The 72089-nt window shown below is 35.0% G+C and overlaps 1 protein-coding gene across 4 annotated transcripts; it reads left to right on the top strand.

The window, feature by feature from the left end:
* The first annotated feature begins 24207 nt into the window (after positions 1-24207).
* Positions 24208-47542, top strand: LOC149797114 (cornifelin-like). Of its 4 annotated transcripts, none has more exons than XM_089961787.1 (6): positions 24208-24312; positions 34680-34705; positions 37860-37924; positions 38662-38773; positions 41969-42144; positions 45194-47542. In XM_089961787.1, exons 1-6 carry the CDS (start codon positions 24293-24295, stop codon positions 45293-45295), a joined length of 501 nt encoding a protein of 166 aa, XP_089817913.1. In that variant the 5' UTR covers positions 24208-24292; the 3' UTR covers positions 45296-47542. The 4 variants fall into 4 exon arrangements, with proteins under 4 accessions (XP_089817913.1, XP_089817914.1, XP_089817911.1 ...); XM_089961788.1 differs by lacking the exon at positions 24208-24312 and adding an exon at positions 25439-25483; XM_089961785.1 differs by lacking the exon at positions 24208-24312 and adding an exon at positions 33986-34050.
* Positions 47543-72089: the final 24547 nt, after the last annotated feature.

Genomic DNA, 72089 nt, shown 5'->3' with positions numbered 1-72089 from the left:
ATTTATGGTATATTTGTTTGGATAGCCTTCTATTCCAAATTTTGCCCAGTTTTTTTTTCTCTACCTTTTTCTTTCTCTTTTTTTATAAGTTATTTTACTTCTGTTTTTTAATTCTGCCGATGAAACGGTGCACTATTTTGAAAAAAAAACAAAACACATCCTGCTGGTTTAAATGCGTGTTCAAGTGTGCCGTTTAATCGTTATAAGGTATTGCAAGCAGTTTGGTAGGTTGTATTCGAGTCAGGATCCACACTCTTTATTTATCTGTGTTTTACCTGGATCGAACTAGACCTCCCTTTATTTATTTAATATTGTCCAGAAAGTCTAAAAGTTGTTTATTACTTGCCACTTATTGTGTGGACTACTTCCCCATACAGTTGGAGCTGTATGGATTTTTAGATAGAGATACATAGTCAGAGATTTGGATAATAGTGTTTGATTTTTTGTATATGTGTTTGGTCTGCTTATGTACTACATGGGGTATTTCCAAGACTCTTTCCTGAGCCTTTCCATTTTGCGTAGCGCCATGTGGTATAGCCCCAGGAGTTCCTCGTCTTGTACTTTCTCATGTAGTTAATATGTATAGTGACGTTCTATTGTTGTGCTACTAAGTGGTGCAGAGAGAGAGACAGAGATGTTAATTGGGGAAAAAAAAGGACTCTCAGTCTTGCGTGTGTCATTCAATGTGCATGCTCTGCGGACTGATGTTGAAACATTATTGACGGATTAAACGCACGCAACGAGGTTTTTGACGACTGAGAGGTTATGTTACTTCGTGAAGTGAATCATCACAACGTTAACACGTTGGGAATTTAGACTGTTTTGAGAGGTAGGGAATAATGCTACCTTCCCCAACGCATTAATGCACTCTTCGAGTGCTGATTGATTAGCCGACAGGTCGTGGGACAATAAGTCACTTTCGACCTGTATGTACGGCTTAACGCGAGTGGGATTGGACCCAACGCACACTCAAGTTAAGCAAATAGATGTCTGTATTAGAAGGTATAACAGGATAAGACGTCTTACGGGATTGGGCACTGATCTTATGACGTCACCCAGGTTCCGTGTTTACACTCTCATCTGGGCATATGATTATAGACGAGTGGGAATCGGACCACACAATAGTCTTTAAATGTCCGAACAGGCAGGGAGGAAAAGTACTCGGACAAGAGGTCCAAACGTTGCAGAAAAGTACCTGCAAACGCAATGGTCTACTTTATATCAAATTCTTTCCAGTTGTATGAATGTCGGAATTACCTGTAGCCAATTATTTGTGAGCCACAATTCGTAATTAGAATTACGCAATCTTAAGTAAAATGTAGAAATTTTCCTAACACTTAACTAACCGACTTAACTAATACTTAGCATACATGATATAATTCTTTACTTTTACTTATATAATTTTCTAGGCGACAAAATTAGAGTTTCGTCATATCAGGTATCGGTTTCTATTTTTAGACGGTATATAAAGGATCATACCAGTACCAGTCGAACTGGGATTCCATGCCAAAATGGTATCCCTAAAATAATGAGGCATTTTTGGTAGCTCTTAGAAGGACTGTTTTTGTAAGGCAGCTTGAAGGATGCACTGCGGTCTTCTTTTTTACATTCTGACGCACTTTGTGTTTCCTCGCTGCTCTGTACAGGGAATGCCTCGTATCCGTGTAATACAGACAAATAGTCAGCAGCTTCTACCAGACTGGATAGAGGATGCTGTTCCCACGTCTGTTGATAGATATGGTTAATAATCCTGATTCCATACTGCCATTGCTGCGGTCTTGGTTTCCTGGTCTTTAATCTTTAGTCTTTAGTCAAGCCAGGAATTTGACAGCATTAATGAAATTGCCTGCCTTCGGTGTGCACTCCAGCTTTTATCCTAGTCCTATGACTAAAAGCCTTTGTTTCATTGGGTCGAAATTCTCTTATGTCGTCTCTGGGTCTATTTCTTCCTCGTTTTCATCTTCTATCCCATCGTTCATTTGCTCATTAAGATCGTCCTCATTTGAGGAAGTCGAGACTTCTAGGTCTGCTTCAACCGTTGATTCAGTTGATATTTCGGTATTCTGTTGTTTTCATTCGTGGTGTTGTCTGATAGTAAACATACTAATGTCCTCTGAATCTCACGGTCGGTATTATGCCTTTTTGTTGCTGTTTTGCTCTTCGGAGTTAGGGATATTATACTCGCAAACGACTTCAATGGTTGTTGTTGTTGTTGTAGCGGTGGTGGTAGTAGTAGTTGTTGTTTTCCGGTAAGGTGGTCCATATTTTCCTGGGCAGTCAAGACCTTTGGCCTTGCCCCTAAATGAACTTTTACTCCTTTAATTGGGGTGGTAGTTCTGTTTGGCTCAGTTGGCTGCTGCGTTTTATTTTCTTGTTGAGTCGTTAATGGCGGGCTGCTCACAGACTAGGTCTGCATATCTTGCTCTCACAGTCGTTGCTGTTTTATTCCACCTCTTCGTCTCCTGGACATTTGTATTAGTTCAATTTGCTTAGCCCATATTAAGAGCAATGTTGTTCTGCTTTCCTGTGCTCGTAAACTCCAACCGGAGGCTACGAAAATGGCAAGGCCTCTTTGTGCGCTCAGCGCTTCGGCTGAAATTATCTACGTTGCTAGTTCCATTGCTCTTGCATTACTGCTTGCTGCTATGTTCACCGCTGACTTTGGAGACTTCCCGGTTTTATATGGTTCAAGCACGGACGCGATATAAGACATCCATACGGGTTTTTGTAGGATCGGAACGCAATAGTTCATCTCATAGTGAGGGACAGAGAGAAGTCAACGAGCACATATTGAAAGTGGTCATTTCTAAAACAAACCAGGAACACTATTTTCCAAACATAAAATTTTATATTCAACAAACAAATAATTCACAAACACATTATTTCAAACTACTTTAGACAGAGTTGACAACGTTGTGAAGTTAAGTTAGACTTCCACTGATGGAAGTCATTGGGCCATTGACGTACACTACGTTTTGTAGCTAAAGACAAGAAATACCATAACGATCATAAAACCATCGATCTACGTTTCCTGTTCTAAGGAATATCTAAGACTGCGCTGATGAAGAAAATACAAACAACATTGTCCACTCACCATGGAATATATGCCTTGCAATGTCACATTATTGGAAAGATTCGACTGGGCATTTCGTCTGATAAAATCGATGATGTCTTCTTCCAAAGGTAGCAGTCTACACAAATCAGAATACTCCGCACAGGCATCGTGGGGAAAATAGACGGCAAGCAAGTGAGTTCCTGGCAGATGACTGTCGTCCGCCTTGATGACATATTGTTGATGGTCTTTCGGTTTTCGATGAGGCAGCTCATCGTTAACGTTCAAGACAAGATTCCAAGAAACAATGTACGAATTTTTCAAACGGTAATACAATTCCCATGTATTCATTTTGTTTTTATATTGTTTCTGGTTTGATGGACTTTAGGTTCGCGATGAAGCAGTTCATCTTGACAGCTCATGACAGGATTCCAAGACGAACTGTAAGAATTGTTTTTCATAAGGAAATAAAGTTCTCAGCTATTTATTATTTATTTTGATGTTGTTTTATTTCGTTTCTGGTTTCACAGGTATGATAAGTCAATAATTCAATCCTGAATTTTGTTTGAAAATTGCTGTCAAATAATGGTCTCTTCGTTTGTCTCCGTACTCTGGGCCAAGAGAGATTCGATGCGATGGATCTCTACAGCAGTCTAATGAGGGGAGGAATAATTACGCAAGTCTTTATACCATTAAGAAAACACTTCCAGATACTCGTACCATTTTTCCTCTGCGGTCTGATTTGATAGGGTGGAAATGTCCCTCGTCGCTGCCTTGGTCTAGAGTGAAATCAAAGCCCCACAAAGTGTAAGCTCCTGCATAATCGTTGTACGAAATGCCGCGACTGGTGTTGGTACATAAATGTTCGGTAGCTTCGAGCAGGGAAACGTACGACCTCAAGTAGTTCTTCTCGCTCAATTTAGGTTCAATGGGTCTGGTACAAAAGGACTGACTTCGAGTTTTGACATTCTAGTGCTTAAATTCAAAAGGATTTTAATCATTAGTTTCGTTGAGGGCTGAATTGCTAACGATGCCAATGCTAACACGTTTGGGTAACTGTCCTCGGAACAGAAGATATTCGATCTTGGATCGGAGTGCAGCGGCGACATTGAATGTTTATACTTCCACGCGTCATATTGGATACCTATCAGTCATTCTGCTCAAAGTGTGGCTTATGTCGTTTCCCATTTTATGTAACAGTTCCATGCGTCCCACGTAGAGTCTGGCTTTTTGAATGATGTTTTTTTTTTGCTCCTTGGCACTGGCCATAACATGGAAAACGGCACTGCTTAGAGTCAGTCCCAGGCAGATCTCTACTCCGTTCAGCAAATACTTTTCTTTCAACCACATGTCCAAATGCAAACGATCTGCATCAGTTCTAAATTACACACTTGCAGCGTTTTATTTCGACCCGTGGTTAAAGCCCACTGTGTTAGGTTTCCATACCAAGCAAGCATCCAGATCAATGTTCTTGGTTTCTTTTCCGTACGTCAACAGATTGCCCAGGTACGCTCGATAAGAATAAGTATCCATACCGCTGCTGACTAGTTTGTTATTCAAGTACAAATCCACTTCGCTGAACAAGGCATGCATGAAATTGTTGACGTTGGATCGACTCCCGGTGCAGTCTGTGCCAGTTTTTATCACTATGTTATTCAAATACAATTAACTATTATTCAGATAGATTTTAAACTCGATGGGAGACGATTCCGTCAAAGAGGAGACGGGATAAATTTCCTAGATCGTCATCATACTGGGTGGCATGGCAAACAGATCCAATTCCGACTTGGAACATCTGCAGGACTCTCGGTGCATCATTTTTCCTCTCTATGATTTAATAATCAAAATAACCTAACTCTCATACGGTTCTTCTTTTCCTGGTCTTTCTAGCTCAGGGTGTGTGAAGTCCTCTAAAGGTTTGTCTTTGTCGTCTTTTTCTGCCTTGTCCTTGCTGTGGTGTCAGGGAAGCATGAATGCCTGAGTCGGTAGCGTCCAGGGCCCTTACAGTAGGATCTCGGCGTCCCAAAATGTTATTGCCACCTTGGAGCAAGACGTTTTTGCCTGCTCACAAAAAAGCTTCATTAGGGTTTTGTTTGTCGATGGTCACATTTAGGAGAAATTCTTTGCCTTGCGTCAAAAGCGGCAACTTTCAAAGCGTGCAATCCTCGTCTCATCATTGTTTTCAAAACGGGACCTACTAAACTAAATGCAGATTTCAATATATCTCCTAAACCATGTACCCACTGTCGAGGGCCTCCTCTATATAAAGGATACATGACTTAGAAATCGTTAGAAAATCGTGTTCGAGAATGGAGTTTCACAGTGACTTTCCCTTTGGAGAATGAAATGTGTTGTCCCAGATCTCATTTTAAAGCAATGTTGACACTGTCGAAATACGACTTACAGACGTTCAAATAGTGATAACGTACAATGAACGTGATAGGTGTTTGCACCTTCCTGGTCATTGGTCGTGGCAGAATCCACTATGAAATGAATGACTTGCAGTAAAATTACAGAGGTGTGTCCCACCACGTTATACTCCACCACATTGGAGTACACAAATATCGAACTCAATGTTTCGTTCAGCTCTACAGGGGATCTAGCATACTGTAAAATTTCGTATCTTCGGGTTGAAATTCGTTGCCATGTTTTTATCTCGACCCAAGATATAAAACAAACTAAGATTAAAACATGGACAAAGTTTGGGGATCCTTAAATGTATTCAGCAGTCGACGAGCCACTTTATTGCACTCGAGGGTAACACTTCGTTTGGATTTATCTAGGACTTCGCGAAAGCAATCGTGTCCACCACATGTTGACTACTAAAATAATAGCCTGCCGAAATCTTCACAATATAGATGGCGAATGATAGATTGCTTGCTGGTCTTTTGATACCTGAAAATCCGACCTCATTCATGGTTTGTTGCACTCTTTGTTCAGGATTTCAACGTCGAGAATGTTTTGATTTTCAGTGATATTTTTATTTGTGTGGGGTGAATCATTTCGACCAAAGTCACTTTCCAATCGGCTTTGTGATCCAAGTGGATGGCTTGAAGTAATTGGGCCGCGAAACAGCATAATGTGTTTTTTGGGGAACAAAATCCATGAGCTATCACTTGGTAACGTTAAGTGAAATTGTTTATTCATAATTTCAATATTCTGCTGTCTGAGGGGTCACTGAATGTCAGATGTGTGTCTAAAAGAGGATTGTTGTTGTGATTGTTGTTTGGATGGTGACTTTTGAGAGAGTGACTGATGTGCGCAAGACTGCCGTTGTGACCAATAGAGGAGTATTTCAGGGAAGGATTGGTGAGAAGGTATCAGATGCAACTGCTCAGTAAAATGGTCCACAATTGTTTGTCTCCTTGTGGCAAATTCAAATTGGCAATGGCGGAACTGATGACACATTACAAGGCAAAGATTTGGCAGAAGAAGACGATTTGCGTTTTAAGCACAAGTTCTCCTTACCACAGCCACAAGGGTTTCTTTGGTAGATCTTGCACAGAAGAACTGGGTGTAGGAGTAGTCGCTGTGGAAGTGGGTTATGCTATTTTGAAGTGCATGATGGTCAGTTCTTTTTATAGTTGATGACTTGCGAAGCGTCGATCCAGGAAACAAAACTGAGAGAACATCCTTTCCACAGTACTTTTACTTCTTTGACAGGACGTTTTCCGACTTTTCCGGTTCATCGATCGGAAATGAATTCAATGTCGTACACTTCGTTCTCTATTGTGGCCACACGTTGTAAATCGGGCAAGTAAAAAGTTACTTTTAATGTATATATTGTAGGATGATGGCTACGCACTCGTCCAGTGACATGAAACAGTTTGGTGGTCCAGTTGTGTAAGTAACCTTTCTTGAAAGTGCGTTTGGTTTTTCCAATGCGCACCCAATCGCTTTTCTTGGGGACATCCCCAGTCGAGGATATACCAAACAAGAGCCCAAAGACAGCCACTTTGTTGTCTGGAGTCACTTCTTGGGTGCACATCTGATGTTCCGATGGTTAGATTGGTTGTGCGCTTTAACCAGGTGCTTTAAGACTTCGATGTACTTGAGAGTGTGTTGATGCGTAAAATATTTCCACATGCGTTTTTTCTTTTGCGTTGAAAACGTTCCACGATGTTGGCTTTGGTTCCTGGATTATCGGTGGTGAAAACATGAATGTCTCGTTTCTTCAATTTTTTTCGAAAGCTTCTTTCATAAATTCTGTACCTTTGTCGGTTTGTCATCGAAGAGGATGTAGACCGCTTTGCTTCAACACCATTTTGAAGGCATGTACTAGCTCAGTGTAGAAGACAATGGAATGACCCAGGCAAATTTGAAAAAGACGTCGATGGCATAAAATAAATATTTGTAGCCACGATTGTAGGTGGCCAAATAAGAGACACCAGCTTGGCATTGATGATCGACGTCCTCCACTTGGGTACTATATCTGGAAACGTTTCATCGAATGGATTTGTGTAAGGTGTACCTGGTGCGTTCTTTTAACCATCGTTGCACTTGGGGTAAACATTTTTTGCAGTCGAGTTTTCGCAGCGCGATACAATTTCTCAACGAATCCGTAACCTACATGATGGGATTGATCGTAGTAAATGATGACTAGCACATTGTACATCAGGACTTTCTTAAATATGTCACATTCTCTTCACTGATGCTAGTCTTTTAATCGTCTAGTATTTTCTTGGCTTGTAATGCTCTGCGTGTCCGACGAGCAACATGTGTCTACAGCAGGGCAGGATGTCTGAACAGCAGTAATCGGTTCTTATCTAGCTTACGTCTTCGATCTTCTTTTCTTTTCTGAGTTAGGAACGGCTGTCATCATCTCTTTCATCTGTTAACTTGCGTTCTGTTTCTGGTCGTTTTCCTCAAAGAGTTATTCAATTAAATATGTACGTGACGATTTGACTGAAATCATAAACGTGAAAGATTGTCCAGGAATTAAGTATGTATATTGCTCCATCCATCGATCCATATATCTATGTATCCTTGACCTTACACGAACTTCATCGTCGTGTAATGATTTAGAGTCTAAACATCAGGAATTTGCCGATCTTATTTGGACTTCAATTCTAGCCAGTCATATTTTAAATTTAATTATAATTCATTGCTTAAGTTTTGTGACCCCATATTTTACTAAAAGATATTCGCTGATGTAATCGACATTTTGATGATAGTTGACTTCATTAAACTGAACACGGTTTTATTCAAGAGTCAGTTTTGTTACGTTATTCTTCATTTCATTTCTATATGCTCATCTATCGGTATATTCATCTTTAATAAGGTATTATTTTGCAAGCGTCCATATTATGCATGGTACGTTTGTGTAGTCTGAAGCAATAAAGCGAGACCTGTTAGATATTGTTGTCTACTTTACATAATTGCATTTGCACAAGGTATGCAACAGCAAAAGAATTCAAACTTTTGTCTTGAACATAATCTGCTTATTTGGCTTACGATACAATTGTCAGCTGTTTACTCGTAAGTCACATATTGTTCTGAATGTACATTATCGTCTGTTTAACTCTATGCAATTTGATGTTGACTGTTGACTCCTCATGTCTTGTACGAGAGGATTCATTTTGTAAGACAAGACTCTTACTGAATATTTGTTTTAACTAATTAAAACGTCCCTTGGATAGCTGTGACCTTTATTCACACATCTACATAAACGAACACATACACTCAGTTTCGACGATCCTTTTATGCTAATTTAAATCCATTCGAGTTTTTGCCTCAATGCCTGAACTATAGACAAGTTCAGATGAAGCTGGGCAATAGGTGCATAATGGAATAAATGCTAATGTATATGGACGTACTGACTTGATAGGGGCTTACAAACTTGAAATAATTTGTTTCAGCAATATGTTACTAATGTTCTGCTGACATTTGTTTTTGTTTTTCCAAAACATATACAGTATCTTACCTTTACATTATCAGTAACAAAATGCAACGTAATGTTTTATAATGTGTGCAACCAATTCTAGCCAACCCGATATTTTCCAAATAATGCCGCAGTCAATATCAAATATTAAAAAAATATAAATTATGTGGTTGACCGTCAGTAAATGAGGGTAAAGGCTTACCTAATTAGAATATTTTTGCAAACAACTTAAAGCATATATATTTCTTGTCTTTGAACTTAGATTATGTTATTAAGATCACTCTCAGTTGGAGGAAAAAATGTTTACAGATGGTGAGTTCAGGTCTAGATTTCTTAAAAATTAGGAATGTTCTAAAGCAAGTTGTTTACGTGTTTGATTGGAAACTATCCCTCATCATGGTTAGATAAATTATTCCTTTAGTTGTTGAGAGGATTGTTTCATGTAAAGTATTCATTGGAATTACAAAGTGCTTAAAGATCGTGCACTAATTCACTATCTTGGAATGCTTCTAAATTAATTTAAAGATATTTCGGATTACATTCTTGTGAAACATAAAGGATGTTGGCACATTAGAACATCCTTGGTTATTTACATATCAAAACATTCAAAATTTGAAATAATTCAGAACACCCCCGGCATTAATTTGTAAACATCTATACTTTTGAATTTTGATAGAACTTTTAGAACTGTATGGTGTCTAATTTCACAATATCGTAAGTTGGTTATTTACATATCAACACATTCAAAACTTGAAATAATTCAAAACACTCCCGGCATTAGTTTGAAAAAATCTTTACTTCTGAATTTGTGTTTGAACTTTTAGAACTTACGGTGTCTCATTTCACAATATTTTTTTTTTTTAATTGTCACTTTGTATTATATGTGAATATATTTTGCTAAATTATACAAAATTGCTTGCGTTTCGCTCTTGCCTGTTACATAGTCTAAGAACACAAATATATAGTGTGTTAGAATAGTTTTGCGCAAGAAACCTTTATGCCAGTGAAAGAAACGAAGCTTTTAAGCAACCACACCAGGTTGAGAGGATCGTATCATGTGATCTTGTGGTCCATGCACATCTAACCTCTTGAAAGCTTTTGTGTGGGAACACCATATGATCCGCGGCATTTTGTTTACATACTTGTGCATGAAACACATGTTATTTATTCTGCACCAAATGAATCAGGTGCTACTTTCAGTATTGAGAACTCCTGAGTCAAGCCTGTAAGAATGATAAAATTGCATCAGTAGAAATTTGTCAATATTTGTTTTACATTACATATAGGATAAGCTCCCAAAAGATATTTTTCCTAAAATTTTAACTTTCATTATTAACCAATTATGGACCACCAAACCTGTAAATACTTTATTATTTCTTCACCCATTTCTAGACTGGTTCACAAATTTTCCGCATAATTAGTAGCGTGTGGCCTATAACCAGATTTAATTTTTTTTTAATGTTGTATTTTACTCCTTGATATCAGAGCATAATTGTAAGAAAGAATTGGCCATGCTTGTGCATGGATAATAGTGCAATAGCATTTTATGTTATACAAATATCTATAGTTAAATTGCATCCGCATTACATGTTGCTGTGTTGTATTGAACTTATTAGTGGCTTATTCTTGTTATTAAAATAATTGTTTTCTGCCTTTCTATCTTCATTTTATCTTTCTATGACATGCATGCTACACAGAAGAAATACAAGCATGCTGACATCAGCAAGTATGACATCACAGGGTATCAAATTACATGACGCATTGTATTTTGATCTCTCACTGGCTATAAGACAAGTTTTAAATTAAAAATTTGCATTTCTTTTCTTTCTGACTCTCACATAAATAAGATGCAGTGCATCCCTATTGACATCAATCAAACAAAACAAATAAGAGTTCCACATGACAGGTCAAAATGATAAGAGGCCAATTGCTCTTTTGTGACTAAAACAAATACACACACCCATGAAGGATCAAGAGATGCGGACATTCCAAACTTATTTAAACTATCATCAGATGTGATTCATCACCCCCAAATGTTAATAAAAGGGTATAAAAGCCAAGGAAAAGTTCCATAAGCCTTATAATACTGAATAATTAAATAACATAGTGCTACTTTTTAGTACAAAACTATGGGGAAGGGTGAGGAAGCAAAGAATGGACAGAGTAATTTCTTCAAGCCTGGTAATGTTCCCCACAACAAGGGGGGAAATATGTATCAACCCAAAAGACACATCAGCATAAGGTATGTTACATAAGGACAACAAAAGACAAATTTGAAAAAGCTATCCAAGGTTCCTATAATGTTGACATTGATGTTGGAGACAGAAAGTGTATGCAAAAACTGTTATGACCCAAGCTATTAAGTATGCTGGAGGTGGAGAAATGTGTGAAAAACTTTGCTATGCCAAGACAAGTCAATGTCTCTATGCAATATCCATACACTGATAAAACTTGTCACTGCATAAACTACTTGTTAAATGTAAGTAATATAATTGAATTGCATATTAAAGTTTTCTAATACATAAATATATACCTACATTTACCCAAAGCTCATAAAAAGTTAAGAAAAAGTCTCAAAATCATTACTGTGGCTACTTTCCACTATAAGCAGTGTTAAATTACTTACTTTTTGATATAAAGCTGAAAAAAAATGCATACATTACTGAACAAAAGAGAAACAAAGCAAACCTTGCAATCACTCGATTAGAGTCAAAGGGGAGGTAATACACCTTGATTTGGCAAACCAAATAGCAAGCTCTAATTTACAGCTAAATAATTCCTTACTATTACTTGATAGAAAGAGCAGAGCAATATAGGCTTTATAAATCGCTTTTGTTTCAAATATGAAACCATATTTCTGACATGAAGCTTGTTTTCATTTATTCACAAGAACATATATGGTGAACAAAGCACATATTGCTTAGTGCACACAGTAAAGAAATGCTGAGATTTGGAATAATGTGTTCTGACAGCACCAGTTGCCACACCCTGACTATAAAGGTTTTCTATCATGGGACATGGTACATGAAGAAAAAAGAGATGTGGATTGGTGGGAGAGAGCAGTATGTTCACCATGCAGTTATACATCAAGAATGTTTCAACTGTATGAAGAGAGGATGGGGAAGAAAAACTGCTTGTGTAAATAATGCAATACAGATAGGACTTTTGCAGACTTATACTGGGAATGAAGGGTTGAAAACTATTATTTTAAGTGAAAATGTCCCTCCCTGCTCCCTCAACAAAAGGAATGCAGAACATTTCCAATACTTGTTGCCCAAAAATGTAATGTACCAATATAAGAAACATGCTGAACATAGAACAGGTGTCAAGGAGTTTAATTCTAGGATATGAAATAAGTCAGATAAATTGATATTCGATGTGACTCGACATATAATAATTCAATTTACAGGTTGAGGCAATACAGCATGTGCAATTTTGTGCACATTCCTTATTTTTTAAAGGTTCTCTGCTTGGATCTGCTGAGTGTCTCTCTAAAGTTAAATGATCAGTATTGCTGCATAAATGATTGTGACATAAATGGCTTATATATAAAATCTTCCCCCACCCGATTGTGGGGAATTGTTGCATGTGTTAAATGGTATTTAACCAAATAGGCTACTCTATGGGCACCATCATATGAAATTCTGAAATCAGGTCATACTATGTTCTTTTCCCCATGGCCTGAGCTATCTACTTCCGCTCTCCAGTGTATAAAACCATCCTCATCTGTCTTTGGTATATAATTTTTATCCAAAATCACATGCAAATCATGAAATAAAGACTCCATTATGATTGTCATATGCAAAAACCACCAAAAGGATACTCTGGATGCACATGGTAACCATGGAAACAACAAGCTCCTTTTATGGTATAGGTAGCATTTAGGACACACGGTACTAATTCAACTCCAATAGTAAACATATGGTAATACCATCATATTCAAAATTCAATAACTTAAAATTTCTGGGTGCTGATGATCAGACCTATAATTCTCCAGGCACAGCTAACCTTGGTGCAAGCTTATGTGTGAAGAACACCATATGACCCGCGGCATTTTGTTTACATGCTTGTGCATGAAACACATGTTATTGATTCTGCACCAAATGAATCAGGCGCTACTTTCAGTACTGAGTACTCCTGAGTAAAGCCTGTATGAATGATAAAATTGCATCAGTAGAAATGTGTCAATATTTGTTTTACATTACATATAGGATAAGCTCCCAAAAGATATTTTTCCTAAAATTTTAACTTTCATTATTAACGATTTATGGACCACCAAGCCCGTAAATACTCTATTATTTCTTCACCCATTCCTAGACTGATTCACAGTTTTTCCGTATAATTAGTACCGTGTGTCCATAAGACGACCAACATATTATATAATGTTTTGTGTCTGATTGAACTCCTACACAGACCACTCCGGAGGCATAAGTGGTTAAATTCGGAAGGTCGAGCGTTCGAACCCAAAGACTTTAAAAAATGGTACTAGCTGCTGCCTCGCCTGGCGCTTAAGAGGTTAGTGCTAGGATTGATCGGCTTGGTGTCAAGTTAATGTGACTGGGTAGGACATGATGCTACATGTCTGAGGCATATATAATCTATGTTTTATGTTTTTATTTAACTTTGCTTTCGCGTATAAACTGTGTACTTCGGTCGCACCATAGCCCTCGATTAATATTTATATTCATGTGCCGCATGTAAACATTGGACGAGAACACTAGTGAACAATTATTTATTATTTTAAAGGAAAATATTGGGTGATACAAATAATCTACGCTGGGATTTGGACCGAGACAAGGTAATCCCAGTCAAGGGGTTATATTATTTCTTTCCCCACGAGGCTTGCCCGACTGGAATTTAATCGATGGCTATGGTGCGAAGGAAGTACACAGTTTATAAGCGTAAGCAAAGTTAAATAACAACATAAAACGTAGCATAGTAATGAGGTATTATCACATTTAATAAATGGATGTTATATGAAATTGACAATAAATAATTAATATTTATTACAAGAAACTGTTTTATTTTCTTTACTTCCAATTGTTGAAAAGTAATGCTGTAAATAATAAAACGATATTGGCTACTCAGTTTACTGCAGTTATACTTAATACAAGCTGTAACGAAGAGTAACATCTTGCTTCATTATTCATTTGTAATTAGAGAGCTGTGTCACTATCGTATATTACTATTCTTTTCTATTGAGGAGGTGAAATTGGTTGTGACGTACTTGTGTTGTCCTTAATACTGATTGTAAAATTGCCCCCGTGTGCAATACTCTCCAAGAACGGATTCTATAACTATGTGCTAAACTTTCAATTTCACGATTGTTTGAACATTTATTTTTCTCTCCTGGAAATATGGCAAGTGCTGGAGTGAAATTTGCTTATGGATTAATGTGCTGACGAATAAATGATTCATTTTGGCTGGTAAGTGCATTGTTTGTCATTAAATATTGTAGGCATATTTTTTTCAGTGGACACAGTGGAGATGCTTAACAAAATTAGAATAAAGCATGTCTTATATAGCACTTTTCTGGCTGTTACTACGTTTCCGTAGTTGTTAAGAAAGTTGGCAGGCTATGAAGTGTATAGGTCTATAATCTATGTGCGTGGATCAGTGTTTTCTGTCATAGTTCATTTCACACAGCATTGAGCATTTTATCCTATCTGTAGCAGTCATTTTTTCAGGTTAAAGTCATTGAATGCAACTAACAGTATATAATTTGTTTCACACTTGACTTGAAAATGTAACAAGCTAGGCCTGCATATAGGATAAAATAGATCATGCTGTGTTTGTGTCTTTGTCTCTCTCTAAATGTTTTTGCATTGTGTGTTCTCAAAGATGGATTTACCTTAAGTTACTATGTTTTTGTTATATATTTGTTGCTGTTGTTGATGTTTGATTTTAGTACAACTACGTCAGGTACAGCAAAAGACAACAAGGTTTTTTTTAAGTAGTTCTGAGCGCATGGATACCTTGACTAAGACGACATGTCTGGGATGAGTAGACTGAGATAAGAAAAGTAAAGTTAGCAAAACAGCTATATTGCTCTGTCGCATGGTTGAGAAATGATGACATTACTATAAACAGCCACACTGCAGGCACAGGTAGCTAAATGACTAAATTTTCATAAGCTACGTTACAAATCAAACACACAATACGTACACACATTAATCACCCTGTAATTTAACTACATGTATCTATATTCGTGCAAAATACCTATATACTTATACATGTACACATACCTAAATACAAACATACATAATAATATAATCCATAAAGGCGTAAAAAAGATACAAGCAAACCAAACATGTTTGCAGGCATACATGCAGAAATATCTACATGCTCACATTAGCTATAAAAGATTATTATATATGTTACGAAAAATGGAATGAAGAAAACTCTTAATGTTTTTAGAAAAGGTAATGGGAAAATTATATTAATCTTTAAATTCTTACAAACGAGAATAGTCGTATTGAAATGACGACGATATTTCTGTCAAGGTCTGCTGATAAGATATTCAACCCCTGTTACTCATACTATCCGGCCTTTCATCTGGCCTCTTCGTTTTGTCTTTCGGTGTGTTTTGGTCCAGTTATAGTATTATCATATATGGAATCCTCGTCAAGAGGCTTGTCGCTCTGAGGGTAAAGGCATAGAAGACAATACAATTAAGGTAAGAGTCATTGAGAGGAAAGAGGGAGTGAGAGACAGAGAGAGAGAGAGAGAAAGGAAGAAAGATGGAGAATGAAACATAGACACAATAGCAGCTATATGTGAAACGGAGAGGATGATCAAACACAACGGCTTAAAGAACTGACTGTATATACATTTGCCCATATTAATGAAATAACTGATGGAAAGTCAGCTATTTGTGCTGTTATAATATGGGGTCTATTTAAGAGTTGCCTGCTAATGTTGATCTATTGTTTACAGTGACGTAGGGCCTCTAAACCTTAGTTTCATTAAAGTTGCCGCTTTAAGAAAGAGGGAAAGGATAAAATCTTTAAACCAATTAAATTATACCTTTCAAATGAAAACCTCAGTTTTCAAACAATGAACAATAAATAATAACTGGCAAGCTGATAGAAGCAACTGCAATAGCAGATATAATGTAGCAATACCCTTTCAGCCCGTTCCCCCACAACACATAACTGGCATCCACGGGCTAATATTTCCTAACTGATTTATTTTATGGCCGCAGAATTTGTTTCATATTGTTATATCTTCATTGCTTCTGGTTCACCCAGGTCACATGTTTGTCATATGTGCTCTTCCCATGCATTCCGATTTCGTTGTTTCTTTGTTTCTTTTTTAAATGCAGTATCATATCTCAACCTAAATGAAGGCAATCATTTGCGACTGCTCACGTAAGAAAATGTGCTTACAAATGATAATGTAAATGCTGGAAGAGCCAGCGATTCCGTAATTGTTAAATACATCAATATTTGTATCACTGTTAGATAATCTTACTGTTTACGAGAGGACTTGCTAACTCGTTGGTTGACACTTATATGATGAATGGAACACCTATTTATACAATTATCTGACAAGCCAATATTCACGTTACTTAACTTAAATCCAAAGAAAACCTCATACATAGTGGATTAATTACACAATTGTATGAAATATTAACTGAGCTATGTAAGGAGAGTAACGCTACACCGAATTCCAAAACGAAACGTGTTTGTATATAAGTATAAATATCCATAATTTATTAAATTCCGTATTATTATTGTTATTATTATTATTATTATTATTATTATTATTATTATTATTATTATTAAAATTGTATACATGAATGTAAAATTTAAATATTTTTAAGACGAAGTGTCCAAAAAGTGTCCAACATGTTTTCTTTAATAGACGTTCCAACGCAGGATATCGGCACAACACTTTGCATAAATTACAGTGATTCAGTGAGCAGTACACACCTTTGTAGCTGTATTTCAAATGTCAAATTAGGATTTACCAAGTTCACTGAATTGTTGTTTTGGTTGTAGTGGTGACGTGAAAACGATAGTTGATAGTGCTCGTGATAACATAGATACTCTCACTGAGAGACTACCACAACAACCTATATTTTGCAGTTCGAGTTGGACATTTCGCGTGACCTTGCATTTTACAAACTTAATCGAAATCCATATATCGGAACCAGTCAGAAAAAATGTGTTAATTTGGTTGTATCGGACTTAGTGCAGGCCAAGTAATTGTTTCATTATTTTAGTTAGAAACAAATATAATTAGATATGAAGTGGACACAATTCTCCTTCAGCTAAATGATAACTTTGCCTTCAGAAGCGTGTTCTTGTGAAAGGGTGTCTAACATTAAAAACACAAACGAACTGGCTAATGTGTCAATTATGTGACACTTCTGGAAAAGATTTGCACAATGAATTAAATGCTTTTTCAAGACAAAATTTGTTCTTTCTTGAACGTTTATGTGGTACCCAATTGTCTGTCAGCACTGCAAGACTGTAACTGTGACTGCGGAAATAAATATCATACTCAAACATTTTATAGTCTCCTTCTCATCTTGCTACTGAACATTTTCAATGAATACATATACCCTTTTTTACATACATTAAACAGTTTATTTCTTTGTCTCCTTTTAGGGTCAGATTGAAGGAAAACTAATAGAATTGTACTAGCTCTTAACAAAATTTGAAAATGACATAAAGAAACCGTTTGCATTGAATCAGACTCGGAATGCATTGGAAGTCGAACAATTCCGAATTTAGTCAGTATTGTGATGCAAATTGTGACGGTCATGACTATTTGTTGCAATTTCTTTTTCGATGCTTAGTCCTGACTATATATATTCAGTTACGGTTCCCAGTCAAAAACTGAATGGTTTATATACAATTGGTACAAAGGGCTCCAATTTGACCATTTCAAAATTATGCCACAACTAAATATCCCTAACGCCTGTCTTCGAGTAGGCACCATCATGTGCCCATTTCCAAATTATCTAGGTTCTAATGTCATCAATCATGATTACCGTCATCATGCCCCGTCTGTTCTCGAATTTTCCATCCTTCGCTCTTATTTTAAAATGTACCTTGACTTGATAAGTGATAAGAATACCAATTAATTTCAGTGTACAAACTATCAGGCATATATGTTTGTCACAGAAGAAAACGTTGGATTGGGTTATTGCATCAACTGCCTAATATGTTATTGCATCAACTGCCTAATATGTTACTGCATCAACTGCGTAATGTTATTGCATCAACTCCCAGATAAATTTACCAGCGTCCAAACCGTATATTCCCCGATGAAACGATAGATGTCAAGCCGAACAGTTATTATAGCAAAACACAGTAAACCAAACGGAGATCAGAATAATAGTTCAAAAGATTAAGGTATCTTCTCGTGCTGTCCTTTTGGTGTTATGTTTATATCACGCGATCGTGATTTTTGAAACACAATCCCTAATTTGATAGATATATCTGAGATGCTTATTGAAGACAAACACAAGTGTATCACTTCACTCAGCTTGTGTTGAGGTGCTTAAGATTTTCATTTCTAAATAAGCTACCAAGTACTTTTTAAGGTACCTGTAGATACTTTAGATTACAAATTGATGTGCGAACGATAAATTCATTCCAGCTATTAATTTCCCAATTCGTAAATGGACAGACATATTTTCAGTACTTTGCTATCTGCATACTATATGCATCATATCGTAATCGGTTGTATAGCACACGCTTGACTTATACGAAGTCTTGTTTATATTCCACAAGCTGATATGAAGCTTGGACAAGCAGTTTGCTAGTTTGCGATATCTATTTGCATATTCTTTGATCATAATACCAACATCAATCACCCCTTTCACACACCACATTCACACACACACACACACACACACACACACACACTTTTGTCACCCTGAATGATTAGGTTGGTATAATTTGCTGAAGAAAGGCATCTCATTGAAATTGTCCAGAGGGTGTGAAGAGAATTTTCAGACGTGGAATGATAGCCTTATTAATTCAGAATGATTTGCTCCCAAACATTTTTTTAAAAATCAGGTCTTATACACCATTAAGCAAGGTATTGGCTACATCAGAGGTGGGAAAAATACTGCAAGCGGGCCGGTATAGGTAGGTGTGGCTTTTAAATTCACTTGTCCAACAAAAGCATTGGACAGGTTGCACATTCCGGGGCTACATGGTTTACAACATTCGTGATGATAACAAAATCATAGTAGATAAATTTGATTACAAGGGCTATCCATGTAAGGTATCAGTCTTATAACTAAATAACCAAGATTTACTGAGTGCTGATACATATATACTGGTAGAATACGACCCCAAAACACTATGAATGATCTTTTAGTAGCAGTTTAAATCTGGCCAAACTTAATTGCTGGCTTGCAATAATTATACTAATGTGATGTACCTTGCGATCATTCTGACAACAATTTTTTTACATGCGTACGTCTCGTTCAGATGAAGATGACAATTTGTCTTAGCATGTTCCATATAAATCTATACAGATACGTTTATTTATAAAACATAAAACCTTTCTGTTACATTTAACTGTCTATTATAAACATGCTTGAAATCACGACCAAGTTTATATTATGCAGAAACAAAGAATACTTCTGATCCCATATATAGGGCAAGATCAAAGAGGGTTAGTATATTTAAGAATCACCATAAAAAGACAACCAATCTATTCTGCCTCATTGTATTCAGTGCAAGTGTCAAGAAAGGGTCTGTCGAAGCTGGTGACAGTAGAGAGGAATCTGACACTAGGAATGGCATTGCCATTGAAACTTAATCTTTTCCAATACCAACTGTTTCCATTATGACCCGACACCTAAACATATATGCTAGTGTCAATATGCTGATAATATCTGGTATCTTATAATTTACTATTTGCCGACCATACCAACATTATCTACGGTCCCCTGTTTGATTTCTTTACATTTAACGCTGCCATCTTCACCTGCCAATTGTTTTCATCATTCGTCTATATTTGGACATACTGGCTTTTAAGATATTATTGTTAGGCTCAGGAACAATGATTTGTTCCTTGTATTGTAACAAGAGTAGCGGCATACGCTAAAACATGCACGGTATGTCAGGATCGAAAGGTCACAAAGTCAACAAGTAAAATGCCATTGTTACGTATCCATCACCTAGTGCATCAGTATCGTTTTCAGAATATTGCATTTTGTCTTTCACAAGGTGGAGAAACATGCAGAATTAGTAGATGCAGTACAGCTTATACATATTGACTGTATCAGAAACCCGGTTCTCAACGTTTTACTGCAGAGATAGTTTCTGTCATATGGAATAATGGACCGAATTTAATGTCATCTTCACTCACCAATCGTCTGCTCATTTAAGCAGATCTAGTTAAAATTAGCAATTCGTTTGGTAGTATTAGCACGCTATTTTGTTTATAAACAATACCACATATTAAAGTAGGTTTATTCAGTTGTTCAGGCTGTGTTTGCACAAAAGCCAAACATCCATCTTCAAGAAAATAAATGAATATTAACTTTGCAAGTCGTTTCAACCATTTTCATTTGATTATGAAGCAAATTGTCAATTTTGTGTTACACTATCTTGTCAGTATTATATGATATTTTATTATTCAAACAGTGTTAGTGTTATGTTCTATGGTCATCAATGTGGTTGTCATTTCGGCTCATGAAATACTTAATGTAAACATACCGTGCAGACTTTAACATGTTTGTATATTGTATGAATGACTTGGTTGATTTTATTCTGAAAGTAATAAAGACGCGAATTTGTGGCAACATTTTGTTAGTTTCTAAATTTATTATGCAATCTTAAGCATTACACTTACTTTAATTTTTCTGTACTTTAGTAGGTATATCTGATATTACATTAGTATGTTCAATCAGCATTTATTTGGGTCTACTTGATTTCCTGTAAGAATAGAAACTGAATTCCACTTACTTTATATCAAATCAAGGAAATTGTTTGCAAGATTGATTGCAAAGCTTCTTCACGTCAAGGAGAATTTGAAGAATTTATGCTGACTTGATTCAGCGCATGTTATGATTTTATTTCATGTGTGCGCAATTGTTTTGACGTTTTGAGCCCTTCATGAGTGGCCATAGTTTTAGGATGTCAGCGTATTATCTCTGTTCAATTTTATGCTCCTGCTTTGTGTGTAAAATGTATTTCTGAAATAGCTGCTAGAAATATACATCAAAGTTTTCAGATTTGATGTATACATTAAGTGATTTGTATTTCCTTTCTCATCCTTTGTGGCACAATTTGAAGAAACAAACAACTGATACATTAATTTTACTTTTGGTAATGAGAGTGGTGATTAAAGGGAGGTAAGTATATTAACTCAATGAACATGTTAGACAGCGTCAATATTTGGTTAATATGGTCCAATTGTTGAAAATATTTGTCTCCCCTGAAATATACTTAATCTGTGGTTGGGTGGTTGGTGACTGAGAAGGATATTGCAACGTTATGTCATAATACGGAAGGTATTCCTGATCCCCCATAATGTATTAAGATGTGAAAAGAGTTAATCGAAATGACGTTTGCTTATAGGCTTGCCAATAATGTCACAGCTCACCCAAAAGGTTGCAAGAAATATTAATTAATTACATCCCAGTTCGGATATACTTTCCTAATTTCCCATGTATGAATAATACAATTTACATTTCTTGTAATCTTTAAAAACAAACTTTGTTCCTCGTCATGCAATTCTTCCAATCAATAATTGAACATATTTTGTTTTTCAGTCATATTTATATTGTCTCAGCAAAACATAACAGGATCGAATTCCTAAAGAGAAAAGTTTGCAAAAAGTATGATAACGGATCTAGTCATATATTGCAACCGGACTTAGTATGTCAATTTCAACTCGAAATTAGGATAAAGAATAAACAATGACGTCCCTAAAGGTCACTGAAAATTTTGAAGAGTGTAAAATATGGATGAATACATACTTAATTTGATTTGATGTAGCATAACAGTGAAAAAACAGTACTACGAATAACGGATGATTGGTTTCCATATACATTCTTTGTACAAATACTTAAATCTGTGTTCCTTATGCTTAAATTTGCTGATGAGATATTTACTCATAATGGGTTAGCCCCCACACCACCACCAAAACCACAACCTCCAAAAAAGCTTATTTTAAAAACTAACGATATACACCTCTTCCGAAACTAAAAGGTCCCGATTTCAGCACATATTGGACTATATGGACTAGTATAATAAAGACTGCAAATGCTGTCTTCTTTGCTAATGTTTTCCATTATAGAAGATAATTCAGTTGATACAGGAAGAGCTCCAAAAATTAAATAATTAAGTTCAAAATAAATCTATCAAATAGTTTATCTTCGCCATAAAAACTGTCTTAAAGTTTCACATGACCGATAAATACCACATATTTTACTCGTATTACTATTACTGCTAGCTACTATTACTAGTACTATTACTAATACAACTGTTACTACTACTAATAATAATAATAGTAATTAACATCATCAGCAGAATAATTTAAACCGTAGAATGTCATTACATTAAGATTTGACAAATGTTTATATAAATTACCTTTACGGACACTTACTGAATTGTTTTCCTCCGTAGCCGTTCTTTTCATATACTTTCCTTATTTTTCACGTTGTGTATTTGGTTAGCAAGCAAGAAAAATTTCCAATTTGCAGTTTAGGATAAACTTGTCTACATTACCTCACCGCTTAATAAAACGTTCGTACGTATACCATACGTATACTTTACACCATGTATGCACACTGTTATAACTTGGATTATGAAACTTGGTTAAGTGATACATTTTGACGAAATCTACACTCTCATAGCATATGTGGTTTGTTAAATATTTGTCTGCATGATAATTCATTTCTACATTAGCTGCCAGGGATTAATATATAATATATTCTATCGAATGTACGGGATTGGTAATTACATTTGGTTTCAATACAAGATGTCTTACTAATATAGATACAGACTTTTAAAGTTTGAGATTTTGAACTAAGTATCTCAAAAATCTAAATTTGCCTATGAATGATAAAACAATATCGTCATGCAAATAAAGGAAATGATATATATTCTTGCCGGATGGGGTCTAAATGACAACGTTGTTGTACACCTCTTTCATGTGTCATAATGCCCGGGTTTTTTTAAGAACCCCAATGAAGACAAGGACCGAGAATATTATCTAGTAATTCTACACTGTGTATCTTTATCTTTTGAATTTATATATGGTTTCTGAGCGGTCGGTGGTATTGTCTTGCACTCTTTATAGAGCTTTTTAAAAAGGAAATAAAATGTTACGCAACTTATCTTGGCTCTTTAAACTTATTTGCCATCAATTTTGACAAATATAAAACAAAACAAGAAAAACATGCAACGTGTACGTACCTCGAGAGTATTATTACAGTCTTATGAATGCATGAATTTATATTGCAACATAATTAGAGATAATGGCAGTGTTCTCTTGACAAAAATTCATTTAATGATCGAAAGAAAGGAATAATTTATATTTATCTTAATTACTAACTATTCTATAGACGACCAAAAGGATATTCAGATAACCTCTGTCCGTCCATCTGTCGATAGCTTGTCATACTACTGAATGAAATTCGTACCAGGATTTCGATGTGGGTCTTAATATCATATTTGGACTCTGTTGTTTGTATGATTATTGCGTGCATATTTGGGGTGATTTTGGTGTATTTCGCTAATGAACAATCACAAATGCGTATTTTCTTCTGCATAGCTTACATATAAATCGGATAAAAACGAAACGATAATTAAAAGAGTTGAAAGCAATGTACCAGAGGTGTGGGGAATAAAAGGGCCATGCTGTGCAAAGAAAAGAAAATGTGATAGCGATAGGCAAGATTTTATTTGTTGGTGACATCAGATTTGTTTACGTGGCTAAATCACATTTTACATATACAAAGGTACCCAAATGGAAGCGATGGAGGTGAGACTAACGTCAGATTTGTATGTCACTATCGAGTATCTGCCGACACAATTACCAGGTGTGTATGCTGCTTTTAGTGGGTTGATGTTGTTGTTATTATTATTGTTCTTCGTTGATGTTTTGGTAGATTATTTACCAAGCTGAAACCTGAAACAATGCTGATAATTACAAGTCTGATAATAAGCATATAGACATTTAAAGTTATTGACTATAATCGTCAATGTATAGATCTGCAATATGACTTGGATAAGCATGATAAGTCCTGTATATACCAGTGTACCAGGAAGTTATTCGTGTTTCTAATGGCGACATAAAAGTTACCTAAGCACTCATGCGCAAACCGCAAGATGGAACTGGTTCTTTTTATTTAACATTTCCGACAGACTGAACACTCAATGCAGCTGAAGGGTAACTGGTAAGTACATCTTGGCTCTTTATACTTTGCTATCTCAATCTCCTGCATTAACCATATCTTTTTTCTTCAGGATTCACATATAATCCCTTTAAGAAAGCAAATAACGCAAAACTTTAAACAAATGGAATAAATAAAAAAAACTTAGTCCAAAGTGAACATGTTAATTAATTGGTCGATCGAATGATTCACTAAATATTGTAGTTTTACTGTTTATTATCATTTAACATTATTTCATTCTGGAGTAATTTATCCCTCTCATCGTATTAAAATGAACGTTTTTTTTAAAGTAGCGTTTTAGTGTTATTTATATTTCATTTCTACCTTATTATGTTACAAATAGGCTTCTTGTGTTTGTCTCTGGATTCTTTCACTATATATACACAGTATTCGCACAACATAGGAAGTCATCTATCTTCTTTTTCACCGGTATACACCATTCGTGTCATCTTGGCAAACGTTGCCATTAGTCAAATGCATCAGCCTAAATTTTAAACTTTTATTGTAAACGTATTGCGCGAGCCCAATTTAAAACCACTTTCCCATTACACACGATGCCTAAGCTTCTCGGGAATAACTGTTACCGGACACAAATAAGCGAAAATAAATAATTTAAAAAAATTAGTACAATTCATTACTGAATACATTTCACATAAGTTCCAAGCAATCCTAATCATCAAATGAAATTCTGTACCTCGGTATATAAAAATATGTATGACAGCATTGGAGAGCAAATGTCACAATCGGCTTCAAATTTAGAAATCAAGGCACATTATGAAAATAAGGTTGAGAGAAATTTAAATCTTAAAGTCCGATGCTTAAGCTAAGGACGGAAGCCGATTTACTTTGGTTTTGTTTTTAAAAAAGCTAACTCAATACTGATGTTGTTTTTTATAAACATGTTCCAATAATTTATCAACACTTGTTTAATTAACGCAGTAATTTCATTTTGTTTTGATCTACACAAGTCCTTAAGATGAGTAAAAATTAACTTCATACCCTTTTAATTCACGAGCACATGCAGATCATATGAAACGGTTTCGTACGGTTGAGCGCTGCCTATTGACTCTCTATATTTTATATTCTCTGTTAGAGGTGCACCAGAGGAGACGAAATGAGCATAATTTATTCTGAAATATGATTGCATGTATTGGACTTCAGGCTAACATATTCGGTATGTTAAATACTGATATCTTACAAATGTTTTTATTCTGAAATAAGCCAATTGTTTAATGGTCAATGAAGCCAGATCATGTGGAGATATCAACAAGGGTTGTGTGGACGTCTAAATACACACAGACAATTCGAGATTAAAATCAGTACGTTGTTTGCACCATAAAACATCACCTGTCCTAATACTATAAAATGATCCAAAATTGAAAAATAATCACAAACAATATATCAAGAAATAAATTTCAAAAAAGAAATATTTATGCTAGTTTATCAAGACCTTAGTAAGGATACGCATACAAAACTACATCCACGTTCCTACCTACCTAGCTACACACACACACACACACACACACACACACACACACATACATACATACATACATACATACATACATACATACGTACACACACACACATACATACAATGAACTTTGCACCATAAAAATAAATATGTGTGTTGAATCGTTTTCTCACCTATGTAGGTTTCTTAATACTCCTAAGACAGGCCGCAGGTCTGAATATCTCTAGATTCTGATACTTCCCTGCCAGTGTTTGCTTTATCTATTATCACCTAGTCATCGGCAAGTGTCAATTTCACTAGTGTCAAATATAATTACTTTTAGACTCCCAGCTCACTGTCCAGTTAAATATCCCTTATTGCAGATCCCAGTGTTTGAAAGCTTACTTTAAATATGGGATTTCTATATTGTATTAGGCATAATAGATTATAGGTCTATATTTTGTACCAAGATAAGAAAATTCGAGATTCACGGATATGCAGCTTGAGAGGGTCTGTTTGGTATGACACTTGAAGATAGTCCTAACATTGAATTGATAAAATGAAGCAAATATCTCATTAATATAATAAAAAGATCATAAAGGTCAACAATCAAGAAGACTATAGGCGCAGCAAAATACATACATCATGCAAGAGTATAAACGAAAAAAGAGGAGAACCGAGAAAGGACAGCGAAGAAGATGACATTGATTGTGGACTGTCTAAGCTCTTATCATCAACCAATAAATCAGTTGACGTGAAACGAACTCTTCGCGAGTTCATAAAGAAACTGTCTGGTATTAGAGCTACAAGAGAGCAAAATGAAGATCTGCCAGACTTAGACGAGTTCACTATAATAGATTTCAAGGCTGTTCCACATAACATGAAGGAAAACAGGAAGGCTTCAGTTTATAGAATTTGTCGGTGCGAAGCTCAAGATGTAAGCTTCGACTGGAGACCAGTACGTAGAGTACGTAAGAATAACGATTCTTCAAAAGCTGAAAAAGACACCTTCTAATTTACGTCACATTGTTATATGTGAGGAAAATACTTTTTACTCCAGACACACTCATGGCATATACAAGTGAAAAACGGGATTCTAAAGGAGAAATACCTATACTACACTTTAAGGAAGGAAAAGATGTGATCAGTCAAACAAATTCACAAGCCCTTTATTTTAGGAACATCAACTGCCAAGAAACTTGTAAGTTCCTATTTAGACAATCACATTGATCAGCTTCCTCTTAATATGACCTTGAATATAGAGAGTGAAACTCTGCTGACAACATGTCATTGACAAGATGTCCCCGGCATATGTTTGTCTTTTCATGACACCAGCCTGGAAGAACTCATCAATTTTACCTTTTCTCATATATATTGCAACACAAATCAGGGCCGGATCAGGTCAAGGTTGATGGGGTGGGATGGGTTCCACAGTTTCAAAAGGGTCCTGACTGTCCTTGAAAGGGCACCAAAGCAAAAGTATATGAGTCTATTTACTCAGTGTGCATAAGACCCAATTAGAATAAAACAATGGCCAAATTTCAAATGACAAGTGGCAGGTGAGTATGTGTGTGTGTCTGTGCGTTACAGCGCAAACGTTATTACGGCTACAAATCATTGTCAGTTGGTAGTCGTTATGGTGACAGTAGCATTAGGGTTACAAAATTTGTGTCACCCTAATATTTGCTATCGTTGTGTGCATTGCCTTGCTGACTGATTCACAGTTTCATGCACGTATTGTATATTACCGAATGTTAGTATTTACAAATTTTAATGTAAGATATGCACGTGTTTATTAAATATTGTTATGCAACAATTTAACCGTGTCTTCAGGCTGTATTTTCTCCCACTGTCAGCGAATAATCATTAAGGCGACCTTTTCAAAATGCTTCCATTTTTTCAAAGTTAATAAGCATTTTAAGGCAATGTATCCTAAACGCGTGGTAAGCGTACCATCGGTGGTACGCGAAAGGGTTTCAAGGGGCACGTGACAGAAAATAAATCACTGAAAATTCGCACTAAAAATATAACACTACGGCTCTAGGAGAAGGGGCACACCGATAAGACCTGTGGGAGTGCGCGAATGTTATAAGTTTGAGAAAAACTGTTTTAAAGTCATATATTTAACTAAGATGAAATAGAAATACACACCTTTTCATTACTTTTCTCTTAGATCAAATTCATTGTCAAAACAGAACACGCGAAGCATTCCGAAACGGAGTAGAAGACACCTACGTGTATTTAATAATAGTGAGTGTTCTCTTGAGGTTGGATTTTGTACAGAATACTTAAACTAAACAAACTTAATAAATAATTAAAACAATAAAACATAAAAAGACCTGACAGAAGCGTATATAATCCACTTATATATCTATGAGTTAATACCTTATAAATTTTATCAAACTTTAGCACATAGGATATATTGGTTTTATTTCCTTCTTAAGCCCGTTTATCTCTTTCCGTAAAATACGTATCAGTATACATCTATTATTTGAAAGTATCAAGGACATTTTTCAGAGAATGCTGGTCATGGTTCATGGTAATGATCGCTATAAATCTGTATAAGCGTAATTGCCCGTCCTAGGACGGGATTCATAAAAGACTATTTAACCATATAAACAAAAGAGCAAAATAATTGAAAGCTCGAGTTTAAAAGAACGTTTGAAGAATAAAATTAAAAATGGAGCAAAAAGAAAGAAAAAATGGTTTGCCGCGAGTTTAGAGCTCGCGATCTTTTGTTTGGTAAGCGGGACGAGACACATAGAAAGAAAGAGAAATGTGGATGTGCGTGTTTATATATATATATATATATATATATATATATATATATATATATATATATATATATATATATATATATATATATATATATATCTTGCTATCGTGTATTTTACAGATATAATCGTTGACATGTACGAATTGCTCTTGAAATTCGGTGAATGCGGCATCTTGTTTCGTTTTCTCAATAGCTGCATCCGTTTTGCATATTAATCTACACAAGAGTTTTCGTACTTTGATTCATGACACCACTTCAAACAGGGAACAAAATGAAGAACTCATAATTTGTTTCGATCTGATAAGCAGCTAATATGTCCTGGTCATGTTGAAATAGGAGGTCAGTATCTCAACAAAATTGATGAAGCATTAAAGTGAAACCGGTGACACATTCTACGTGTTTGTGTTGTTTATATATATATATATATATATATATATATATATATATATATATATATATATATATATATATATATATATATATATATATGCAATAAAAAGCTCTTGGTATGGTGTATTTTACTAATATGATAGTTGACATGTACGAATTGCTCTTGAAATACGGTGCAAGTCGACATATTGTTTCGTTATCTCAATAGCCAGCATCCGCTTTGCATATTATTCTACACTCGAGTTTTCGTATTTTGATTTACGACACCACCTCAACAGGGAACAAAATTGAAGCCCTCATAATTTGTTTCGATGTGATAAGCAGCTAATCCGTCCAGATCATGTGCAAATATAAATTAAGTATCTCAATTAAATTTGTCTTTCAAATAACATAGGGCTTGGACGAAACAAACTATTATAACTTACGAGATAATACAGTTCACGAAATTTCACTTACACTATGATACAATGACACAGCCAAACAAAGTACACAAAGTAAATTTATACATTAAAAATCATGCATTCAAAGTACTAACTACCATGACGCATTTATATTTTACATTTCATACAGTGTTTGGTTGCATTCATTTTACTATTTTACTATGAAATTTCCACCAACATAACTATCTGTATTTCCATCTTCAAGTTAACTTAGTAGTCAGTCTGTATTTCATCAATGTATTTAGATGGTGCTCCATTGGTTCATATGTTCACTGCTTGTATCGTCAGAATGTGCAACGTAACTTAATGGCAGTAATTCGGCACAATGTATCAAAATCCTGCTGAATCGAGCAATATATCCAAGATCATGTTAAACTGCAAATTCAATGTAAATTTAGATGGAATTGTTAACAAAGTAATTGTTTAAATATTCACGATTCACTGATATATTTTAGGTCTGTGATGAGCATATTTATGTATAAAATAATACAATATGGTCGCGCTATCTGATATTCTATAAATGAATCTTCATAGCATTTTGTTATTACAATAAAAGATGGGGCTGTCAGAATATTGTATGTGTAAGCCAGTAACACGTCGATCATGACCCATTGCTTAAAATAACATGCTCTGATCATAGTTATTTTAACCGTTTCAAGAAGGAGATTGATAGACAATTCGATTAAATTTAAAACAAACAAAAATGGTTACCGCCTACACCATTCTAAAGTTGTTAGGTTGTAAAAGATTAAAGGATCAAAACTCTCTAAATGATAAAATTATGTCAAAGGCTGAATAGATGATCTTGTAAAGATGAAACTTGAACGCATATTTCCAGTAACATGTGGATGACAAAATGCAAAGGAGATCCATGCACACGTAATGTATAGAATGCATTTCATTAAAAATCAAGCTTGATGCATATTTAGTTTATAGGACAACAAATGCATTCGACCAATTCAGTTCTAAAGAAATATATATTTCTCGATAATACTATGATGTATTTGACACTTTGTGTATACGTGCCTGCTTGTCTATATGTCTTTATAGAACCTCGCTCTTTTAGTTGATACTGCATGTATACTTAAATCACTTTGCGAGATCTGTTAAACTTTTGTAAGTATTTACATGTGTCCATACGGAACATTGTGTTGCTCAGATGTGTGATTGTTTCCTCATTTTCTCAGCAACTATATTAAAAGAACTAATCTACGGCGTACACAGATTATCCTAAATCTACATTTTGTTACTACAAATTGTTCAGGATGAAGCAAACGGTGTGTACATTGTATGTTTTAACCAGATGTAAACATCAGGGTCCACCTGCATTGTAGAGCTAATACAAGTACCGAATATTTAGCCACGAACATAGTCATAAATGTAAGACATATAGGACGTAAAGAGTACTATATTTACATGTACCTGGCAATTGGATAATAGTGACATACATTTTGAATATGAAGATTATATACATATGGAGCACTGACCCTTTGGCCCTTACTGAGATAGCAGACTTCAACAGGTTTTGTCTTGCTTGGATGACCTCCACTTTTACAAATACGAAAATTTCAAAATTGTTGGTAGAGATAATAAAGAATAATTATTGAACCATTGTGTAAATAAAAACGTCACTCTTCTTCAAGAAACAAGACGTAACAAACATAATAGATTGCCTTATTACACAAAACACTGAAATACGCATTTTTATGAAGATGACAGTGCTTGACGGCATATGAGAGCTGCAAAAGATATATGTGCAATATTTGGACTCTTGAGAATCTTATAGCTTTTAAATATTTTCACCAAAACAAACGCGAAAGTAGACCTTCAGCATAAAGTATTTTTTAAAATCCTATCCACATATAGTCCTCACAACTATAAAAGCAATATTTTAGAACACTTGGGGCTTACATATTGGTAAGAGAGCTCATTATTGCTTTTCAGGCGAGTGGGATAGTTTCTAAACAAAATGTTTCCGACTAAAAAAAGACAAGATGAGAAATCTATCGTGAAACATTAGATCGCGGTAATTTTCCGACCAATACACGCTTTGACCCAGTATAAGTTTCTCACAATCGAACTTTGACCACGTTTGCGCGTCGGTGGTATATGTATCCAAGAAGAACAGTTTCTCAACTTGCATGGTGTGTTATCAAAATTCGAAAAACCTTTAAGTTGCTATATAGGTGAATATTATTTTTGTTATATATGTTTTGTTATTTAATTTTGTAACAACTCCGCCAGGCTCAGCATGAAACAACAAGGTTTTCTTCTTTTGAGACGTAGATCCAAGCGCGTGAATATCATAACTGATACGACCTGCCTGAGACAACCAGACTGAGATAAGAAAAGTAGGGTTGGCAAAACAGCTGGGTTTCTCTGTCACTTGTGTGAGATATATTGAGCCATATTGCTGAGGCTGCCAACGAGATGAGGCTTCGTAGGGAAATAACAACTGGTCGACAAGTGGAAAGGACTATATAGGATAAAGGTCATTTTCTGCCCCACCCCAACCCCTTCCAAATATCTTCGCATAATGGATGTTAAAAGTTATGGGTGGATTGATTTAGTATCTAACATAAAGTGTTGTGTTCACTTGCGTGTTGCTATGGAAACTGTGTGTTAAGAAAATATCAAAGAAGATATATACGTTTTCCTTTCGTTCCCATGTATTTGTCATCAATGTTGTTTCTTCATAAACTATTCACTAAATTTAAAATATCTTATTTATTTTGATTCTTTTTCTATTATAAAACTGCACCAAGCAAGGTTTCTGCCTGTTACAAAAAGACAAGAAATAAACACGAGAAACATAAGGTGTATGAATCAAAGAAGTCAACATGCAACTGCTTTTACTTTCATTGTAAAAATCAGACAGTCATTGATAACATCAAAAACTGTGTGCTCTTGGAAATTTGTATAGTATTGATGGCTGATATGATTTATCACGAAGCTTGGAGGCTTCGGAAGTCTCTTATTGTCGAAAATATTGATGTTCGTCCCCTACGTGGAAATTAAATATATTAATTCCTTAATTTTGTGGCAACACACACACACACACACACAAAATCTAAGTCTTTGAACAGGTCGAAATCGGGTATCTACACCTGTAGTTTTAAATTCAGTATCATGAAAATACTTATCTATTTACTAATCTGCGTGACTTGTTCATGAAGCAATGTTATCTCTCACTGAACATCTATGTGTAACGCAAATATTTCTAGTATAAAAAGGTGCTCGCACAATAAAAATGAACGAAAAGAAAGAAGAAATGATTTTACCCTAAATTTTGTTTTTATTTTTAATTGTGAATGCATGTGGTCACAACTCGGAGTGCAGCTTATGTCTTCCATCTACAAGGCTCCCTAAGACACTTAAAAGAAGTTAAACATACAGGCTTTTGCAAAATCTATGTGCAGTTGTTGTAATGCAGTTTGAAAAAAGGCATGTATTTATGATTCTGATCATCTTAAAATATACTTTGATTTTCCTGTTTTGCTTGATATGGCAATATGAGCCTTATAAACAGTGACACCTTAATGCTGGATTAGACTGAATATATGTGATGATTCGGTCGCCATAAGGATGTTTTGACTGTCACAATTGTATGTAACCATTATGGAAGAGCAGTATCAAGAGCGACAAAAGTGACTTCGTTTAAAAATAAGGTTTGTTGTTTCAATCATGAATATCGCTGATTGATAATAAGAAACATATTTTATTTTGAGGAATGATAATAAGAAACATATTTTATTTTGAGGAAATCATATACATATATGTGCTACAGTTACACAACACAACATGAAGTCATTCCGTGATCCTAATGCTGTTCTATGATATATGTCGCCCTAATGATGGTTACGTACTTGCGTGTGTGTGTGTATGTGTGTGTGTGTGTGTGCATGTGTGTGTGCGTGTGTGTAATCAGTCTAATTGGAGTGTGATTTAGATTTAAATATATGTACGAAAGTGGTTCTTTATGTACATTTTGATAATTCGTTTAATGTACATATCATCAAAAGGAAAATAAATATAAAGTTTGCTCATTGGATATTTTTAATTTTCAGTTCAGTCTGCAATATATGATAATAATATGTGGTTCAAAAATATTCCAGTATAAGAGAGTAATGTGTCAAAATGGTGGCATTACAAATGTCTTTTATTTTGTTATTTTCATAAATTCATGTGTATACCATCTTAGAATTTCCAAAATTATTATGTGATTTGTTTTGCTTTAAAATGCACATGCCTTGAAATGAAAAAGATGCAGGTGCCTCATTCTCTGAGCCCGGCAAATGACAATGTGGGATGTAACAATATTTATATGGACTATTGATAAAACCATTTAAAATTTTCATATGTGGCTGGAAAAAAAATGACTTAATAAGCCTTTTTCGTAGACTGAAATGCATATCACACAACACACATTATTATGTCACAAACACCTGCATTGATTGCGTGTTTTGCCATTCCGTAGACTAATAACCGGGTGCATACAGTAGTGCTCACCATCCTGGAAGTTCTCATCAGGTTCACACAGTCATGGATTTGGAATGTTGATAGCAGAGGGCCATTCAGCTGGAATGTCATATTACCTTGGATAGAAACTATCCAAATTTTTAGGCCTGTCCTATGAGCATTAAGAAACCATTACAGTTAGCTGAAGATGAATGTGGGACAAAGTGAAGATATTTTAATATCATCTAAGTTTGGGACTGCGTGAAGATATTTTTGATCTCGTTTAAATTGCATCTACAAATGTTAGAGACTTTTCATATTATAGGCAATGTAAAATCCTGTTTATATTAATGTATTATAGACAGCTTATGATTTTTTATACTTTATTTTCTGTCAACTGTGCATTTTGGAAGAAAGAATAATGAGCATATTTATTATATCGATATTTGTCACATGTAGGAAGAATTCCAATCATGATAACACTTTACTTCGTTATCCTCAACTGACGAATAACAAAGATAAATACTTCAACCTAGGATTCAATGTCACGTATGCTATGATAAATTATGAATTTGTAGGTGTCATTAATTCACTTACTATTGTAGCGACCTTTTCACTCACAATCTGATTAATTCATTAATTAACTTTTATTTTCTTTTTTTACTCTGTTGATTTAATTTAATTACATTTAAGTATGTGGTTCCTCTATTGGCAGAAACATAAAACTCACAGAAAATTATAAATCATGGTAATTTGCAAAGGATTATCTCAGAATTTATCTAATGTCAAGAAATATGCATAGCAACTGATGCATGCTTATTAAACTACTTATGGAACACTCTTTTAATTGCAGGGTGAAAATGGCAAACATCGAGCTAAGTAAGTATTAGAATGCTTGCATTTCGTAACCTCATTTCTGGTCTCCGTTGGCGTGATAGGCGGAGGGGAGTGAGTGTTGCATTTGTCGAACATTTTTTGCTTGTAAATTTGTTTCACAATGATAGGGTTACTATGGAAAGGTACATTCATTATGCGTGCTCTTGTGGACACTGTTGCAGCGTACTGTTGCCTTCAAACTGTTCTCCTATGTTATTGTTGGATGGGGTACATTGCTATAGTCCTCGGTTCTGTACTATGCCCATTGGACAAGAGTGCATTGGAGAACGTTTAAATAGAGAGAGTGCATTAATAGAATTTAAAAAATATTATTGAGTCTGAGCATAAAAATCTAGGTAATCAATAACTTTATTGTGTTTCAAAATATACTAGGTAATCAATAACTTTATTGTGCTTGAAAATATACTTTATTTCGTGACCACAAGATTTCTTTCCAGGGTCATAAGTTGTATAACTCGTAGACAAGATATTTTAAGTTCAGCACTATTCGAACTTGAATTCATTAGAACATTTCCTTACTATAGCACTTCTAAAACTTAATTCATGGATTATTCTCGAATGTCGAAGTATGTCATTATTGAATTTGCCGTTAAGCATTTTTCGCGGAATTAATACAATAATATTCAATGGAATTCGGATGGACAAGCCGCGAAACAAAGTGAATAAACTCTCTTTAAATGTGTATGTAATGTGACTTTAATATAGGTATGTGCGGAATTTTGCCAATACTTTCCTGTGGGTTTGTGGTTCTTACCAGGCTTTTCCCAGTTATTCTTCTACTAGTTATATTTGTGGCTATATATAGTCGGCCTAACATGCTGAAAAATGGTATTAAAATTCTTTTTTCTTGTTCATTTTTACAGTGTTTTTCCATGAAAATAACTTATTTGTTAATTTTTTTTAAAGCGTGTTGTTTTCACTCTTTCTTTTGTTACTGTTTATTAGAGCCTAATATATAAAGGTGCTCTGTCCTAGCGTCATCTAAAGGATTTAATGAATTGACTCCCTTAGCATGTAGTGACAACTAACCAATTGTGCAGTTGACCGAGATAGGATACTTTGTATATTTAACATCGATGGAAGCTATTACAGGTCTATTTAGTGAATGGTAGTTGTGTAAACACATTCCGGCAGCGGACAATTGCTTATTTATCAGTCCATTTAAGTTGTGTGGTCCCATTTTCTCGATCATGTAGGACCAATGCTCAGATTTGAACAAATTACTTTTTGAGTGGATGCGGTGTCTTGCAGAGGTGAAATTCACAGACCCGATGCACAGAAAGATCTGCTCCATACGCCAAGGTGTAGATTGGGTTATCACATAGGAACCTTGGCTAGCGAAGATGCGGTCCACGTTGGGACGTTTTCGATTACGGACTTAATACTTATACTAATCTTTACATTGCACGCACTCATTTTAAAGAAAAATACAGTTTTTATTCTCACACAAAACCATGCATTTAGTAGCATACATGATACGCGGATTTCATAAACTTTGTGCCACTGTAATCAACTATTTGTTTGCCTTTGAAATATGAAACCTATATTTTTGAGTCAACCTTGTGCTTCTAGATTACAAATAGATTATGAGAGAAAAACAACACGGAAAACATTAATCATTCAAGGAAACGACTTACACAGAGACGATAGCGATGATCGTATCTCGTGAATGTATTTTGGCAGCCTCCAGTGTTACAGAAAACTTCCACTTCATGACGAGCATTTGACGAGCCTCGAATAACCAACGACTTAGAATGGTTCTCTTTCATCATTTCCGACCTTTCCAGAATGTGAAACACAACTCATGTATGTTTCTATTACATACACGATTTTGTTTATTCCATATTGGTATGACATTAATTTGCATATATTTCGAATATTTATTACATATAATGCAATGGATGAAAGCGAATATTTAATATACCATTGCAAGAAATGAACAAAACATTCGATACTTTATCACGAACCCATTTAATGTTATTTACATCGTGAATAGTTACATTGAATGGTGTATTTAGCGCTAATAACCTCACTGATGTCCATTTTATCGACTATTGATGGGACAAACGTTAGTCCCCGTCCAGCAAACATACTTAAATTTACCTGATAAACAGCAAACACTATCTTAAAAAAACCCAAATTCTTCTTACTACAATTGTACATTCAATTAATAACGTTGCGATCGTGGATGACGGATTCATATATACGGTCAACAAACTAGTAAATAACTAACAGACAAAGTTAAACATTTATATGCCATAACTGGTATAATTTTATATATATATATATATATATATATATATATATATATATATATATATATATATATTTATCACACACACACACACACACACACACACACACATATATATATATATATATATATATATATATATATATATATATATATATATATATATATATATATATGTGTGTGTGTGTGATAAATTCTTTAAGTCAACCCATAAGGTAAGCTTTATATATTACTGATTTTCTAAATGATTTTTATTCGAGGTTAATAAGTAGCAAACCCATCTTCAAAGTTTGATAATACTTATTGAACACTATGTCCTGCCAAAATTTGTCGTAGCTTGTCACGTAACCGTGTTGTTCCAAAAGCAGTGGATATTGCGTACTGTGCGAGAGAGCAATGACTGGTTCAACTATATTCATGGGGGTGTAAGATTCCTTTTCAGCGTATAGACAAGATGGTACATTAATTTTATTCACTATTATGAATTTGCGTTTTTACTTATGATTATATTTGTAGGGGAAAGTGAATTTTAAAAGGTTTTAATTTTGAGAGTCATATATTATTTACGTATGTTCATGACAACGTTACAGAAACATTCCAAATAATACGTTGATCTGGTCATATAGATTTGACTCTTAGCATGAATGTTATTCACAAATCAGGGGACTGCAATCCGAATTCAAACTATAATATTTTCCACTAAACCAGGGGTGTCATGAGGGATGACAAAAGTGGTGCGGCCCTTTTGCCATCGAAAATGCCCTCATGCGGCCCTCAGGGGGCCTTGAGTTTCAGACCCATGCACTAAACCTTTGACCTCTCCATCAAATTGGTATCATTCTGTTAGAGTGCTTAATTTTATATTTCTGTGTTCATCATTAGATTCCAGCTACCCAAAATCACTAGAGGTGGTAACGTTCAACCAGCCGATGCAGATGGCTCAACCGGTATGTATCGATTGATATAGAAGCTTAGATGGCATATACATTAATAACCCTAATTCTGATTCAAAATATTCTACACAGAGTTCAGTTTCATGCTGAATATAGCACGCACAATGTTATGTTTAGTGTTTATGACATTACATGCGCACTAGGTTTAATTAGAATGCATTTAATTGCGAGCATCATTATTTGACATAATGAAAAATTAATATGATTTATCTTCTGCTTGAAGGAGATTTTTCGGTCAAAAAAGTAAAACCATATTTCTTCGTTAAAATATTAGTCTGGAATCTAATGGGAGGTTCTAAAAGAGAAGGACTAAAATAAACACTGTGATTTATCTTGACGGAGACTCTCTCTCCCTCTCTTTGTGTGAATCCATTCATTTTTTCATTTATCCAATAAGCTTACGGATATCCATCCGAGTCCATGAGATTGTTTCTTTTTTGTTTTCTTTTTTCCCCCTATTTTTGTCTATAGCGTAATTCCCTTACGAAATATATCAAATGGAATGGAAAAAACCAGCGAACTTACAGAATTAAGAAACATCTAGCTACGCTTCAAAAGGAAAGAAAAACATTTCAATTATTTATTTGATTTTTAACTTAAGTCAACACCAACAATGAATCAAGAATGAAAATATTTTCCACCATCATTCACTATTTTAGTAGTGTCAAGTTCTCCTAAACAGATGGACATTTATACCATTTTTATAATTGCTTTTCTACCTTTCTCTGTAGAGCCATCATACCATCAACACCACAGTTGTTGTCAATCAGCAACCGCAACAACGCCGTAGTCATAGAGACTGGAACACTGGGCTCTGTGGATGTCTGGGAGATATTACTTCGTGTAAATTCTCTCTCTCTCTCTCTCTCTCTCTCTGTCTCTCTCTCTCTCTCTCTCTCTCTCTCTCTCTCTAGTAAACTTCCGAAAATATGTAGCATCTGGATATTAAGTGTTTTACTGTCTACATATTTGTAGTCCAATGTATTAGCGGAATTGAATCTAATCTCGGTTATCAGTATTCATAGAACTTACGCACTATTGCAGATATATCTTTCAGCAGCATATGTCGACAATTCTGATGCACTTATTGTCATTTACTTTTGGTTTCTGGGCTATGAATATAAACAAAAGATTATAGCCGTTCCGATCCCATTACTATATTGAAATATATATTTTGTTTGACTTAAATATCTCGTTGAACTTAAACTGAACCACTTTCATCATCATGCGATGCTGAAAAAGAAATATTTAGTCGAAGATGTAGTGGATTAATACCTTTGGTGGTAAGTGATACCTAAAGGATTATCGGCAGCGCTGTTTTATATCACGCATCGAACGAATATTAAGGTATGAAATTAATGCATGGAATAAATAGTGATAATTTTCAAAGATAGAACATATAGAGAATATAATCATTTAATGCATTACATAAACAAAATAAAATTGTACAAGACCGATTGCAGGATGCATATCTACCAGGAAAATAAATTAACTTAAAGTTATAAAATGCAACCAGTGGTTCAATTAACGTAGATACGATAGAAATCGAGTGAGCGTTCAAACTCTAATTGTCAGTCATGTTCTTCTAACCGGATAACTTGTTGCAATCACTCTCCAGAATCAACACATCATATTGGTTAGGGTCGACTTGACCTGGAATACTCTTGTTTCCTCTGGCTTTCCTGTGCGTCTCTGCCTTTAGTGGCCTGTCTTTGTCGTCCAGTTTACGTACATTCTTATTTTCTGGCGTTCACCCTTATACCAATCATGGAAGCTGTTTTCCTTTTGAAAATATGATAAATGCAGCCTAAATCTAAGTTAGTTGCCTCACACCCTGAACTAAGTACACAGCCTCCTCTCCGACTCAGAATTAGCCTGTATGATATTTCACAACAGACACTCGCTGCAAATTGTTTTCAGATCAACTACCTTGCATCCAAACAACATTGCCGTTTTTGCATACACAAATTATTTATCTTTCCCATAGAAAATTAACATAATGCATGAAAATTAACGTATTCTTTCAATAGAAATAGTTACCGTTACTAACTGATCGAGAACACCGTTCGTTCTTGCTTAATGACAATATAGTCCATTGGGAATTATTAATCACTATCTTGAGTAATTTCAGGAACATGTACGCATAAGGTTTATCAGCAAATACTCGTATTTCCCGCCATGCTGATCAAACGTTAATACATCCGATACATAGCTTAACAACATTCACATATTAGACAAACAAACATATAAAAACAAAATTCACTTCGTAGTTTAACTACAGCATTGCTAAGTATCAGTTGACCGCCATAAAGCATAACACAAACCTAATTAAATTAATTTCTTAGCATACATTATTCCTATATTATTTAAGACAATTAAATTAAAACAATTATCTTAAGAATCATATCAAAGTAATATTTTATTTGAAATTAAGACACAGTACCTTCTTCCTTCGAGGTTCTCCCCTTTTCTTTAAGCGGAAACTTATAACTCTGGTAACTAGTCCCTCAAAGACCATCAAGTACACTCCCTTTTACAAACTTTACGATGGATCCCGCCCAACCCCGGATACAAGAGACTTCGCCTCGCGCAGAAACATAGTCCGCCTGATTTTGTGGTGCAATATATTTATAAAACACGAACTTTGGCATTGGAAACACAACCCCAACCGTCAACTTACCCAATCAGAATCCAGATTTATCTAACCGGCATTATTAGCACACGTCCCTCCATGATCTGGAAAATTTAACATTTTGCCGCTTTCCATAATAGTCCAGTCTCTGCAAAAGTCAACTTATTACAAATATTAAGAGAAGTACAAAACCTAATTTTGAAACGTGACAACCCATGGCATTTCGATAAACAACACCCAAGTTCTACCCGTTTCAAGTTATTTACATTTTAAAAAAACAACAAACATTGTCTCTTCTTAGCAAATCTCCAGCTCAAAGACATAGTTATAGTAGTGAACGTTGAATATGGTCTCCTTTTAAATATTTGGAAACTTCCCAGGGAACTAGGTTATAGTCTTCTTTCAAATGTGTGGCAATGCTTTAGTATAGTAATGTGGATTAAACAGAGTATTATATCCCAGTTTTGCAGTCGTCAAGAATGGAAACGCCCCTTTACAAATGTACCGCTATAAACTGGTAAATGAGTGGCTGATCAAATTTCTAACAATTTTCAAACGTAACGTGCAAGATACCAGTTAGTTATGACATTTTTACATACTTTTCCAATCATATCTAATTTCAATAAACCAAAGAAGTCATATATAAGACTCGTATTGGAAAAGGCCTAGGCACCTGTCTAGATTTGCGGCAATAAAGAGATGTATTTAGAAAGAAATATATGTAACGTCCAAATCACCTTTCAAATTTGAGAAATTATTTATTTCACACTTGTAATGACACTATATATATATTTTAGTCGCATAAACCACTTTCAGGTACTGCAAGCTGCTATGCTTATAACTTATCATCTTTGTTCCCCATGTAGGATTTGCGTCACTTGATTTAGAATTTTCCCCAGCCACCACTCGCATTCTAGCATCTTAAATTCACTCTGAACTTCCGCTTGGCAACAAATACAACGTGCCTATACCATAATATAAATAGGCGAAGAATGATTTTAATTGCTCTTTCGCTACTTTGCACAGCTCAGGAAACTTTATTACAACCAACAACTGATCCGTGAAAATCATACAATGATTGGTGCCCATTCTATGATATGAACGAGTATGTGCCTTCTTACTGGATTGCAATCTAACTAACTGCACGCGGATGTATTCACCCTAACTACATTTGGATACATGTAAAAGTACATAATATGATAACCAAAACATACAACAGGAGAAACGTGGATGCAAACGAATATATTTACGCGTATGCATATGTTAAGAAAAGCGTATTTATATTTAAATAATGAAAAAAGGCCGTACTGTGTGTTACACATTTGTGGGAAAATACATTATATTCATCGACATATTGTTTGAAACGGGAATCATCATATTGCAATGGACCCAATATTCGTTTTAAGGTATACTGGCAAGCATTTGCTGCTCCTGTTATTCCTGCTACCTGTCTGCGCACCTGGGCGAGTCATGTTGTCTTCCGATGTGTTTCGGTCCACTGCAGTGCCTTCCCATAGCTGGATGCCTCGTACCCTGGCTCGTTGCACTGAGGGTTAAAGTACGAGAAGCCAATAGAATCCAGGTAAGAATTAGACGGGGGACTGAACACTGATGGAATTGTAGTCATGTGTGACAGACAAGGGAGCAGCAAACACACTGCAAAACAAAGACTACAGTATATTTAAGAAATATTAAAAGCCTTTGCTTATACCATTTAAATAACAGATAGAAAATCAGAAACTGTTACTATCACAAGAGTTGTATGTTGTTATCTATATATTTGGCAATGTACTTAACTTTTCAATTACGTACACACACAAATAGAGAAAGATAACCTGAAGCTTTGGTCCTTACGCTAAGGACTACATCGGCAGACTGAGGTGATTTAAAATGATGGTCAACACCGCTCGATGGAATGGTGAGCGATGTTAACAGATTGTCCCAGATATGCGGCAGATTGTAACGGTCCCTGTCTCCGTTCAGCGTCTGTTTTTATACACCGATCCAAATTGATTCCTTAACCCCCTGCTGAAACCAGGCTTGTTCTCAATCTATGATTTTTACGGAGTTACAAGTTATAGTATGACCAGGGCACACATTCTGGACGTGCTTTGACACCTCAGACGAGCTTGAACTTGGTCTTCGATGTTCATTAAAACTCGCATTCAGTGATGTTTTCGTTTCCCCATTATCTTCTTGATGTCACTGACTTTCACCCTGTCCTTCACACTTTATGTGATAAATAACTCCACAAGCATCGCTCTTATCAGACTTATCCTTGAGGTGAGGTAACATATGTCTTATGGTCCGGTACGGTTTGAAATATACATTGACTTTGTGTCGGTGTAACATGCCCTTCATCAATTCGGAAGTCCCTTTAACATATGATAGGACGATGTTGCCTTCCGAAACTATTTTCCCAGTTGGTCTACCTTCCACGGCATTGTCGTTCGGAATAGCCTTGAAACATTCTTAATCGCCCATTCCGGATAAAGACACCTCTTGAGGGCAGCATTGACACAGTCTCGTTCCTGTTTTAAATCTGTTGGATCAGATATCACATCTTTGACTCTGTAATGTAATGTTCTGACCACCCGAAGTGTCTGGTCTAACGGATAGTACGAGTCAGAATCAAGGTACTGGTCGCGACGTGTAGGTTTACTATAAACTGTAATTTTCAATGTGCCGTCGTTGTGTGACGGTGTTTGTGTCCAAAAAAGATAATCCGCCATTTAGTTCCTTTTCGATGGTGAATTTAATATTAGTTCAATGCTATTAATGTGATATGTGAATTCAATCACATATTATACCCTTTGCTTAGTGTGTGTGTCGTCAACATATTTGTACCGACCAACACGGGTGATGTGGAGCATTGGTTAGTCCTAAGGCCTCAAAGTGTTCCAAATATAAATAACACACTTTCGGGCAAATTGGTGAACCCATTGCAGCTCCTTGTATTTGAAGGTAGAAACTTCCGTCATACTAAAAGCATTTTCACTTCAAACAAAATTCCAAGAGTCTTGTTATTTGTTGTGATGACAGTACTTTTCTCTGTGCAAGTGTTCTATCTGAAGATAATATGTCATTCTTAACTGACAAGCTTTATCAACCGGTACACTAGTAAATAAAGCACTCACATCGTATTATACCAATACTTCGTCCTCCGACACATTCCTTGTCCTTAACGATGCTTGCAAAATCTATATATTTTTTACACAGAATCATGGCTCCTAAACCTGATTCACAGAAGAGGTGATGGTTTGAGAATGAGAGAAAGAGAAAAACAGTCTTTAAACAGATTAAATTGTTCCTTTTCTTATGACGAACTCAATTTACAGAATAGATATGTACAATATCTTATAAAGAGTTAGTGAGTATCTGCAAGTTGATACCAGAAATATCGAAACAATACCCTTTCAGTCCGCACCATACGATACAGCCGTTATCAAACAAGATACTATTGTCTAACTGATTGATTGCATGGTTTCTTTCAGATTTGTATACGATCAGCTCTTGAATTTTTTCACCAGACTCACATTTTGTCCATATGCATCCATTCCCTACCTTCCCGGTTAACCTCTTACATTTTTAAATGTTGCGTTATCTATCAAGCTGAAAAGAACTAATCATTTTCGACTGTGTACGTAGTTATGCAGGCGTCTATCACGCAGTTTAGATTATACTATGAATCAGGTCCTCATTCTTTTGTCAACTGTTTGGACATTACTATAATATGTCTGCTGGATCTTACCTGTGTAGAAATATTAGGACGGTAGGTTGTTTTGTTCCCGTCTCATTTATACATTTATATGCTTTCGATCTGTGTTTTATTTCATTATTCATTTATAGGATTGCAACATATATAGAATCAAAATTATAAGTCAAAGATTTCATGATAAAATTAAAGATTAAAAATTAAAAATTTAAATAATATATGTCTGCTGGATCTTACCTGTGTAGAAACATTAGGAAGGTAGGTTGTTTTGTTCCCGTCTCGTTTATACATTTATATGCTTTCGATCTGTGTTTTATTTCATTATTCATTTATAGGATTGCAACATATATAGAATCAAAATTATAAGTGAATGATTTCATGATAAACGTTACATCGATTTCAAAAATCGATTTGTTAACACTTATAGCAATCCAAAGATTTCTTCCTTTTGATAAATGTTTGTTTATCTGCTATTAGATTTTTCATTGCATCAAAAAAGAATGCTATCAAGTTTTAATGTCTCATTGTGAATGATATGTACAGTTCTCTCTCTCTCTCTCTCTCTCTCTCTCTCTCTCTCTCTCTCTCTCTCTCTCTCTCTCTCTCTCTCTCTCTCTCTCTCTCTGACACGTTGAGCCAAAGACTGTAGACTATGCCTTACTGATTTGGTAACGTTCATCCGTGCTATAACAGTTAAACTTAGAACACCGCCTAAGTGTGTAGCAGTCATCATACGAACTTAAGGTATGTTCATCTATTAATTAATAAAGTACTTTCGTACTATAGATATATACTATATGTATATGTGTGTATATATATATATATATATATATATATATATATATATATATATATATATATATATATATATATATATATATATATATATATATATATATATTTATATATATTACAGGGTAGTATCCTGAGCGACTGCTGTACTGTCTGCTTTTGTCCTCAATGTGTAATGTGTCAGTTGAAGCGAGAGTACGATTTCGTCCAGCGGCACCCGGAATGATGACTGAAGGGTTCCTAAATGCTAAATGAATTTGAATTTTATGCAACGAAATTACTTGATCGCACATGTAAATGAAAAGTATTTCCTCTGTTATAAAGATGACAAATTCCTGAGGATTGTTTCATCTATTCTTTCTGTTTTTGAGAGTTGGTATATTTTTTGTGAACTTGATATTTATTCTGGGAGAGTTTTGGCTAGCATTTATATAATTCCTTCTGCCATTGAAATCACCTTTAGTTTACATATCTCAGTTAAAATACGTTTATCCTTTCTTGTACTTTTCCTTTATAAAAGTAAATCTATTATCTTCAGAATTTAAACTCAATGTAATCTAGTTTAATTAGAAAAGTGCCAAGTAGCAAATAGTATAGAAGAAAAACAGAACAGAGATGCAATGTCTTTTGATTTTTAAATTTCTGGAAATATATGAAAGCTTGTTTTCACGTTTCGAGGATTTTAAAATTTTATATGTCTTTAACCTAGCAACGATTCGCAAACAGCGTTGAAGAAAAGGTGGTGTTGATGGCTGGCCCTTTTGGGAAATATTTGTCATTATGTCTCAAAATGTTTGTCTTGTTATTCTTATGTTCCTGTTAACAACGAATCGGATTGTCACATTAGTTTGTACGCTATGTTTTGCCGCTTTTTATTTTGTTTTTAGTTTCTGGAGTGCTGCTAACTTATCGTTAATGCTTCCATTTATTATGAAAGAACTGCATCAAGCCCATGTGGTATGCGAACAAACAAAACAAATACCATAGTTTGTCCCAGTTGAAACTATTTCGGCTGCTAAATAATGTAATTTATAAAGACCACGTCAGACAATTAAATCCAAGATCTGGAAAAGAGATAATATGAACGTTTACACTATATACGATTTCAATGTGTTATGTGATGATTAGTCAGTCATCTTGTCAAGGTATCATATGCTGCATATAATGAATTCTACATGCTTCGATCCTCAAAGAATTATTTCAGTTCTCCAATAAAACATTTCCTGGTCGATAACATTTGTCTGGAATTATTTATTCAATTAAGTGTATGTTTGCAGTTCCGTCAACAATATCTTTGTTGGCATTCTCCTTTCAAAATTATTTGAACAGTCAACACCTTTGAAGTAAATAATGTCAATAAAATACACCAGAAGTTATTTTGTGTTTTTTCGTCTCCCAAATATTTCCTTTCTTAGATTCTCTGATTAAAACCGCATATTGAGGTTCTGGAACGTGTGTTCATGAGTTTGAACGTTAGATTTCATGTCGAATCATAGAGAACTGTAATTTTGTAATGACACATATTAAAGCTGAAAACGAAGACTCAATCTCAGACTCGTAGTTTGAAGGTTTACATGCCATTTCGTGTCTGTTCATCTGTCACGGGACTCACTGGGCTATTTAATATGGTTTTCCTTTCTAACTTTTACAAATAGAGATACTCTTTACATTTGTTTACTGCTTCAGATTTTAGGTCCAGTTACACAATATTTATCGTTTTATTTAGACAGTGTCGTAAGTTCGTTTTGTATTTTGCAGTAACCCTTCTATGATTAAAGTTAATAATGAAGAAAGCAGACTGTATCACACTTTTCGTTTCTATGCTTTATACAGCGTATTGTTTGGTAATAATAAAAGTTGTAATTATTAGTTTCGCTAACTTTTATTCTTAATGTTATCTCATGTAAAGTCTGAAATACAATGGCGAACACGTAAGAGGGACACATTAAAAGTAGCCATCAACATCACTGAGACTAATAATTAAGACTCTTTGATCAAGACAGTCAAAATCTCTATCGCACTTCGTACAATGAAAGACACAAACATTTTGTAAGAAGCTCGTGATTATGATTCATTGAATCTTTGTAGCACATTATGAAAACAAATAATATGACTACATAAAAACACACAATCTTAAATAGAATATAATGTTTAATTGGACAGGACTTTTTGTAGTAAGATGATGATAATCTAAACTTTCAATCAAATTTAATCAGAACGGAAAATTGAAAATAGTATTTTAAATTATATCTGAAAAATGTCCGTTTACTAAACATATATAGTGGAAATACGATCCTATATGGATATATGTAAGGTATTGAATGCTGAATCATAATTATTCGTAGATATGTGTAGTCTATACATCTAAATAGTATGAAATATAACGTTTCTGATTTATTTTGCTTGTATATTTTGTTGTTGATGTTAATGCTTGATGTAATATACTGATATTTAAATAAATAATGTGCCTTTATTTCAGCTTTTCTTTTGAATAATGCATTGCGTTTTCCTCGGATGTTAAATCGTATGAAAAAAAACATCAATGAATAAATAATATTTTTAAATGCAAGAAGAACTACTAAAAGGTATACCTTTGGCAAAGATAAATGATAATTGGCAAACAAAATGATAAAATTACATCTACTCGAAAAATATGCAACTTAAAATTGTTTTCATGGGTCGTGAATGAAAAAGCAGGAACAAATATATCGACCAAATAATTTCGTGTTGCTTATTGTCTATGCACAGGTGTTCTGTAATGTATCCGTTATTGCCATTCCAGTCACTGTAACCACTTCATCAAAAAGTCTTAATAAAAACCTGTGGATTTTATGTACCAAATTATTGAAGCATGCTGAATTTCGATGATATAGCCTCGGCATAAATAGTGTTAATGTGCTAGTGAAATTCCAATCATAGACGAAGGCGAGTCCACCTTCGTCTGATTTCTTGTTATGCAGTAGGTAGTTCTGACAACATCAACAATTAAGCTGCAGTGTTGCATGTGCCATTCAATGCATATGCGCTGCAGACTTATGTCGAAACAGTATTCATGGATTAAATGCAGGCAACGACTGATAAATGATGTATCTTAAAGAAGTGAATCAACGCAAAGTTAATACCATTTCTGCCACGGCTATGCACACATTTTAGAACATAGCTATAAAAAAAGAACGATGTTAAATTTTAGTCGGAAATACAGCTCTGATTCGGAAATGAAGGGTACTAATAGGCGTTCTGAAAATAATATTTGTTATGTATCTTTCTGATAGGAAATGACAAAATCAAAAACTAAAAACGTTAACATTAACCATTACTTTTTCCCTCTGTTTCTGGTTAACTCTTGTAAACATTCTCCTTCTTTGCTTTTTCACTGATTATTGCTAGACGATGTGCTTGAGTTATTGAACGCAACATAATCTATATATTTGCTTCCTTTAAAGGTTATTTATGAGACTAATAATACATTCAAGTGAATCTGATTTTGAGATAACTGAGTGCAACATTGTATTCTCAGTGAGTTATTCAATTAAATATTTGTACGTGGCGATATTACTGAAATCATAATCTTGAAAGAATGTGGAACAATTAAGTATTATAACGATCTATCTATCTATGTATGTATCTATCTATCTATCTATCTATCTATCTATCTATCTATCTATCTATCTATCTATTTATTTATCTATCTATCTATCTATCTATCTATCTATCTATCTATCTATCTATCTATCTATCTATCTATCTAACATTAGTTCGACTTAAATTCCAATCATATTTCTGCATTCTAAGTTTAAATACAAGTCCGTGCTTAAGTTTTATGAACCCGAATTTGACTTAAAAATGGATGCTGATGCAATCGACATTTTGAACATAGTTAACTTCAATAAACTGAAGATGGTTGTATTCAACAGACTGTTTAATAGTCTGACAAAGCAATAAAGCGAAATCGGTCAGGTATTTTACGTGTTCGTGTTGTTTTCTTTTTTTAAATTGCATTTGTATACGGTATGCAATAGCAAATAAACAAAATCAAAATGTTGTCTTGAATATAATCTACCTGCTTGGCTTACTATGCAGCTGCCAGACGTGTACAAGTGAGCCACACATATTGTTCTGAATCTACCTTAACGTCTGTTTAACTCTGTGTCATTTGATGTAGATTCCTCATGTCTTGTACGAGAGGATTCATTTTGTAAGACATGACGTTTGTTGCATAAACGTTTTAAACCAATTAAATTGCCCTTTGTATCGCTATGACCTTTATTCGTAGTTTCGACAATATGTTCATGCTGATTTAAATCCATTAGAGCATTCACCTAAATACCAAAACTATAGACAAGTTCACATAAAGCTAAAGCAATAAATGCACTCGATTTATGAAAAACAACTGTGTGCCATTGAACGAAACTAAGTTTGCCAGCAACCACAGCGGGTTAAAAGGATCGTATCTTGTGATTTTGTGGTCATTAAAGGAGACGGTATCCAGTAAATTTTGGTTATTCATTTTAACACGCATAAATCTGCATCTCACCTCATGGTAATGCAGCTACTGTCCTTAGTAGGGAATATGAACATATCCCGAAGTAAAGGACGCTTTTAGTAGTAGTAGTAGTAGCAGTAGTAGTAGTAGTAGTAGTAGTAGTAGTATTAGCAGTAGTAGTAGTAGCAGTAATAGCAATAGTAGTAGCAGTAGTAGTAGTAGTAGCAGTAAGGACAGGACAGGTGTTACTGTTTAAGGAAAATGAGCAAACGGTCTTCAACATTTAAATGTCAACATTGATGAGATTAGTGTTTACAAGTTTCAAAATGCATATGTAATGAAAGAGAGGTAAACATAAAAACAAAGCCATTTTGGAGATATATGCACGATTACCACGGGTATTTCGTAGAAGAATTTCAATAGAATGTAATCCTGAACTCATTGGTGTACACCTAAAATGCATTCGTAGCGTTACATTTACATTCGGGGGTTGTTCTTCAAGTCTAGTAGGATGAGTTGCTCGTTTCTATTAACAAACATCGCAAGGGAAAAAAACATCATTTTAGACTAAATATTTTGATTCATTAAACAATTCTTCCCTTGTAGCCGACGAAGCTGTTTACCGGATCTGATGAATACATTCGATCTGTTGTAATGATGAGAGGAAAACGGAAACGATTGTGTAATAGTGATCTTGTTACCTTGTGAACGAGCATCAACGGACTTCAATTACAATCTGCCTTCTTGGTTCGAGACTGGTCTCCACATACAAGGATCTACATTGGACGAAACTTGGCAAATCTTCCAGATTTCGCTGCCAGTGGGAAATATGTGTTAAAATTCAGCTGCATCGGACGCAACTGAAATCTTGGCACAAAATATGTCAAGAATTGCACTTGCAGCACAGAACAAGCAAAATGCAAGGAAAGATTCCACTATTATAACGGGAATCATGTCTTAATTTAATATCGTGATGAAGGACATTTTAACAAAAATATAACTAGACACGATATTGAGCACTGATTTTTAAAAGTTCCCGTTGTATTAAGATGGTTAAAATTCGGATTTCGGCATACATGGGAATAAATGAAACAGCTACAACCTTCCCATGTTATCAATAGCAAAGAGCCTCTAGAAACTGAGAACGTAATGATCCATATGTACTACATTCATGCTACGTTTTGTTAATAACTGAGATCAGATATCTTAAGACCAATATATTATATAATGTCTGCTTAAACTCCTACACGGACCATTCTGGTAGCCTCAATGGTTAGATGCGGGAAGTAGCGGGTTCGAAACCAAAGACTTTTAAACATGATACTAGCAGCTGCCTCGCTTGGCACTTAACATTAAGAAGTTAGTGTTAGGACTGGTCGGCCTGGTGTCAACATAATGTAACTCGGTAGGACATGATGCTGCATGTCTGTGGCATGATGACCCAGTACTAGACACCCACTATAAAGTGCCACACTGCAGACATCGTAGCGATATGACTAAAATTGTTAAAGCTACAGTAAAAATAAAAACACCCACAATCATATATCAATGTGCCTGTAATTTAACTACCTGTATCTTTATCCGTGCAAAATACCTATATACTTATACATATATGCATACCTCGATACAAAGATACATAAAGAGATAATGCATAAACACAAAGATACTTGCAAAACAAACATGTTTGCAGACATACATGCATAAATATATCCATACACACACTAGCTATAAAAGATTAGTATAATGTTAAGAAACATATATTGACAATAAATAGTGAGAAGAAAAATCGTATTCTATTATTAAACTGTAGTGGGAAAAATTATATTAATCTTTACAATCTTATAAACGAGAATAACCGTATTGAAATGTACTCCTGCTATTGCTTCTTGGAGCTGGGCTCGTCGTGTTGTCTTCCGATGTGTCTTGATCCAGTTTTAAACATTACCATATATGGCTAATCAAGAGGTTCTCGCTCCGAAGATAAAGGGATAGAAGTCAGTAAAATCCAGGTAAGCAGCAGAGGAGGCGAACAGACCACTTGCTGGAAGGTCCACTTTTGAAAACGAAGGCTTCCTACGAAAAAAGAAAAAAGGGCGTGTGAAAATATCACTGCTGGAAGGTTTATGTTTGAAAACTAAGGCTTCCTAAGAAAACGAAAAGTCAATAACTTCAATATGTAGCAATAATTCTTTTTTTTTTTTTTTGTTTTTTTCGTTTTTACCTAAAACTCAACGTAAAGATGGTGGTGATATTGCTACATTAATGTCAAACTTTCCAGGAACTCCATGGGCTAAATACCCAGGAGAAAAACACATTCCATGATATAATTATTGTGGTCCTGGTACCCGATTTGATATTCGACTTGATAACCAGGACAACCAAAACCTGGTGAATATCCAATAAATAAAAGTGATACAACGTGTAATATTCATGATGTTCCATATAAAAGCAACGATTTACAAAAGAGATATATTGCAGATGTGGAATTTAATTTATGCATTAAATTCCATAAAAAAAAAATTATCTTTAAAAGAGAAATTAGTTAAAATGATAATAAATTCTGCGATGAAATGTAAACTATTATTCGGAGCTGGTAATTAATCAACCACTTGTTGAAATAATGGAATCGATTTATTATAGTGAAAGAGGATATTGGAGAGGTAGAGCAGCAATGAGTAAACTCACTGATGCAGCAAATACTACACGTTATGCCGCCGCTAACTGGTTAGCACGACAAGCAAAATGGCAAAATTACCTACCACCACCTAAAATAATTCAGTATGCATGTTTTGATGTCAGCATTCCTAATGAAGTTCATCAGGCTGATATTTTATTTTTACCAGATGATACTATTAAAATTGTTAGATGTCAAATAACATACAAATACGCGTTAAGTATCGTTGATATTGCAAGTAGGTACAAAGAAGCAGAACCACTATCAGCTAAAACAGCTATTGAAGTTGTATCTGCTTTTGAGCGAATTTATTAACGAGGAACCTTACGATGGCACAGCTATTACAAGTTGATCCTGGTAAGAAATTTATTGGTGCAGTATCATCATTGATGAAAAAACATAATGTCGAAATTAGACGAGGACATATATTACCAACTGTGATAGCTGCATTAAATAACGAAATTACTCGAACAACTGCCATGAAACCTATTAATGCAATCACAAAAAGCATCTACCAATAAAACGAAATGATGTTTCCAGACACCCAGTATTAGGTAATATTACTGTCAGGTATTTGTATGAACCTCGTGAACTTGAAGGTGGTATAATAAGAGCGACTAATCCTATTTGGAATGTAACGACACATAACATATCTAGCGTGGCAATATATACTGGTAGACCTGCAATCTACAGACTAGATTCAACTGCTCCTCAACGTGGATTTGTAAGCGAGCAATTACAAGTAATTAATGAAGACACACAATTAACACTGCCTTCATTTAACTAGCACCTCGACGACGATTACTTTCAAGACAAGTTAGCATCACATTTTCGCGTGCATGACCAAACTGACTATTAATTCTGTATACCGTAAATTGTTTTGAATCATTAGTCAAGCATCGCCACAACATTACTGTATTACAGCTCGAACAATGACTATTTTGCTGTTGTTTCAGTGTCAATATAAATTCAGCATCAAGGTCAAAGTCACAATGTTTATAACTAACAAAATTTGTTCTTATTATGTCATTGTCAGTAACATATCCAGTGGTTTCTGTAACGTCTATAATAACCCTCCGCAATTGAGATATTTTTCTAACTCTAGACACTTCGAGATACACTAAATTCGACCATTCGATACGATCATCGACGATTTAAACTCGAGTATCAGAAATAGTTCACCCCTGAGATGAATGAATCGTCGTTGCGTATCTTAACACCCACAGAGATTTGTCTATTGTTAGCGCATCTTCAACAATATTGACATCAACTAAAACAATATCATTTAATATGAGATTTTGTTTCTCTGACGATCCAGGTATATCAACGTTGATATACTGTCGTTGCGTATCATCCGATCCATAACATAATGGTACTGGTAGATCTGAAAATATTTCTTTTCATAACATAAATAATTGTTATTGAAGTGTATTCCGAACTATATTTATATTTGCAACTATCAAATCATTTGGTCTCCATAAATTCCAAAAGTTACTCATAGGAGTTTCTGAAATTATGTCACGCATTATTTCACACTGACTTTTATTCGGTTGTAGACTGATTAATGTTTTAATCTCCCTTAATTCTGGATCAACTGCTCTATGATCATCGGTTATTTCTTCATAATAATCCGCAAAGTTTTTCAACCATTCGTGTGGAGACAATCCAACAAAAGATGGTGGATGACCATGATCGCCGCACATTATTGCAGCAATCTTTTTTGTCAATAACCAATCAAGGAATAGTAATTTGAATAGTAATAGAAATGTTTTTAATCTATCTAACGACACTGTACATATTTCATCCCAAACGATAATCTTTGGAATATATTTCTCTCCCATTCTATCAGGAGTCCATTTATCTCCCTTCCATCGAAAAAGTATATGATAAGTACATGATTTAGTATTTCGTTCTCTCATTTCTCTTGCAAGTCTGTGTGTAGGGGTTACAATTATCATATCAAAATTGCGAAATAGTACAATCACACGAATTGTTTTACCAGAACAACATCGTCCACTGTTTCATGTCTAGCTACGGGATGATATACTGACGGTGCAGACAATAGCATTAATCGTTAGTAGTTCATCGTAGTATCGGCACCATCGGTGATTTTGAACGTTGACCAAAAATGAAATGCGCCATCATTGCGAAATTCCTACTTGGCCTCGTGAATTTTTTTGATCAAACTTTTATTATTCGGTTCAACCAGAGCTTCTATTGGTAAGTCAGGAAATATTCTATCAAGATTAAATTTATCTTTAGAAGGCTTGATGTTGGATAATCTATCAAATTCATCCATATTATAATTAATACAAACATTTAAATTGATATATTATATATAATGACTCAAGCAGAGGTAAAATGCAAGTGGTTGATGATAGGTTCCTTGATTCCTTGTAACAAAGCCCGCATAAACGAATTATGCGGACATCATTTGCAAATTGTTCGTAATGGAAGCCGAGGACCAAAACCGTGTTTGATATGCGGTGTAAGAGTGAGAGGAAACACGCGGTTATGCAATGTGGTGGTGAAAAATACAGAGAATTAAACAGATATTATGATAAAAAATATAATGACAATGACAAGGTTATAAAAAGCGTAGAAGATTATCTAATAAGATTTGCAAAGTAATGATTCAGACAAATTACTATTTAAACAAATGATATTATATCTTAAAGAGCCGAAAAGACTTTATAATGAATTACGAAGCATCTCGTGACGCAAAAGACCAGTCAATACTATTAATATTACTGGTTATATTATATTCCTTGATGGGGGAAAGAAAAAATATTACTGTCACCGGTTTATATTCGAATGTTATTACGGAGTAATCGAAGACGGTCTTGCGATCTATCATATCAACGGTATAAAAATAGATAATAAACTATCCAATTTACGAGCTATCACACAAAGCCAGAATTCTACATGTGGTGGGACTGGCATATATTCAAACAATTGCAAGATCAGTTAAATCTATATAGATAAAGAGACTGGCGAAGTAATAATATTTCAATCGATACATTCAGCTGGGAGATATTTTGATATTCACCTGCGTTCGGTACAATATGTCGCAAATAATGTAACCAGATCAGCGTTTTCGAAAAAATGTAAATATTTTTTTTTCCATTATTGTTAGCAATAACTGTCAAGCTAAGCTATATCTGGTAGAGTTAAGTAGTTACCTTGATTATATTTGCTAACTATTTATGTAATTGTTTTGTGTTATCATTCAGTAATTAATTATGATACACCGATTTATCTTTTTAAACTGATTTATGTCGATGGGACACTAAAAAATCATCGTGGAGGTTTTGTAGATGGAAAGTATGAAAATCCCGTCTTCGTACTATGTACAAGAGAGATAATTCTGTACGAAGAGAGATAACTCTCCTCACATTGACAGAATAATTTAGCGGTTACCTCCCTTTCTTCATGTTAATGACCTGAAGTTTATATAAAGAGTAATTAAGCGGTTAAATCTCTTTCTGAAGTTTCTGCGTAGATAGCAATTCATTTTGTTAAGTGGTGATTATAAACCATCTATGTCATAATTAATATCAGTGAAGTAACATGATTATATAATAGTTCAAATTAGTAAAAGGATAATATAGGTTTCTAACTTGCAAGCGAAATCAAGACAGAAAGTCACGCGCACATGTAAGTTTAAATGTCTGCGTAACAACTTATACACGTGGTTTAAGAAAATATTTAACTTACCTCTTGTTCACTTTAAAATGCGAATTTCCAGACTGACTGAGAGAGCGATTCACCGTCTTTTATAGTCAGGTATTTTGCGAAACCCTATAATTCTGGAACGTGCCAAATAGCTTGATTACATGATTCTCTTGACATTTCTATATTGAACATAGATTCCCCCAGACGATTTTTTCCAAAATAACTAATCACATGGTTCTGGAGAACAAAGGTATCTGACTATAAAAGCAAACCAGTATTTCTCTATCCACCCACTCGTATTGGAGCTGAATTCGAAAGAGAAGAGAGGTAAGTGAAATATTCTTTCAGTAGTCTAGATGTGCGTTATATCCTCTGGGTTAAGGAATATAATTTAGATATGTAAAATATATATAATAAAATGAACTTTGAAATTAATAATGATACTATTTCTGCAATAACAAAATTAGAAAAGGACGATATAAAGATTCAACTTGATCCTGAAAAAATTATGTCTGATTTTGAATCATTATAAAATCGTAAATTTCACGCGGATATACACTATCATCTGAATATCGACTGATCAAGACCATCCAGCAGATTATGTTATGATCATTATAAACAGTGAAAGATATAGAAATAGAAATATTTGTACCTCTTTCTATCGCAATTGATAATATTAGATCAAAATTATTTGACGAATACGAGACATAAAATGATTATAAACACACGCGTGAGACAATGTAAAAAAATTATCTCAGATATTCAAAAGCGATTGTAGTAACAACGTTATTAGTGAGAGTGGTTAGCAACAAAAAAATATATTCTGTTATATATATTTTCAATATTTTTTTAATTTCAGAATTAGACAACGTTTTTAAATTGATCGAGTTTGATGCAGGAGTGTACATAATTGGGAATCTGATGTCTATCACACGTGATCATAGAAATATGCTCTCGCCGGAGCTGATCTAATTGTTCCTGTATCAATATAAAGTCTTCGTTTCCATATTCATCAATAACTGTATCAACACTAAATTGTTCAGTGTTGACTGGAGACTGTGTCATTATTGTTCTGATGGCATTTTTAAGTACTTCCATCTTGTCGTGTATGAAAACCATCACGTGCTGGTACATTATACAATAATCCTCTTGATTAATTGTAAAATCGTCAAGATTTGACATGCAGATTTAAATTTAGAAATTCTCCACCTAGTTCAATTAAATGTATGGATTGGTCAGTAAGTCTGAACTTTATTCTTGATAATAACGGATTATGACAGTGAAGATAAGCATGATTAATAGGTTCTTGTAGAATCAAATATCCAGGAGGTACTTGCGATGTAAACGTATAAAGAAAATATCCTTGTTGAGTCTGATTTGATTTTTCAAGATCTATTTGATACCTGCCATCAAGTACGTCGCATACAAGATTGATTGCAATCGTTGAGGATATATTAACGATTCCTGGTGAAATATGACGCTCTTCACCGTACGAATTATTATTGTATTTGAAAATAGTTGGAGGTGGGGCTACTTTACTCTATGATTCAAGGATTTTAGGAAAGTTTACATTGATAATTGTTTTAGTTTCTCTTTAGCAAACTTTGGTACTGCGAATATAAAATCATCTGGTCCTTCATATTCGCTTTCTGTTATTGTATAATAATTAAGAAATGGGTCTCTGGGGCGAGAAAATGAAGTAGAGTGAATAATTACTTCCTTAATAAAAGTGTTATAACATAGTTATAATCCGATTCTAATAGATTTAGATATTGTATTGTTTCAATGATTTTTTGTTTCATATTATCATAATAATGTTGTCAGAACGACAAAAACTGATTTTGTAATTTGTCGATTGTTTGTTTGATTTCAGAATTAATGGGATCGGAATACATTTTATAAATGTCCAAGTATCTTGTTTTGCCACTGAAAGCAAAAAGTTGATACACACCACCGGCACCATCCCACGGATACCTACTTCGATAATCTGCTAGTTTTATATATATTTTTTCTGTATTAAAATCATCTAACTTTGGTTCTGATTGTCCATGATACTCTGATGGAATTTCAGTCCTCATTTCCGTCTCTCTTTGTTTCCTCTCTGTTTTTGCTTTTTAAAGTTGCAACTATATTACTTCTTTTTGTCTCCTTTCCAGTATTGATTGTTTAACACGCTCACTTACTGTCTGTTCAAAAATGCTAAAATTGTTAACATCTTCCATAGATCGGAGATGTGGAGTATCAGTAGCGATGCGAAATAAATCCCTAACCCAATCGGAATATCTCAAAGTTCTCACATATTCGGTTTTTACATACGTATCTCTATCATGACATCCAAACGCGCCAATATCAATTACTTTGTTTGGGTCTTTGATGTCGGCAATACCCTGTATATGCAATATTAATTCTACATCCTGGCAGATGTGGTGGTTGAGGAGGTTGGGGTGGTGGTGGATGAGCTACTTGAAAACGGCCAGCAATATCAGCAGGTAATATTACAAGAGGTTTTGTATTCCCTCGGTTGCTGTTACAATTGTCTTGGTTGGTTCGACAATTGATTTCAATAATTTTTCTGTACCTTCTGCATATTGAATTTGTGATGCTTGACGTTCTTGAAGTTTTTGTCTAAGAGAATCCCGAGCAGGCAAATACTTTTTGATTGCTTCTAATCTTTCTCGAGCTAATCGAGCTGCATGAGATTCAGCATCAGGTGACATTATTGATATAAATAATGATATAATTATAGCAGCAGAAGAGGCGCGACCTCAAATAAGTATCCAGACCGGTAATAAAAACGAGAATTTGACGTTATCGACCTTTCGTATTCGTAGGAAGCCTTAGTTTCCAAAACTGGACCTTCCAGCAAATGGTCTGTTCGCCTCCTCTGCTGCTAGGTACGAGTCAGTGAGAAAAATAGAGTGAGAGTGACAGAATGTTCGAGAATGAAACAGATACATAGCAACTATATATGACAATGAGATGATGATCAAACACAGTGGCTCACATAAGCATATTTATAAACTGACTATATTGACATTTGGCCATATTATTGAAATTACTGATGGAAAGTCAATCATTTTTTACTGTTATAATATCCACTTTACAGGGTCTGTTTAAGAGTTGCCAGCTAGCGTTGGTCTATTGTTTACAGTGAACGAGGGCCTCAAAACCTTACTTTCTTAAGAGTTGCCGATTGAAGAAAGAGAGAAAGGATACAATCCTTACACGAATTAAATTGTACCTTTCAAAGGAAAACCTCAGTTTACCAACAATGAACAATAAACAATTTGCAAGAGGACATACGCAATTGTAATAGCAGATATAATGTAGCAATACCCTTTCAGGTCCCTCACCTCCAACAACACATAGCTGGCATTCCAGGGGCTAATATTTCGAAACTCATTTATTTTACGGCTGCACGTTTCTTTCATATTTTTATATCTTCAGCTTTTCTGGTTTACACAAGTCACATGTTTGTTATATGCGACTCTTCTCATGCATTTCGATTTCCTTGTTTTTTCGTTTCGTTTTTAAATGCAGTATCATATCTTAACCTAAATGAAGGCAATCATTTGCGACTGCTCATGTAAGAAAATGTGCTTACAAATTCTAATGTAAATGCTGGAAGAGCCAGCGATTCCGTAATTGTTAAATACATCAATATGTATTTTACCATCAGATAATCGTACGGTGTAGGAGTTGTCTTGCTAACTCGCATACAGTGGCTGAGAGGTCGGGGATAAATGGCTCACCTATTTATACAACGATCTGACATTAAGCCAATATTCATTTCATGTAACTTAAAAGCAAAACTCATACATAGTGGATTCGTTGCAAAATTATACAAATATTAACTGAGTTTTATAAGGAGAGTAAATCTATAGCTAATTCCAAAATTTCTAAAAGTGTTTTGTATAAGTATAAATATCCATCATTCATTAAATTATATATTATAATGTTCTTATAAGGATTTAAACATACATGTAAAATTTAAATCTTATAAGACAGTGTATCTAAAATAGTATGTCACTTGTTAAGGCTCAAATAAGCAGTAACTCAAGAAAGAGTGAAAACGACAAGATTTGAAAAATACAATAATTTATTTCCCTGGAAAATTTCTGTGAAAATGAAAAAATATGAACTTACGGTTTTATAGAATCAAATCCAAAAATAATCCGAGAATTATCGAAGAATAAATTTTTTAAAGTCCTAATAACAAAATGTTCTACTGATTTCACATTCGAATCCCGACGAAGATTCCAAGATGGAAGACGTTGACGTATGGTGAAATCTGTAGTGTTGAAGTATACAGTTCCTTGAAGAAATAAAAATTATCACTCCGGTTTCTGATAGCTGAATAAATTTTTATAGAAACCTGTTCTTGTTCCACAATATTAAGCGAGCAAACGTATTTTCCAGAAAAATAAAGGAATTAATCCTTTTGAATCCAAGTAATTTGAAAAATTCCAAACCAAGTAATTTGAAACAACTCCAAACAGCACAATATATAACTAATAATTTAACAGCCCAACTTCTACTAAAATTAATTCTCTTAAACATGGGTTACATGGGCTTTCTAAAACATAAACAAGGGTCGTATGATTATCTTCTGGAAGTTTCTATAAGCAAAACAGCTGTCAAATACCACCTCCACCCAGTGTGAGCCTGAGAAAAACCAATAATTTTCTCTGAGAAATAAAAAAAATAAATAAGGTTGTTTACATCTTAAATCTAAAGCTCCAAGGTCAGAATTTAGATCAACACCTGGTGTTTACAAAATTTACAGTCAAGGCCAAACTATTTCCTGAAAAGTATCATCTCTAGTAAATAAATTCTCATTATAATAACATATAATAGAATAAAAATTTAAAATGACAAACAATTTTTAAAAAATATGAATTAAATCCGATATACGTAACAAAAACGTGTCTAATTTGTTGTCTTTAATAGACGTTCCGACGCAGGGAATCGACACAACGTTTTGTATAAAATACCGTAATTCAGTGAGCAGCCGATCACTTGTAGCTGCATTTCAAACATTAAAGTACGATTTACCAAGCTTATTTAATCGTTTTAATGGGTTGCAATGGTGAAGGGAAAACGACAGTGTAATTTCTGGTCGTGATATTTTCGGTATATTCCCTGAGAGACTTCTACCACAACCTTTAGTTTGTTGTTCGAGTTGGAGGAATAAGGACATTTCGTGTGGCCCTGCATTCGGTAAACTTAATCGAAACTCACATATATCTGACACAGTCTGAAAAAATGCATCAATTTAGTTGCATTGGACTTAGTGCAGCTCCAGTACTGATTTAATTATTTTAGTTTTAAAAATTATTTAGATATGAAATGGACTCGATTCGCCCTCTGCTAAATGCCAACGTTGCCTTCAGAAGCGTTTATTTTTGTGAAGGTATGTCTCACATCAAAGAGGCAATTGAATAGGGTAATGTGTCATTTATGTGACAAATCTGGAAAAGATTTGCACAATTAATTAAATGCTTTGTCAAGACAAGAAATGTATTTTCTTTAAAGCTGTGACTGTGGAAATAAATATCACACTAAAACATTTTTTCTCTCCTTTCCATGTTGCTACGGCAATTTTAAATCATGTACATATTCCATTTTCTTTTCATATATTAAACAATTCATCTCGTTGTCTCTTTTGAGGCTCAGATTGAAAGAAAACTGATAGGATTGTCCTACCTTTTAGCAAGTTTTAAAGATATATGAAAAAGATAGTTTGCATTGAATCAGATTCGGAATGGATTACAAGTCGAACAATACTTTGCTGTTATGTTTAATTCACGTAATCGGGATTTTCGAAACACAATTCCTGATTTGTAAGATGTAACGGTGCTGTTTACTGAAGGTAAATATAATTATATCACTTTATCAACTTACGTTGAGGTGTTTCAGATTACATTTGCTAAAGAACCTGCCAAGTAAATACATTCTATATTTTTCAGGTAGCTTTAGATATTTTAGACTACAGTTGGGTCTGCGCACAACTCGTTTATTAGAGGCCATTAATGCTCAAAGTCCTACATGGGCTGACATATGCATTAGTACTTTCCTATCTGCATAACTGCATAATATGTGCATCATATCGGAAGCATTTGAATATCACCTGCTTGCCACACACAAATTATTGTTTATATTAAACAAGCTTGTTTGAAGCCTGGACAAGCAATTTGCAGATTTGTATAGCCCAACGTTCATTGATCATAAGATCCCAATCAACCATCACCTTCACACACACACACACACACACACACACACACACACCGTTGTGATCCTGAAAGACAAGGAGATCGTCCACTGGGCATGAAGAGAATTTTCAGAAATGGAAATTCAACCTTATTAATTCTGAATAATTTTATTCCACACCTTTAAATTGCGCCTCCGACCGTTTAGGGTGTGCCTAAAATTCATTTTTGCCCGGTCCGCGCTCTGGGTAGATTGCCTATGCCTGGGATACATGTTTTACAACATTAAGAATGATAACAAAAAAAACCACATTAAATACTCATTTGGTCACAAAGGCTAACCATACGGCAATAGTCTTATAGGATGTGTGATTGGGTCTGCAATTACCTGCCAAATTTGTCGTGTAACTCGCTGTCAAGGGCCTATATATTTAAAGCTTTCAATCACGTGTTCTGCCCAGCCAATCGCAATGCTCTCACTCCGACTGCGCGCGGAGTGATTCTCTCTCATAGGGACTGTAGCGTCAGTTGAGCCAATTTTCTTCTGAGTTGCGGTCGTGTTTCCTTTTCCTGTAGAATTATTTTTCTTTCTGTTGTTATCGGTTCACTTTGTTAGTTACCTTCCTCTTTTCCTGGAATTTTGGCCGAGTCGAATCGTCCTGGAAGTTAAGTATTTACTTACATTGACTTGTTTCCATTCCACAAATTCTGCTAACGTTTCTTTCATTATACATTGTCACACCCATGCTGGGTCATTCCATCTGTAAAGGATTGCAGCATCATTTGAAATCAGAAATAGACGATCTATTGCGTCCCGATTTTAATATTCGGCACTATTCTAAAACTTATATGCATTGGGTTGGGGGGCAGAATAAGCGACACAATTATTTGGCTCGATCTCTCAGTCGTACGCAACATTCAACCATAGAACCATAAACGTAGATATACTTCCCATCGTCCCGTGCATAAATTCATTTCACAAATATAACTGCCTAAGAGTAATTGCAAACGACTCCACGTTTGTTGCAAGCTTCAATAGCTCAAATGGTATAGCATTAGTGTGCCAAATCGTTGCACTTAAGTTCAAATATCCAAATAAATTTATCTCCAAATTCGCGGTCTTTTAATGGGGGTATATGTATAACCCTAGTCTTTCGGTTTGGTTGATTTATTGATCGGTCTAATATTACAGCATAGGTGCACCTTCCTAATACCAGAGTTCATACTGTCTTTGATAGTTTGGGAAAAATGGGGTAGTATTTTCAAGGCCTTGAAAGTTTGAAAAAATCAAGCTGATTACTCTGAGGTCTTTAAAGGTATTTGAAAATTGAAATAAACCCAAACATTTTAATTGCTTTCCATAATCACTAATACAATTGTCCAATGTTAGATTTAGATGTAGTCGAGTTTTTCTGGTGTCTTTCTTTTGAAGACCAGTTCAGTTTGATTTCATCATTAATCTATATTATAATTTTTTGCATTTGATTTCTCATATAACATGACTTGCATACATAAAATATTAATGAACCTAGGTTTTGGAAATCTATGTTTGTGGTCTTTGAAAGTTTGGGAAAGTCGATGAATTCATCATTCAGTATTCTGTATGAACCCTGTAATACGCTTTTTTCTGGCTTTGTGTACCTTTGTTATGCGATAATGAGTATGGACAAAATGTTGTAATATATTGGAAGATTGAATTTGCGGTCGATGGGTGGTCAGAGGAGGCGTTTGTGGAATTATAATAAACATTTCCAACATGATGGTGTCATACTTTGTTAATACTTTATGATTGTTCGAAATTCGAACTTTGTCGCCCAAATTTCGGTCATTTCGTTCTGTATAATTTTGTTGACTAGTGGTCTTTCGGTTTGGGTGGTTTGTTCATCAATCGGATTGACAACGTAAGTGCACTTTCTTGATTTGGCTTTGTGAGGTCTTGTGTGGCTTTCTCGGGCTTAGCAGTATTTAGTTGTACCCTTTTCTTTTAATTGGTTCCGTACCACTAGTTTGTGTATTCCAGCTGGGTCCGTACCACTGGATTGTGTGTTAGCCAGTTGGTTCCGTGCCACTTGATTTTGTGATTACCAGTTGATTCCGTAGCACTGGTCTGTGTGTTTACCAGTTGGTTCCGTACCACTGGATGTTATGATTGCCAGTTGATTCCTTTATCACTGGCCTATGTGTTTACCAGTTGGTTCCATACCACTGGATTGTTTGATTACCATTTGATTCCGTATCAGTGACATGTGTGTTTACCAGTTGGTTCCTTACGTTTTACGGCTGCTACGAGTTTCATGCTTGGCGTACTTAGGTCTCTCACCTCACTATTTGACACTTGATTAGTCATTCATGCTTTCTGCTTCCACCACTTCGCTCCATGTTCATGCGTTTTGTGTCTCCAAGCTGGTTGAGGCCCACTGACCTGTAATTGTTCTGTTGATGCCGGGTATGTTGTATTCCGCACCTTAAAACAATGACCCATAATTTTCATAATGTTCAAATTTTGTTCTTTTCTTACTTTTTTCTTTCTTACTATTACCAAGTTTGTGCGTCATCTCACTACAGTGAACAGTGATGTTCATAACATTACAATAAGGGTTATTCATTTGCAACGATTGCTACGTAGTAATAAACTGAAATGTATGTAAATAACTTTTTGTGGCATTCGTTACAGAACGCCCGTACATAGAAGGCAGCGTTGCAAATGGCAATGAAGAGAGCCAGTCAATCAAGGTCCAAAATCCAAGAGGTGGTGAATAGGCCTATAAAGAAGGCACCACTGTCAACGACAACGGCCGCCAACCCTCAACCTGGATCATCCAGGGAAGGGGCATGGATGGACCCCAATATTCTTAATGTTATAACTCAAGAGGTCTCCGACAGGCTCACCACCCAAGTGACACAGGAGATCCATGACAAATATGATCAGCTGGTAGCTATGAGCAGACCATTCACGGAAAATGGTCCACAGACTGGGTTTCAACTTGGACCCTCTGTAGCAACAGACAACAAACCAGCAGCATCCATGGTCTTAGGAATTGTCAAATTTATTAGATTTATGCGGACTGAACAGTATGCACTCGAACGTGATCCGGAGGCGCTTTCTGCCAACGACACTATTTATGGGTACTTAAAGCTAAGAGCACGTCTTTTGTCAGCATGGCCCCTCTTATACTCCTGCCTTTTGGCTTCCTGTAATGAACGCCACAAAAATTAACAGTTATTTTATCGTTTTGGAATCTCCAGCGCGAACTTCCTGTAGTGTAAAAATCTTAAATTCGGATCTCACGAGTATAATGGCTGAACAGGTCGCGAAAGTGAGCATGTAGGATTATGTCACGGTAAATTTCAAGCAAATTGATTTGCTTTACAATTCAAGCTTGACACAAGTGATAAGTGTGATGATAGATCGAACATCGAACTCGGGGCTTCGCAAAGATTTCTTGGATGCTAAGATGAAATACAAATCCTTCACAGAGCCTAATTCTAATATCTAGGTTTGAACATGGATACCTCCCAGGCCAAGGCAGTACTTTTGAAAGGTGTGTGCAATTAATGCTAGCGGTGAATTTATGTTAGACGCACATTCACACACACACACACACACACATATATATATATATATATATATATATATATATATATATATATATATATATATATATATATATATATATATATATATATATATATATATATATATATATATATATATATATATATATATATATATATTGTTATTCAAAATGGCATACAAAATAGCGTTGCGAATAATAACATACGTAATGTAGATACGTATCGACCAAAACTTACATTGCAGGAGTAAAAGGAAAAGAAAATTTACTAGAACGGCAAAGATATATTTCTGTAAACAATAGCGTGCATGATGCTGGTTATGGAAAGTGATCAGGGCGGCCAAACTAAACTATAACCGAAGCAGAGAGAGAGAGAGGTGGTTGGGGAGAAAGAGAGATAGAGGGATGGAGGAAAGGAGGAAAGGGAGGGAAACAGACAGACGGACACTAGGGAAAAACACGAAGAGAGAGGAGGGATTGCATTTAGATTGCTAAATTTTTTGTAGAGATAAATAAAATGAACAGCGGTGTTGGCATTAATATATGTACAAAGCATGTTGACACCAGTTACAGAGGCTGAAATCATTTTAGTCAACGGACAATGTTTATTCCATTTCATGTTCTGAATATCATAGTTACAGTTGAAAGGTAACCGTTAAAATAACTTTAATTATATTCACATCAATTTATTATAATTATCAGATATAATTGATAAAACACGTAAAACCAAATTGTTACGAGTCTATGTACTTAAAAAAAGTAACAGAAAAGAGTGAAAAGCAACAACCGTTGCAAAACTCAACTCATTATTAATTCCCCTAGAATATAAAGTGAAAACAGAAAACATCTTAGGGTATTGCGAATTAAATCCCACAATAATCTTAGAATTACAGACACATAGTAAACAATTCTGAATAAACTTCAGTGGGAATCCAAATTAAGTGAAAGGCTCAATGTGTTGATGTTAACACATTGCAACTAAGCTTCTCCCAAGGCAGCAAGGTGTGAATGTAATGATATAACATTAAGGATAAAAGTTTGTCGTCAGGATATAAGCAGTTCCAACACATTCATGATCACCGCTAAAACAAATTAAAATTGTCTCAACATCAAACTTAGTTATCCAATATTCCTGAAATGATCAGTATTCGCTGATATGTCATTGTACTGTGTTATATAATGTTCGTCATAAGAAAGAGCATGATTGTATCACAACATAATTTAGTACACTGATAGATATTGGCATATTCCTTGTTTTAATTATTTGTTTAGTTTAAAAGATACTGCATCCGTTTACATTCGGTGCCAAGGCATTCTTCAGAACAACTGTAAGTGACACGCTGCTCATATCTACAGCAAATGTACCCTCATAGGAGGATCATAGGTATGAGATGATTGAGATACTGTATACTTGATTTGTAAAATACTGACAGATATATGACGCTTTAAGTCTCTCTCAAATGGCTGTGTCGAGAACCAAGAAAATACGTTACCTGTCAAATCTTGGAAGAACGATGCGAACCTATATAAATGATGTACGTATAAACGCTTGGTAGTTGGACTGTTGATATTCAAAATCTTGACGGTTGAACGTACCTAGGTAGTACAGCGTACATCGTTTTAATCGGTGAGTTTATTGAAGTAATACTGCATGATATTTAGTATTGAAAACATTATATCAGAAATAATTTCATCACTTTTTAAAATAGTATGCAGGTTACGTCATTTTATATAGCTTTACAATTACGCCAAATATTATTAAATTGCATAAGCGATGAAGAAATGTGTTCAAATGAACAATTACCATGTGTTATCAATCATGGCCTGAAAGCGATAAAATTTTATTTTAATAAAAACATTTTCATCCCCACTTTAACAACGCTCGAACATAATAATAATAATAAAAACAATAATAATAGTAATAATAATAATAATAATAATGAGGAATTTTTATAGCGCCTAATCTTTAGAACCTCTAAGCGCTTTACAACATTAGACAACACATATGAGATAATAAAAAACCTATATTATGATATGATTGCAAAAACAAACGCCATGAAATTAGAAAACATTAAAGAGAAACTTGCTGAGAATATTTAAGGTAGGAAACATTATTAGGTCTTTAAGTATGTTCTTGCAGTCGAAATAAGTGGGTTTTGAGAGCCCTCTTGAATAGGATCACTGTGTCTTTGTGTCTCAGTTCAGTGGGCAATTCATTCCACGTTGCTGGGCCCTGGTATGCAAAAGAACGCTGTCCATATGACTTTGTTTTCATAGTGGGGATAATGACTATATGGTTGTTAGAAGAGGAGCGTAATTATCTTGCTGGTGTGTACACATGGGTGAAGTCGGATAGGTATGTTGGACTAGAGGCCGACAGTGAAACGTAGCAAGGAGAACAAATTTTGTGTTTGATTCTGGATCGAATGGATAGCCAGTACAGGGTACAGGGCAACGGGGATGCGTGCTCTGATCGTGGTACTCTAAGTATGATCCAAAAAGCTGTGTTTTTTTAACGTTTTGAATTTTCTGGAGCAGATATTTAGATGAACCAGACAAAACTGAGCAGCAATAGTCCATTCTCGAAAGTACTAATGAACACACAAGTGTTTTAGTGGCATCAACTGATAGATCTTTGCGAATGGAGCTGATGCGTCTCAGTTCAAGATATGCAGCCTTGCATATGTTCATGACATGTTGGTGCAATATAAGAGTATTGTCCAGGGTAACACCTAGGTTTCGTACTGATTGTGTGTTTTTAATGTTGGTGATTATGATATTTATTGTTTGACGTAAAGGATGTGAATAAGAAAGCATTTGTGTTGTGATCAGAATGGTCTCGGTTTTATCATCATTCGTATGCAGCTTGTTACATGTCATCCATGATTTCACATCAGAAATACACCTCTTTGCACCTTGGATGCTAGCATCAACTTCAGTTGAGTGGCTATATTTGTAATGTTTGTGTGTCATCAGCGTACAATTGGTGAGACACTGGACGATGATCTATGACACGTGAGAGTGGCCGATTGTATACAATGAAGAAAACAGGTCCAAGAACAGACCCCTGTTGAACACCACAACATAGATCAACTCGGCTGGGGTGTATTCCAAATGCAGATATAATTTGTGTACTGTTGAACAAGTAGAACTTGAACCACATTAAGGCTGTATCATGAATGCCAAATATATGCTGGATACGTTGAAGTAATATACCATGGTATAGTGTGTCAAATACTGCAGACAAATCAGTGAGGATGCGGACTTTCATGTGGCAAGGGATATATGCAGATTATACCTTGATAAAAAGACTGTTTCAATTCAGACTTGAAACAAGCTGGGATAGAGCAACCTTTCTTAAGATTTTTGATATGAATGGGAGATTAGAAACTGGGCGGTAGTTCTTTAAATCATTATGGTCTAGTGTTGGTTTCTTTAGCAGAGGCTTTACAATGGCTGTTTTGAAAAATGACGGGAATTCCCCGGATGAGAGAGAGGTATTAATAACATCAGTTAGTGAAGGCAATACTGGATCTAAGCACTCAAACAGCAGTGATGCTGGAATTGGATCAAGTTCACATGACTTTGGTGCACTCTTCATCACTACTTTACGTACGAAATCCATAGAGACAGGTTCAAATGCTGATAATGGTCGCTGCTCAAATTCCATATTCCAACTATGGTGACGACGAGTCAATCGACATTGTGGTGTCAAGCTTATCTCTAATGGTTTGTACTTTATCACGGGAAAAAATTGTAAACACGTCCGGAAGGTCGGCTGGAGCGGAGGTAGTTGGAAGTGGTGTACATTTGTTCCTTGTCACCATATTTGTGATATACTTCTTAGAAGGCTTCATAGATTTGCTTATGAATAGTAAGTCTGGTGGAAGGCCAAAGCCTCTCAACTTTACGGCGGTCTCTTTTACCAGTGCAAAACTGGTCCCTAACACTGCTATACCATGGAGAAACGTTTGAAACTTATAAATTTATACTCTGCACATGGTAGCTGGGGCATGTTTGTGGAGCAAAGGACGCAGGCAGTTAATGAGTTGTTCTGCATTAAGAGGTAATCAAGTTGTTAGGTTTGCTTAGATTTCATTCATTAGTGTGGTTCTTTTTATTATATAGGTTTATCTAAGTAGCAGATAAAGGTGGAGGGTTAGGGACTAATACGTCAAGATGGCTTATAATGCAGAGGTGATCTGATGCAAGGTCGTGGGATGCCAGGGAGGACCGTAGAATGTTATCATCAGGTCTGTGAAGAATCCAGTCTAAAATGTGACCATGTTTATGGGTGGGTCGGTTAAATGACTGTTTGAGGTTGAAAACATTGCTGGAATCTATGAGTTTTGATTTTATTTGGGTTTCCAGGACAGTCAAACTGAAAGTTGAAATGTTCAAGAATTATCAGGTTGCCACCTATCGAATTTCTATTCTCCGGTAGATTGGGAACCTGCTCCAAAAAGAAAGATAATATTTTACCTTTGATGAAAATTTAATGATTCATCTTAATTATGGTTATGCGATGGTATATAATACATATATTTATTTCATACCCATCTAGCGTAAAAAATTGTGTGATATGATCCAATATGTTGCCATTTCTGGAACTTTGCAAAAATTGCATTGGGCGCTGTTAAGCACACGTCGGTCACAGTAAGTTTGCTGTTTCGTTATAACACAGGTCAGTGGGTCTGTCAGCAATACGTATCCACCTCATGTCAAAACACTGAAGTTTAGCGCGATTAAATAATACAAGAATAAATAATATTTTATTTTTTCTGAAAACGTTAAATTATAGTCAAGTTGGAGGACAAGATCAATTGTAACAAAAGTTATATGTTTCATAAGAAAAGCGGGCCGGACAGGGAAAATGTCGGAATTATAGTGATCTGTGTTGATTTGTTCTCGTCCTCAGTAACGAAAAATACCGACATACACAAATGTTATTTATAATTGGAACAAAAATGCAATTTGCACCGAAGTAGAAATCATATATGTTAATTATATACGCTGTATTAATGATATAATGGTATACCACTGAGACAATGTACATACTATGCATATATTTTATTTTTATCACATACAAATAAACGTATTTGCTTTGCGAACAAAGTTAAGATTGACTATGGGCAACTGTGAACTGACTGAGTGAATGAGCACCCATCCCTGCCTAGTGTGTCCCCTACAAAATGTAGTTATATGTCTTTTTTGCTATTCACAATCACTTTGCATATTGACATGTTGATTGCTTTTTAGCTTCTTTTTCATGTCATTGATCAAATTAATATAAGACACCCATTATTTATACACGAATGATGGTTTTAATTAAGAATTAAGAGCACTACAAACACAACGTTGCATTTTTGAACACTGAACGCTCAGTCATTCACATACAGGCAATTAAAACAGATGTTAATATCCATATAGTTGACCTAATATATTATTCTGCTTTAATTAACATTACTACGGACCATACAATTCATTAGCTGTCTCTCTCTTCATCTCTCTCTTCCTTTGGGCGGTTTTACTGAACATTTATCATCCTTTTTTATTCATATTTTCATCGTTTCGTCGATTTTCCCCTATATTGCTATGTTGGTCAACAGATAGTGCTACGATGGTCAAGAGAGAGAGAGAGAGTGGGAGGGGAGTCCTTTGGACATTTTCATATTTAATTCATAATAATCGATTTTTAGAACCTTATCATAGGTTTGAAAAACACTACTGACAACAACAAAGTATTTATACAATACATGTGACCCATAATCAAAACAGGCCATTGCAACTTTTTATCACTGACGAACACTGTAGATAGCTCCCAAGGGAGATTTACACATACCGTCACGACAAACCGTATTGCTTGTAGGTTGCTTGGTGCAAGTTCAGTTTCAAGGTTTACGTCTAGCCCATTTTTTTTCTTCACATTGCAGACTTCTGCGTATTTTGTTCATTATGCATGAGATGTGAGGCGGAAACGGAAAAAGAAAAGACTGCAATGAAATTGTGTACAATGTTAAAATCATTTAGAAAACGGGGATTATTATTACTTATTTTCATTGTTTTCATACGTCACTAGTGATTAATGAGTGGAAAGTCATCACTGATATATATGAATAAAACTGACATCAAACAGTTCCAAGACTGTGTATATATTTGTATTATTGTGCCACGGGCGGATGACAATTTGATCTACTTATAGTATAGTATCAAATTGCTTTTTATTACAACACTTGAAAACCCTTGCTATTTTAAATTCCGAAACCCATTCCTTGTTCGATAATTTACATGAATAACGATGGTCAACGCGTTTCGTTTATTAGTTCTACCTCAGTCTCCAAACTATTATTTTACAAGTTCTAGAAAGGCCTCATTTGATTTCGTTTTATACTATGATGAGGTAA

The sequence above is a fragment of the Sinohyriopsis cumingii genome, chromosome 6 (assembly GCF_028554795.1).
Source record: "Sinohyriopsis cumingii isolate HCF-2022 chromosome 6, ASM2855479v2, whole genome shotgun sequence".
NCBI lineage: Eukaryota > Metazoa > Mollusca > Bivalvia > Unionida > Unionidae > Sinohyriopsis > Sinohyriopsis cumingii.
This window is presented reverse-complemented; position numbering and strand designations above follow the sequence as displayed.

Bases quoted from the DNA above. Each gene is read 5' to 3' on its own strand.
- LOC149797114 (XM_089961785.1), top strand. From the start codon at position 34,001: ATGAGCATTAAGAAACCATTACAGTTAGCTGAAGATGAATGTGGGACA. The intron at 34,706-37,859 runs GTAAGTATTAGA...GTTCATCATTAG, and splicing joins AATGGCAAACATCGAGCTAA to ATTCCAGCTACCCAAAATCA. The intron at 42,145-45,193 runs GTAAGAATTAGA...TATATATTACAG, and splicing joins GAGAAGCCAATAGAATCCAG to GGTAGTATCCTGAGCGACTG.